Here is a 52522-nt window from a genome sequence, read left to right as displayed (position 1 = left end):
CATTGTTCATGTGAAGCTGTTTTTAAAGGAAACACAGCTCTGTCTTGATAAATATCAGGAAACTACCAGATGTTTCCTACTGTCTAAGCCAAGTCACTCAACACGATGATCATGCTTTCACTCACATAATTGTGAACCATATGCCACCCACAGAGCCTCTCTAAGAAGAGTCCACTGCTTTAGCACCCAGCAAAAAGTACAACTTAAAAAGTTAGAAAACTAATTTAAAGAAAACAAAAATGAGGAACATCATTCTAATATTATTTCACCTTTCATACAAAAGAAAATGCAGGAGTCATATTCAAATTCTTAATCCAAAAAAGGAATAGACTTGGTTTCTATTATTATGTAACTCTTCCATAAATAGAATTTATATTTTTTTCCTCTTCTGAAAGTGGAAAATTATTAAAGAGATTAGACAGAGAAAAAGTTAACGTGTTGTTTAAGAATAATATATGAAGAAAGGCTGGTGGCTAAGCAGGCTTCTCATTTGAATAACCCAAAGCTAGGGGTAGTGCCCTGCTGAGCCTGCATTCCAATGTTGCAGCCACCTGCACACGGGGTGAGGTTGTGAGGGAAGACGGGTTTTCAGACTCAGGAAATGGCATCGGCAACAATTAGGACACAGAACAGCTGAAGGCTTGCTTAGCTATTGGCCAACAGCCCCCCGGATATGTAGATACAGAACAATGGGAGGACACGATTGATTAAAATGTTTGGTGTGGAACCTTGAAGCCAAGCTGAGTAGTTGGTACCTACATCATTAAGCAAGCAAAACAAGGGCCTGGGAGGTTTCTGAACAAAGTATGTTATAGGATTGCTGGGGAGACTCTTCATGGAGAGGGGTAAAAAGAAAAGTGAGAAGGGCAGAGGTCATGGCATGTTTGTGTATAAGAGCCTGGAAAGAGTGGTTATCATACAGGATGGAAAAGCTCCGAGAGGCAGAAGCAGGCAGAGGGGTATGGTGGACGAACTTTTGAAGTCAAAGGAAGAAAGTGCTTGAGTACAAAGCAGCTCCCCATGACAGAGAAGGTCATGAGTGAAGGAGAATTTAATTGCCCTGGTCTGACTGAGAGTCATGTGGAGAAAGTAGGTAGTGAGAATGGAGGAGAGATTGCAAGATTTCAAAGACAGAGAAGTTAGTATGGGATGGAGTGAGGGGAACATAATAGGCAATGCTCTCAACAGTGGAAACCGAATGACAGCCTGGAGGGTATTGCTCACACAGGAAGCAGGAACAAGGGAAAGTTTCTCTTTTTGTTTTAGTATGACAGTTGTTTTTATCATCGATTTGAGGCAAGTTACATTTTTAGGCAGAAAAGAGGAAACCAATCAAGGGTGAGAATTAGAAAATTTAAAGGAGACAGGCTAACTTGTGGGCTTATATCCCAGGAGATCGAGGGATATGAGAGCTCAAAAAGATAGGCTTAGCAAAAATAAATAAATAAATAAATAGGAAAATGCTTGCTTCCCCATCAGAAAAGAGAGGAACCAAGAAAGAAAGATGACCATTTGAGACATTCTCCTGTAGGAAGGAGAAAAAGGAGGAGAGTGTACATGTGATACATTTTCTACTGAGAGAGAGGCTGGGGGCGCCTGCCGCTGTGATGGGCTGATGCAAAGCTGGACTCTTGAAGAGAGAAAGTTGGTCACTGATGCAGTGGAGAATTCAAATGGCAAGTAAACGAATCCCAGTGCAGCAAAGGGCCTCTCCAAGGTTAGTCAGGCTTTCTCCATACCTAGTCAACACTCTGGCCGCTGAAGAAACTCCAGATTATGATAGTGGGGAGACTGATTTTCATTAGAAATTAACTGGAATTTGGAGGTAAAACAGAGCGGTGAACAGACGATCCAGAGGAGGGGATATGTTGAAGGGAGATGGAATGGCAAGGCTTGAGAAAGGGTGGCAGGAAGATGGTCTCAGAGACAGCAGACATTTAACTTGAGGTTGCTTCCTTTTTTATCTTGTAACTTCCTCTTCACTTTAAGTCATGAACAGTATTTGATATGTACAAAAATGCCTTGTGAAAGAGCTCTGGGGAAATGAGGAGAAGACTCAGAGAAGAGCATGCCAGCAGGAGGTAAAAGGAGAGTGGACTGGGAGTGGGTGGTGGGTGGGGCAGTATTCAGAACCAGAGGTGACCTTGAGAAAGTAAGTCTTGGGAATTGACATTCATGGGCCTTGGCTTCCCGCAGGACTTGCCACAGGAGAGCTGAGTGAGTTTTGTCAAGCTCTTAAAGGATGGTGGGAGATTTCCTGACACTCCAGTGATCCAAGTATGGTCACCAGGGCCAGGCCGGATGGAGGCAAAGAGACTCAGGACGTGGGGGAAGCAGGGGAAAGTTGGGGGACCAGGAAGGGGATGTGGACAAGCACCTGGATTTACATACAGGAGAGGGAGAGATGAAGGCCTAGAAAACTCACAAGGTCAGGACTGAAGATGAAAGAATTGTCCGTGACACCGGTGCTCGCAGAGGTAGAGAGGAACAGAAGATAACAGAAACAGAGTGGCGACTGCAATACCGAAGCACAAGGACAATGCTGGTATTTTGATATTTAAGCTGGTGATTTATCACAAAGCAGGAAGTGGTTGTCATCATATTCTATATTCTGCCCGAGGTGCTGCTTCCCCTGAAAGAGGGTCAGGGTCCAGGCCTGAGGTGCCTTTGACCTTCTGGCTCAGATGATTGATGAAAAAAATCCTGGTTTAAATAAATCATCGAAGAGCACCAGGGGTCAGGCCCCTGACAATTTCCCAGGCTTAGAATAAGAAGAGGAAGAGAGTGAAGTGCATCAGTAATCAGCCTGCAGTGATGGCCTGGGAATTACATGAGGTGGTGACCCCCCACCCTCCATTACTCTCTTCTGCTCCCAGAGCCCCCTGCCACACACTCTTCTGAGCTCCCTGTTGTCCCTCCCCTCCATCCACAAGTTTTAAGATCCTGTTATGGATCCCAGAAAGTGCAGAAGAAACTGGCTTTGGGAGAACTACAAATGATTAAAACATAAGACTCACAATGTATTGGTAACCTGGGAAATCAGAATTAAAACAAGAACATTATCTTTTAGATAGCCTCAAAGGGGAGAAAGGAGCCCAAAATATTTTCTGTGATAGCTAGAAGTGTATATGTCATGAGAGAATGTGGCATAAAGAAATATTTCACAAAGTGAACATAACTGTGTAATTAGGGATCTCACTCACCAAAAACATTGCCAGCATCCCAGAAACTCCCTTCAGTCACTTTTCAGTCACACATGCATCTAAGAGCAACTACAATCTTGGCTTCTTACACCACAGATTAGTTTTACATTGAAAAATTCACTGCCAATAAGCAGAAGAGAGAAGACATCCAAATATATCACCATTAAAGTAACACAAATCAAAACAACTACACAAAAATTTTAAAAAGAGTAAAAAGTTCACTGTCATTTGGTCACATTTTTCATACTCTCTGGGCATTGCTCAAGGCAGAAAGTATTAATATCTCAAATTGGTGATATGTCAACAAAAATACTAGTATTTTAATATGTTAAAGTAGCACAGTATAATGGAATAGTGGGATGTGTAAAACTAGTATTGTAATCACTTGGGTTAAGGAAATGAGAACTTCTAAGTTTGAAGTGTTAAAAGGAACCTCATCTTAGAAGTTGACAGATTAGGGAGGATGGAGCGATCAAGATGTGATCAAGGAAGAAGCAAGGATGGCAGATAACTAACTGCATTCAAGAAGAGAGGATGGTGAAATCGAGCAGCCTGAACTTCAGACATGAGTAGATGAAGGCAATGAGGTGGTGTTCAGGGTCAGGATATGTCTATGGAGGCCCTAAACCATGAAGGAAAGCAGATGGAAGAAGGAACAGTCACTTGGACTGATTGTGATCATAGGAAAAGTCCTTAATGTAAGGAGATATTTGAGAACATGGGTCCGTCTGATGACTGTGGAATGGAAAGGAGATGGGGCACAGAGGAGGGTACACAGGCCTTGTGCCCCAAGTCTCCTGGAAGCCCTCAATACAGTGAGACAGCACATGTTCTCAACGAAAGGGGCCACACAACCTCTTTTCATATGGGTTATATAGGCAATCTCCTTTTTAAGAAAGGATCTTGTTTTTGTTTTTATTTTTGTTTTTTGATTGACATTTTTGAGATTAAAATAGACTGACTTACCATGGAGGGAGGGTGTTGAACATATATACACAACATATTAAATTAATTTCAGAAGGTTAACTGACTCCTGAAACTCACTCACATATATTCATGCATACCATAGGTTAAGAGCATTGGATTAAGAAAAAGGTGTGTCTGAAGACATAGCTCACCAACTGAGGATATTTATTTAAACAAATGAAGGTCGAAATCCTGACTTAGATGTACAACCTTTGGAAACCCCTTGACGTCTGAGGCCTAATTTTGTCATCTCTAGGATGAAAATAAATCATGAGGTCTTTAGGTGTTCTGGGACCACCAGTTTCAGTGCTGGAAGGGTTTACAGTGTGTTTCCTACATAACACCAAGCAACTCTTGGATATCATCTGGGTGTGCTGGAATTCAACTCAATTCTGACACTGTCTACCTGAGACAGCATTGGATCCCACAGGTTAAGGGTTCAAGGCTACAAGACTGCCCCCCCCCCCCCCCCCCCCCCCACCAGGCACCAGCTACAAGTCCAGATTGTTCACTATACTTCTGACTGGCTATAAATCAGAGGTTCCCATGCCCTCCTCCTTGGGTTCGATTAATGTGCTACAGATGCACACAGAACTGAGAAAAGCATCACTTACTAGATAACTAGCTTATTATGAAAGGACACAACCCAGGTACAGCCAGGTGGAGAGATCATACAGCTTCCATGTTCTCTTTCATTCCCTAAATCTCCACACCACTCCAGAAGCTCTCCAAACCCTGTCCTTTTGATTCTTTACGGAGGTTTCATTATATAGGCACAATTGAATCATTGGCTTTTGGCAATTGCTTCAACCTCTGGTCCCTCTCTTCTCCCCTCTTCAGAGGTCAGAGGGTAGGACTGAAAGTTCCAACCCTCTGATCATCTGGTCAGTTCTCCTGGCAACCAGCCCATCCTTAGGTGTGTTCCAGAAGTCACCTCATTAACACAGTAATAGACACCTTTGTTGCTCTCACCACGTAGGAAATTTGAAGGTTTGTTGGAGCTCTGTGAAACAGGAGGAAGACCAAATGTATATTTATTCATAACAATATCCCACCAGGTTTACTACTTATACTGTCTACCTCTCGGGATCAAATGAAATAATGTGATGATGCACAGAAGATATCAAAAGACTCTATAAATGGAAGTCACTATTAGTGTTATGCTTATTTATTACTTGTTGGTTTATTCATCCCAAGAATCTAGCTTTTCCTAAAATACCGAATACATGAGGAGCAGGAAAACATCTTTTCCCCTCCCATTGGTGAGCAAATGGGTGATTCTCCTCATCTATGCCCTGGAATCAGGACTGGAAAAATAAATTCAATGAAATATATTTCAAAAAGGAGGAAATAAATTTCAAAAGGGAGATTTCCTCTAGATTCTTTAAGTGGCCTGAATTATGAATTAGATGGTTAGAATAGTTTTTTGACTTTGGAATTCAATGAATTATGATATTTTAAGTTAAGTTTGTTGATTTGTTTTTGAGAGAGAGAGAGTGGGACAGAGGATCTGAAGCAGGCTTTGTGCTGAGAGCCGAGAGTCTGATGCGGAACTTGAACTCACAAACCATGAGATCATAAGCTGAGCTGAATTCAGAAGCTTAACTGACTGAGTCACCCGGGAGTCTCTAGATTTCAGTGCATTATAAATTATACTAGCAGGAATTATACAGTGATGAATACATGAGATTCTAACCCAATACCCTCTGTTTTTCATCCTCATTTATTTTCACCTTCTGTTTATTAAGGGTTGACTATGCCAGGTACATACAGAAGATGTGTATGATGCAGTTCTTTGTTACAGACATATACCCCTGACCCTCAAGCAAAGATGAGGCACTCTCTCCTTTCCTTTCTGAGTCTCTCAGACACCCTGTATCTGCTTTCTCTCCTCAAATAAATTTCAATAAACCCTGCTCCCACTTCGTCTCTGCTAGTGTTTGATTTCTATCCTGAGTGAAGCCAAGGACCCTCTTGGCTGGTCCTGCAAGAGCCCCTCTGGGTCCTTGGGCCCAGTGGGTCTGCATCACTAGTACGAATCTTATAGGGTCCTTGTGAGGATAAAATAGGTTAATGTGTATGATGTCCCCGGCACAAAGTCAGATACACTCAATAAATGTCAACAAATATCAGGGATACGCACAGGAAAAGGAAGAAGCCTCTAAGTAAGGAGACCACAGAGCAGATACTTTCATTGTGGTTTTGCTGCACTAATTTGCTGCACAACCTTTATAAATGTCACTGACCACATCTTCTAAACTAGAAGGACATGGTGTGCTGCACCTCTTTCACTTCTGATACCAATACAAGTTCAGGGGTACCCCAAGACACCCTTAGAGTCAATAATTTGCTAAAAGGACTCACAGAACTCACTGAAAGCTGTTACATTCATAGCTGAAGTTCATTACAGCTGAAAGAGTCAGATTAAAATCAGCCAAAGGAAGTAATGCATAAAGGAGAGTCCAAGAAAGTTCCAAGGATGGAGTTTCCAGTGGTCCTCTTTCAATGGAGTCACGGACAACACCCCTCTCTCTCAGAAACAGTGTGGAACAATATATGCACAGGTATTGCTGAGCAGGGAACCCACCAAAGCCTTCATATCCAGAGTCTTTATCAGGGCCTCACAGTCAACTATCCACATGCTTGGTCTGAGTCCCAGCCTCTTGAGAGGTCAAGCTGGTACCCCAAGACTCAAAGTCTCACCATAAGTCACACTGTTATATTTCCTGGCATGGTCCAAAGTTCCCAAGTAAATAAAGACACTCTTATCATCCAGGACATTCAAAGTGCTTAGAGATCACCTCTCAGGGGTTGGACAGAGAAGTAGGTAGGGAAAACTCATGCCTCAGTTTGGGCAAGATTAAAGTCTTTACTATATACTATCAAAAACTGGAGTTTCAGCTCTAACATTCTAGACTAGCAGTTTTCAAGCTTTTTATCAACTGGAACCTACAAAAAGAAATGAATTTTTACATGTTGACCTGAACACATATGTTTCAAAAGATAAGTACCCTTTCATAACATGGAACGTATGCTGATATTTTATTATTTTTTATTAAATTATTGGTAACATTCCACTAAATTGATCATGAAGTGAAACACTGATCTAGAGCAGAGTCCTGTGGGCCAAATCCAGCCCACTGCCTATTTGTATAAAAATGGTTTTATCAGAACATAGCCACACTCATTTGGTTATTTACTGTATTATGTGTGGCTGCTTCCATATCGGAGTCGTTGCCACGGTGATAGTATAGCTTGCAAAGGCTAGTATGGTCACTACGTGGCCCTTTCGAGAAAAAGTTGACAACCTTCCATCTAGTGTACCAATATGACTTATGACCTCAGGAAAAAGCATTTATACTATCACTTAAGGCCCATTTAATATATGACAAATACATAACCTTACACCCAATTTTTTAGTTTATACATATGCATGAAAATGACACAAAGTGTAGAGTACAGGTTCCCAAGTAAATTTTGTAAAGGAAAATCTTTAGCATTGCTTTGGGAAATGTCCTTCTAAATAGGATAGAAGAATCACGTACTTCCCAGGTTAGCTACCAAGGCAATGAATGCACTAAGACTGTATAATACATTAAGCTCATGATATGTGTGCCCTCAAACTTGTGATTATGTTACTCATCAATCAAAAAGTATTTGCAGACTCTTTCTCTTACAGATAAACTGCACTCTTTCAACTACAACAAAGTATGAGGAATTATGTGAGAAACTTCAAGCGTAATAAAAGAAATCAGGAGCCTCAGAAACACTGTTCAGGATTAAAGAGAAGGAGTTTAACTTTAGTAAGAGAAGCATTATGCCAAGGAAAAATATTCCAACACGGACAAATACCCAAAGAAGTATCAGTAAAAGTCCCTCTAAAGTCCATATTCAAGCGGAAAGTTCAGAAGAATTAAAACAAGAGCAAATCTGGGAGGTGACCTATAAATTAAACAGCAAACCAAATTCTCTGGATATCTCTCTTATCACAACCATCTAAGATAGAATTTTAGGAAAAGACTAGAATGAAATGCAGGCTGCCAGAGGGTGACCAACGAGTGGCATGATATTTTCAGTTTCTGAAATATTCACAAGGATTGGCTTGTAATAGCCCTTACCTCCACCAGATTGGCTGGCCAGTACTGGGAACAAGTCATGCAACTTCTCAGAGGCTGGCTCCATTGAAAATGAGTCCTTCTGCATGAAGAGGTCATCAGGTTGCAGGAGGCTTTTCTATTCTGTAACATAAGATGAAAAGGGCATAATCAGAACCTCAGTCTTCTGCTTCCTAGGAGTTGATGTTATAAACTAAGTTAGTAAAATTAATTTTCAAGAGGTTGTTCATTTTCTCATGCAATTTGGATTTGCCACAGTAGCTATGAGGATTTGTCAAGTTACTGAAACTCTCTCAAATTCATTTTGCTGCTTTTCCTCTCACAGATTTCTAATACACCCCTTCCTAACTTTTTGAATTATTAAGTGTGTGCCCTCACTTTCCCATGTTTTGCCTTTATCATCAGAACCTTCTGGCTTTTATTCTAACCAAACATCTTTTCCCACAAATCCCTAGGTTATTCTTATTGGCTTCCTGCTACCCAAGGTCAAGGCCACAATCCTCGCTCAATGTGTTGGATAGATGGTAAACTGCCCCTAACTTTCCACCCCTCCTTGTATCTATGCCCTTTGCCATATGATCTTGCAGCTCCTACACTCAAGAGGGGGCATCTATTTTCCTTCCCTCTACGTCTGGGGCCTTGTGTCTTCCTTTGCACGACTGAATGCAGTGAAGTGATATTGTGCTAGTTCTTTGTCTCGGCCTTACGATACCGTCTATGCTTCCACTCTTCTCAGAACTCTGCCATCCTATGAGAGCAAGTCCAGGCAAGTCTGCTAACAAATGAAAGGCATATAACCCAGTCACCAACTTTGCCCTAGCCAACTCCCAGTCAACACTCAGCTCCTGGCTGATCCACTGGCTGACTGCAGATGAATCCATCAAACTAGCGATGATCAACAGAACAAGGCCCAGATAAACGGACTGGTAGACTCACATGCAATAATAAATATATTGTTTCATTTACTTTTTATTTATTTATTCATGTATTTATTTTTGTTTTATTTTATTTTATTTTATTTTAGAGTGAGGGAACGAGTGGGGGATAGGGACAAGGGAGTGAGAGAGAGAGAATATGAGAATGAGAATGAATAAGCAGGTTTGATGGAGGCCTCAATTCCACAACCCTAGCATCATGACCTGAGATGAAATCAAGAGTCAGACATTCAACTGACTAAGTAACCCAGGCATCCCACTAATATATTGTTTTAAGTCATTGAATTTGGGGAAATTTAGTACCCACAATAATGGAAAATGCATTTCAAAGGCTTTCTTTCTAACCAAAGACAGTGTACCCAATTAACTATAGATTCCTTTTGCTTCTGTTCTGTACATTTGATAAATGCTTTCTTAGTCTGCTAAGCTGCACTCAGTAAGTAAAATTTTCCTCTTAGTGTAATACTTTACAAAATCTTTCCCTTCATTTAAGCTATTATGTCTTCATCCATGAAATGTTCCCCCAAAAGACAGAAAATGTCCTAGTCTTACTCTAATCATTCTCTTATTATCCTTTTTTTCCTCAAGGACTTAATCCACTTACATTTTGTACATAAATTGATTTAATTAATTGGACTTGATAAATGTCACTACCACTTGTTTTGACTGCCAATTCCTAGAATGCATAAAAAATATTGGCTGAACTTTTCCAAGAGTGTCATGTTTACAGGTTCTTGATCCATTTGGTGAATCAAATTAAAATAAATTATTTTTAAATGTCTAAATTATTCCCCATCCCAACTAAAAAATCCAAATGTTAATAAATATTAATTTATTCTACCTTATATCTGCTTTTATATTAATGTATGTAAATAAGAATCAGCTGAAACCCCAATTGCATGTGATCTTTCAAAGATGAATTAAAACAATAAAAAAAAGACAAGTCTCAGTATTTGCAGTTATTGCTAATGCATAAATTCAGTTATAAGGATGAAAAATTTAGCACCAATGGCCTTTGAACTGGTCTTAAGTAACCAGTGAACTATGTTAGTATTTATTGTAGTTTTTAGTTTATGTTTTCAAAGTATGTAATATATGTTTAAATCTTTCTCTCCTCTCCTCTTCATTTTTCACACTTAGATTTTGGGACACAAACAGGTTTCAATACTATTTCAAAATACTCAATAAACCAAAACCAACTGGCTTTCTCTCCTTCCTTATGCATCAAACAGAGCTACAAAAGTTTGAATGAATACACTACTTCTGCAGAACAAATATTGTTTTGTATATTTATATTTCATCTGACTACTTCTGCAAGGATTTGAAGGCATTTATTGATAAATGCCGATCAATGCCAAGACATGAGGACCTTTTATGGATTTAAAGAGCTCTACTCAGAGACTAAAGAATCCGGCCTAACAACTCCCAAACCAACTCTGTGAAGCTGGTCATTAACATTGTGTCTCAGGCTGGTAGGATGAAGAGGATGAAATGACACAAGCTAAATACTCTAGCTAACTTTATTAAAGAAAACATACACGGTTTTACAGAAAATGAGTTCAATCACTTCGTAAAAAATATTCTTTAGTACCTATAGGCAATTTTCTAGGGTTAACTGTGATTTAATAATTTTGAGGAAGAAAGTCCTTACAGAATCTTCTACATACTCTACCACAATTTATGTAGCTTCTATCAGATAAGTTCTGGTACTAAACTGAGAGATTATATTAATCAGCAAGTGAGCAAATTCTCCTTGGTATATAATTTTAGTTTATCGCTGTTATAAAAATTTAGGGTGTGATATGCTTTTCACTAAGAAAGCAAAATTCACCCACTTGGTACAGGTTAAAATTTTTATGCTAGGCTGTGATTACAAGAAGCGAGTCAACCAACCCACCAACCAACCAGCCAATAAGCCAACCAGTAAAACCAACTGAAATAAGCTACTGTAAAATGCTGTGTCATATATCAGGGCTAACTCTTTCTGAGGTGATAGGAGCTGGCTATACACGTGCCAAAAACCACTTCAGAAAATGGTTGAGCTTATAGTTCTTTTCACTCGGCGTATGTATTGGCTTGTGTAAGGGAGGAGGTCCTGCATGTTGTTTAAGGCACAGACTTTGTTGCCAGTTACCAGTTACAGTAGCTCTATGATTTTGTATAAATTGTTTCCCCCATATATAAGGTACTTGTGAGAATTAAAAGGAATAATCTATGTAAAAAGGCTTACTCCAATCCCCAAAATATATAAAGCACTTCATTTGTGTAAGTTATTGTCATCATCATCATCAGATCATCATTAAAAAATAGGAAAAAACCCCACTTTACTATTTGTCCTAACCTATTCATCATAATATACCCTGTAATTTCCACCTACATCTGGTTAATTATAATTTCTGTAAATTCTATGATGTTAAGGACTTTGTCTAAGTCACCACTATATACCTTGGACTTAAACCAATGCCTGGCACATAGAGCTCAAAATATTTTTGGCTTTGAATAAATAAATACATACATTTATATATGCCAATGTGAATTGTTTTTCATGACTGTTAACTTTACAAAGATCTTTTCCTTTCATTTTAAGGTTATTTTTTGCACAATACCTTAAAGGTCAATTTCTGAAATTTATAATCTGCATATTTTAATCTCCCATGCCTATTTTCATGTTTGATGAAATTAGGTACTCTTTAATGTCAGAGATTAAAAGGAGGTCATCACTTAATGTATGCATGAACCAAAAGGAAAAGGAAGAAATGACATTAATGAATCTCTATGTTCTCCTAGTGCTGGTGGACGGTGGATAGTTTTTAGTGGTCCACGGATTCATCTCCTAAGACTGAATGTACCCCAGGTGGAGGAGGTGCTGATGATGCTCTGGCCTCCCTGGTCAGGACAGCCGGACACACAGCGCAGGGTCAGGATTATTCTAACAGAACACCTCCCACCGCACTTTCCTCCCATGACCATCCCCCACTCCTCTCTTTTAAATGAGATACATCTTCTGATTAGTCCCTGCTCTCCTAAACGGTTATAAATAGGGGCTTATTTTTCATTGATTATCATCCTTCTAAGACTCATAAATAATGAATATGATGGAATAAAATAACTATAAATATATTAGTATATATTTATATATCATATATAATGATAAAATAATAACTATTACTGACTTACTATTTTTGTCTTACTTGGCAGGATAAGCTGAATAGATCAAAATATACTATTAGTCAGATAATGTTAACTATACAAACTTATTTCTGATTCATAGGACATTAATACCAAAATACACTTACTCACCAAAGCCTAAACATAGTAAATATAAAACTTGCTTCTATTTGTTATTTTTAAATTAATTTTACTTTTAAAGTAGACAACACATTTACAAGCTGCAAAAATCAAAACTTTATAAAATGATTATTGGTTTCCTGTATAACCTTATAACGTTCCTTTAAACAAATAAAAGCAGATAAAAATGGGTGCATGAAAAGATGCTCAACATCACTAATCATCAAGGAAATACAAATGAAAACTATAATGAGATATCACCTTGTACCTGTTAAAATGGCTTTTATCAAAAAGACAAGACATAACAAGTGTTGGTAAACATGTGGAGAAGGGAGCACCCGTGCACTGTTGGTGGAAATGTAAATCGGCACAGCCACTATTTAAAACAGTAACTCTTAAATCTTAAAAAAAAAAAAAAACAAGAACCCTAAAAATAGACCTACTATATGATCCAACAATTCCACTTCTGGGTATTTATCTGAAGAAAATGAAAACACTAATTTGAAAAGACATCTGTACCTCCATGTTCACTGAAGCATTATTTATAACAGCCAAGATATGAAAACAATCTAAGTGTCCATTGATGGACAAATGGATAAAAATGTATTATAATTAGATGGAATATATATATATATATATATATATATATATATATACATGTTTGTATGTATGTATATACACACGTGCACGCACACACACACACACAAAATGGAGTATTATTCAGCTATAACAAAAGAAGGAAATCTTGCCATCGCAAAATCATGGATAGACCTTGAGGGCATTATGCTAAGTAAGTCAGATAGAGAAAGGCAACTACTATACATAATCTTACTTTTTTGTGGAATCTAACAACAATGACGATGACAACAATACCCCAAGCTTATAGATACAGATGTAGTTGTAAGAGGCTGGGGGCCAGCGGCATTGAAATGAGTGAAGGTGGTCAAAAGGCACATTAAATCACACTATAAAAATAAAGGAAATCAAGGAAATGCAAATTTAGAAAGTATCGAGATACCAGTTTGCATCCAACATGTAAAATAAACTGTCTTAAAAATATCAAGTACTAGTGAGCTTGTAATGTAGATTCTGCCTAGAAATAGGAAAACCAATTTTGCTAATTTAATGAGTTCATAGAACCCGAGTCTCAATACACAAAGCATAGTCACTATTTAATCAGATATCAAATGATTAACAGAACTATATACTTGGAAGAAATTGAACACATGATTTAAATTCTACTTAACAAATTCCCACTCACTAAAGGTTACTTTTATAATAAACCTAAATATATAGTTGCTATATTTTTCATTTTCTTCCTAATGCAAGCTAATAAGTTTTTAGCAGTTGAACACTTGAAAATCAAGAGGATTTTCTTACACTTCTACATGTTTGCTGAATTACTGTGATGAAACAGTAAGAACAAAAAGAACAGAATTAGGTTTAGTGGAAGCATCTGTATGATTGGAGATTTATTAAGGAAGACCCGGAAGTGAGCAAAGTTGTCATCGGGCTGAAAGTACATGACAGCCAAGGTGAGGACTTGGAGGTGTACATAAATGGATAGCCTTCTAATCCACAACTCTCAAGGAGCTCCAGGATGAATGTGTTGACTCGGCCCTCCATGAAGGAAGCGGGTGACCTGCTCTGCCTTCCCAAGAACAAGAATGGATGCTCATTTCCTCATGCAACACAAGAAAACTCCATGACTTGAGAGAAATGAACAGCTTATTAAAGCCAAACTCCACAAGCCCCAAACTAGTAAAATCTCAGGCCACTTTATATGTGAAATGATATCCCAATACTAATCGTTCTTTGGCTGTTGAAAAAATTATGCTTTTACTGTCCTTAAGTCTCATCTTGGAGTAGATCATGCTTTGGGCTAAAATTATCCCTGGGCTCTCAGTAATCTCAACAGGCGTCAACACTTGGAAAACAGCAGGAAACTGAAGGAAATAGTTCCTGTTCTTGGTTTGCCCTAAACTGCTCTTTCAAAAGCGTGGGGCATCCTGTTCCTTCTCAGAGAGGGAAAGAAAAGTAATTTCAGAGGATGCTGATATGTTTTAGGAAGCTGCTAGAGGTCACAGGCACCTCTCTGGCTTGATAAGGCATGGGTCTAAGCAAGAGAAAAAAACTTAGTCAAGGAGAAACCTGGGCTTCTAGTGTCACATTTAAAATTGCACGGCAAGTTAATAACTGAGCTCATTTGAACTGGAACTAACCTGTAAGGGTTATGCTGGCCTTTCTTTTGGCTCAAATCTTGAGCAATTTCCACTCAAGAGACAGGAGGAGGGAGAAAAATGCTCAAAGAAGAAGGTCCCTTTCTTTGAGGTCAGTGCTGTGGGTGCCTTCATAAAGGACTTGAGTGGGCCATGTACTTCGGTGCACTGCACCCAGGGGTTAAAACTGTGGCAGCCACCATCCTTCCATGAAATGTTAAGCCATGGACTAGAGAAGATTATTTGCAAGACCTATCACTGACAAAGGCTGAATAGTCAAACGATTTGAAGAATGCCTACAGATCGTTGGGGGGGGGGGAGCGTAAAAAGCTAAAGGGCGAAAGATTAACTGTTCCTTTTGAAGAGAAGGAAAGGTGGTATGGTAGGCCTGGGCTTGCTGGAAAAGGCTGGTAAGAGTGGGTGCAGAGACAAGCGTCCATGCCAATGCAACAGAGCTGGAGTGTTGCCATGCTCAGGACCTGCAGATCTTGTGGCAGACACAGCTCCCTGAGGAGGGACATACCAGGGCTGACCTCCTGGTATGACTCCTGTGCCCCCAACCTGGCCCTTTCCCAGGGCCACTATTGCAGCAGCACTTTGAACAAGATCTGTACGTTGTTAAACCTGGGAAGCACTAATGTGGTTCCTGACTCAGAGACTCGAGCTCCTGTCAATGTTAGGAATTCTACTCACTCAGTTCCCTAATGTTACAATTAGATACAAAACATCCCAGAAGTCAGAACTCGGCTCTCTAAACCGACAGAGATTTGAAGTAGAGAGAGCAGGATTGGAGACCTGATTTATTAAATCATCTTATCTTTTGATGCATATCCCAAACACACAAAAGATTAAGGGTAAAAGGGGAAAATATAAAAGTAAATGCAAAAAACAAAAAAACCCAAAAAAACTAAAACACTTTTTAAATCACCAACAGTCATTTTCCAGAGATAAAACTTTATTTAAGGCATCAAGCAATATACTGAAAGAGGTGAGTCATGCACAAGTAATGTCCTTATTTCCATAATTGTATGTTTGATACTCTCTGCCCTCTTAAAAAGGGTGTGTAGTGAGCAAAGCTGAGAAACAGTTTTTATCCATAATCATATCAATATAAGTGCTTAAGAAAGTCTTTAAATTTTATTTTTCTTTCTTTGAAAAGAATTTCAGTTTTATTTCAGAAAACCAAAACAAGCTAGTTTTTCTACTGCGGATCAAATTTCTCTCCAGAGTTATTTATGAAATAATACAGCTGCCTTTCTCTTTAAAAGGATTCTTGTCTTCTGGAATTCCCTTCACAAGAGGATCCTCTCCAGAACGTTCTTCAATATAGTTCTTTATTTCTTCAGAACATTTAGACACCTTAAGAAAAAAAGAAAAGAATGAATTAGGTCAGGATCATCTACACTTTAGTGAAATTAATATAATGGAGTACAGCCAGCATTTTAAAAAATTAAATAAAATGAAAATGTTAGCACAAAGCATGCATAATACATATGCTACATATGAATGAGGCAATCTAAAATATATTTCCCATTATGGTGAGGGCCAAGAAGTTTGAAAGTCACCATATTAAACAGATCATCCCCATCAATTTCTATCCATTGTGCCTCACATGACTTCCTGCCTCTGCTAAAATACAATTATGGTGTATCCATAATATTTTCGGAACTGAAACATACCCCACTTTCAATTTCCCATGCTAATGAACAGGTGCAGTAATGGATGATCCCCAAGTGTTTTGGGCTGTATCCTGCCAAAATTCTCACTTATTATGGGTGTGTGCCATGTTCTGCAATTTTACAAAATGACAGGAACATTGGAGAAGGCTGCTGCTGGGAAGGTCGAGGTCGCCCGTTCATAACCATGTGTGTCTCTACACAGAATCCCTTCCCACTGCTTGAGGGCAGTGATCATAACAACAGATTTATCTGAGGTTTATTAAGCTTATCTGAAACTCTTGTGTTTATGCAATTAGTTGAAACTTTTTCTACAAAGGAGAAAGGACTGAATACTTCCTCAAAACCTCTATCCTTCAGAAACAGGTTGCAAGAATGAGTTTAAAAAATAAAAATGAATAAAAAGAAAAGGAAAAAAAAGGATTAGTGTCTTAAGGAAGGCCCGCATTATGAATAAAATTGGAAGTAAGATTACAGAAGCTCCAGCAAATTCTAATATAGACTTCTTAATCCTAAGAAATTGTTCCCGTTGAGTTTGTAAACTAGATTAGTAATCTTCAAATTGTTTAAATGGTGATCACTAAAACATGTTTGGATAATTATCCCCAAAAGCGTATAATTATAAATATGTGATTATTTGCTTATAAATAAGCACAGATGCTACTGTGTTAATATGTAATGCATAATTATAAAACATAAACTGGAAATTGTCAAATGAGGAGATGTAAAATCTAACCAAAAATAGAAACTCTAGTATTTTACTCCCCTATCCCATGGAGTCTTTGCACACAATGTGAAGACCACCAGTCTAAAATTTAAAACTAGCTGATATAACAACACCAAAGACTTAATCATCCATTTCCTATATAAAAGGTAGCTACTTTTTTGCATGGACCTCAAGTATATTGTAGTATAGAGGTGAAATTTAAGGAAAGGTATTAAGCAGGCTGTGTTGTAGCTTATGGGCAAGTAATAAATTGTATCATCTATCTTGAATGTATCATAGATAAGCTGCTATATAATGATTGCCACTTCAGATAGCTGTGAAATTAGGTGATTAACTAGTTGTTACTTAACCTTCTAATTTCTGTATAAATCTAATTACATGAAATAGAAGTTGGGGTTCTGATTTTTTACTCTGCTTATCCATTTGGAGTGTCATTGTAACTACTGTATTGTAAATGATGGAAAATAATTGCATATGTTAAAAAAATAGTGTTATATTCTAAAAAAAATAAAAAATAAAGTTACAAAAATAATAAAACTAGCTGATATAGTTATATGACTTAAATTGTGATGAAATAAACATCTTTTCAAGTACCATTCTCTCAGGTAACAAGTGCTCTTATTTGTTGGAGATATTTACAGCGCATGCATTTCATGTGAATTGTCAGAAGTACAGATACAAGTATCCATAACCTGGGGTCTGTCTCCCCAGAGCTATCTGTGGATAAAATTAGAGTTCCCCCAAATTGTATCTTTCTTACGGAGGCTTTTTCATTAGGTTTCCAAAGAGATCTGCAGCCTCCAAAAGTGAGTAACCACTCCTCTGAGCATTTCCTTCCGTGATCAAGAAGATAGGTTTGAACAATTAGCTGGAGCCAGAATTCAGCCTGTGAATTTTGTGTCCTGGGCTGGAGCAGAGAACACAGCTCAGACATGAACAATTTATTGACAGAATAATGAAGTGGGCATCAGAACACACGTGTTTCAGTAAGTGCTCTATTATGATCTCTGAGGTCTTAAATAAGAAGGTAGTTAGCCTCCTTGGGATTAGTTTGAAAAGTACAAGCACTGAATGATCTCCAAGAACCATAATGTTTGTATAGCACCAATGTTCTATAATTCAACGTGTATATATGTTTGAATATTTTTATTAGGATTTAGATGCCTCTCCTTGTATCCCTCATGTTTTCATTCCCCTAGGCATACACTCGAAGTTGGAAAACTGATCCAGCTGGACGTTTCCTAAGGATTTGAAGGGAAGGAGCTGGCAGGGAGGAACAGGCTAACGGATGACACCATTAATTTCCACAGAGTCAGCTGCATCAGACTCCTGCCCGATTTCTAACTTGAAGCTTAAAATACCTAGAAGACATTTGTCTCTTTTTCTCCTAAAATCTACACCTCTTGTTATTAGGATATTACAACTATGTACAATGCTTTACTCCAATATATGCAACCCTGTTTAATATGTAACCTCTAAGATGCACTGTGTGAAGAAAGTCTAAGTGGCCAAACACATACTACACTTTGCCATCCACAAAATGGGTCCCTTGAAATTTCAAGAAAGTACCCTATTGTTTGGATCTTCTATGTTTTTTTCCTTTAAGCACAGCAGTATTTTTAAAGCTACAAAAACTTTTAACAAGGATAGAAATAACTTTGCACTCCAAAATCTAGGAAGGATAGGGATTTGGAGGTGAAAGGTTATATTTGAGAAAAGAAATGCATAAAGAGTAAAACTAAAAAACACCCTCGTCTTCCAATTCACTCAAAATATTCATCCTGAGTAAAGGGCTGTGTCAGGAAAGCAAGCAAGCATATCTACCATATCTACTTAATTTCCGTTTTTGTCTTACTTTTTTCTAGTATCAAACCATAGAAAAATGAAATTACATTTTTCTTTAAGCTGGGGAGAAAGGACTAGAGCATTTCCTTTAAAAACTATCTAACCTAAAACCTATTCCCGGACTACAAGTTGCCTGATTGAGGAAAAAAGAAATGCATGCTCATATTACCAGTAAGAAATTGAAGTAAAATTTAAAAATCTCCAACAAATTTCAAATTTCAGTGGAGACTTCTGAACACTGAGGCCTATGTTCTCACTGAAGTTGTAATCTACCTCAGTGGTCTCTAAAATTTTTAATCATGATCACTAACAAGAATTTTCATATGTGCCTCAGTACATGTATAATTATTTCCTTATAAATAAATGCAGATATACTGTATTCATTCATGGTGTGTACTTCGAAAACAAAGGGGAAAGGATAAAGAGATGGGAGTTACAAACAGATATAAACAGGAGCTGTGATGTTTTGTTCCTAAGCCCCAGTGAGGTGTTCACTGCATACCTCTGGAGAGGCCTTGTGAAATCCAAAACTATGTAATTCAAATTCCTAAATTGTGATGAATTAAATAGTGATAACAACAACAAGAAGAACAACACCTCTAAATACTATTCTTTCCCATAATGAAAAAGATCAAGGAATAAAGTAGCCATCTACCTTCTTCCTATACCTTGAGTTTTTAAAACCAACTGCTAACAGTGGGCAGAATTTTTGTGTCCAAGTCCCCCATTCTAGGTTCGGACGCTCAGACTGTAGGCTTTAAATTACTCATGGGATCCTTGCGCTCTCCTTTACCTCTTGCGATTTCCCCACATCAGCTGGCAGTTCCCAGGTACCACCAACGCCTCAGTTCAAAAGACACTGAGGGGGGGGGGGGGCCGGGGGAACAGGGGTAAGTGAAGAAACCAAAGAACAAAAAAAGCTGTGCTGTTTGAGTGTAACAAACCAGGCAAAACCACCCTTGGTTCATTTCAGAGAAGGGAATATTCTGGGACGTAATTACCTGTTGCCTCTGCAATTTCACTTCTTTGCGTAGTTGCTCAACTTCCATCTTCAGCTTTTCCTTTTCGGGCAAATCTTCGATGTGAAGGGCCGGCATTTTCGGCCCTGAACTGGGGCCCGGGGAATGCTCTGGATGTGCGGCGGCTGGAGGCGCAGCAAACCAGGGCGCGTCCCCAAATAACGGCGGTGCTCGCGCTCACCGCCCGCCAGCGCAGGACAGGACCGCCTCCCCGAGGTGGCCCCCGAGCCCGAGCTCTCGGCTGCTCCCGGGGTTTCTCCCGTCGCCGGCCCTGCCCAGCGCGCTAGGCTCTCCGTTGGCCCCCACGGCCCGGGTGGCCTGGCCCTGCGAGCCGGGACGGTGGAGTCGGGAGCGAGCCTGAGCGGCTCAGGGCCGCAGGATCTCTGGGCGGGATGCTGGCCCCCTGCCGGCTCCCGGCCCTGCCACGCCCGCGCAGGACCCGCCAGGGCTGCGGCCAGACCAACGGGGGCTGCGCTAACCCACTCTCCTGGAGAAACAGCTGTAAAGTTTTACTTTTTGTTCCTTTTTTTCCCCTCGTTCCCAAGTCACATCCGGGTTTTGTTTGTGAAGCAAGAAAAGGAGGACACTACCCCGCAGGAAATAACGGCCCTTCACCTCTCCAAGCGTTTTAAAAATATACAGCTTGTTCTTCCCCCCAGTTCATACACATGTGTATTGTAGGAAATGTGAACGCTGAGGAAAAGGCCCAAGAGGAAAGTGAAACTGGCCTGTGATCTCAGAAACACCCACCACGTCTGTTCATGGACGTCCACCCAGTCGGTTACATGCCTGATACCTATTCACACATTCGGGGATCAGAGGGGCGTCGGGATGTGAATATTGTTTACAACTTTCAGGGCCATTTTCTGACAGTCAGTCGTCTGCATCCGCCACAGCAGAGCTTTTATTCCTTCTTCAGCGGAACGTTTTGTAAGGATTTGGAGGACACAAGGATGATACTAGAGAAGACAGAAGCAGCCGTCTTAAATGTTCTTACCAGAAAGTGTTTCTCCACTCCCTGTCAACCAAGGTTTGGGTGACTGTTGATACCAAGGGTCTTGAATTTCTGGCTTCAGCACCTTTCTGGACACAGGCAGTGGATTCACTGAGTATTGGTCTCTCCGCCCTCTGGAAAGCAGTATTCATCTTGCTGCCAGAAGTGTCTGCTATGACAAACGCTTACCTGCAATATAAGATTTCCCTCTGATTATAAACTAAAGCCTTCTTAATGATGCTCAATAGACTAGAAGAAAAATAAAGCATTAAGGTAGGACACTTTCTCTAGCAGGCAGATATTTCTCTTTTTGGAGATACTACCTCCTGCCTACAGAGTCAGACTCAAGAGTGGTGGCATGAACTGAGTTATTCAGGGCACTTGACCTGAGACACCCATAACCACCCCTATCTTGTAAGTAGAGGTTTCATTTGTTCATAATTTTCTCTCTACGTTTCACCCACTTATCCTCAATGAATACATTGGAATAAGAACAACAATGAGCCACTCGGCGATTACTCTGGGTCTAGTCCCAGCTCTGTCCCTGGCTAGTGCTGGCAAAGTCCCTTATTTTTTTCTGGACTTTGGCTTTCTAATTTATAAAATACATGATGAGGCTGGGGAGAGGTGGATTAGCCAAGGTATGTTTTGTTTCTAATTGTATTTATGTGTCCACATCTGATAAACTACTTCCACAAAAGAAAAAAAAAACTGTTTAGAAGCTTCTTTTTCTGTTTAGAAAACTGTTTAGAAGCTTCCCAGGCTCAAAGAAGTCAGATCAGCTGCCAGATTTTCCCGTTAGCAAGCAGTGAGCCAAGAGAAAAGACTCACATCTGTCCCCAAAAGCAATTCATATTTTCTGATTCCCCATTGCTCAGATTTAAAAGGTTGATTAAAAATAAGTTAGTGAAAGCAGTTAACGTGGCCCAAATTAAATAAACTCAGCACCCAAATTAAATAAGTTGTTTAAGTAACTTAATGTATTTCTGGTCCACATCATAGAAGTAGAATTATTTTAGCCTGGAAATTTCTTCCCTGTGAAATCCTCAACTTGCATGGAGTGAGAAATGTTTATAAAACCATAGTGGTCCTTTCACTTCTTCCACAGTATTATTAAACTTATATTAGAGATGAAATTCATATTAGTCTACCTTTTTTTTTTAGTTTTTATTCTTATAAAACATTGCAGAGTCCTAATATCATGTTAAGTAAGTTGATTAAACTGAAGTGAATTAAGGAACGCTGAAATCCTATGAGCACACAACATTCTGAAAAATGTCTTGTTGTTTGGTTTTAAATGGGAAGATGAGGGAACACTTTCTGGAAGCGCATGCAGCCTCCGTCCCTCAGCATGGCATTTACCTCCCAAGAGCAGCGCGGTAAGCAATCTCTTCTGTCTTCTCACAGAAATGTTCTACCAACATAACTTTTTGGATAAACAGATTTAAAAATCCATATCAGTTATATCCAAATGTAATGTTAGTTTTTTACTTGTATTTTACATATTACTCAACATTTTTTTTACAAAATAGTATGTGTACAAACCACTGCAATGAAAATAACTAGTATAATCAAAAAGTAACTTTTATTAGCCCATTATCTTCTGAAAAATGCTTTAAGGAAAACTGCTTAAGAAAATTGACCATGTGTTTATTTCCTATCTATCTACCTCCCTACTTACATCTATCTATCGAACCTTTATACCCAACATGGGGCTTGAACCTATGACCCTGAGTTCAAGAGTCACAAACTCTACCAACTAAGCCACACAGGTGCCCCTCTTTCTACATTTAAAGTATAAAAGAGAAAAGACCATGAAATGCTTACCTTGACATGCAAAAAAAAAAAAAATATATATATATATATATATATAGGCTATTTTTCTGATTGTGTTAAGTATGTTGTTAAAAATCCACATAAAGGAAACTGTATAAGAGGCACCTGGATGGCTTAGTTGGTTAAGTCTCCGACTTTGGCTCAGGTCAGATCTCACGGTTCGTGGGTTCGAGCCCTGCATCAGGTTCTGTGCTGACAGCCAGCTCAGAGCCTGGAGCCTGCTTCTGATTCTGTGTCTCCTTCTCTCTCTGCCCCTCCCCCTCTCATGCTCTGTCTCTCTCTGTATCAAACATAAATAGAACATTAAAAACATTAAAAAAAAAAGGAAACTGTATAAGAAAATATCAGAGGCATTATACTGGAGTTTATTTAATGCTAGGTTGAACTCAAAAAGACCAGGATTCTGGTCTTATTTTATCTTGTGATTTTTTTTTTTTTTACAAGACATAGATTCTCTCTGCCTCTGTTTTATTAGTGTAAATGAACTAGCTTATTTCCCAAATTCTGCTCCTCTGGGATTTATAAAGGTCATGGAGACTGTTTAAGCCATTAAAATGATGGTTTCTTTAAGGAATCTATTTAACAAATATTTGATGCACTTGGTTCATTTTATTTTACTTCAATTTATTATAGCAATCCCATGGAAAATTTCACAAACTGACCCATTCAACTGTGTGCATATGAGCTACCTTTTCTAGATGGAGATAATATAAAGTAACAGGATGAGCTATAGCTGATGCCTCAAGTATCTTTTTTATCTGTATTTATTTCTGAGTGAGAGAGAGAGCACACACTCAAGTGCGCTGTGGGGGGGAGGGGACAGAGGAATAGAGAATCTTAAGCAGGCGCCACAGCAGCATGGAGCCAGTCAGGAGGCTAACTGAGACCAGGACCTCAGCCAAAATCTAGGGGCTTGTGGGTGGCTTAGTCCACTGAATGTCAGACTCTTGATTTCAGTCCAGGTCATGATCTCAAGGTTTGTAAGATCAATCCCTGCTTTGGGCTCTGTGCTGATAGCTCAGAGCTTGCTTGGGATTCTCTCCCTCCTTTTCTACCCCTGCCCTGTTTGTGCTCTCTCTCTCAAAAATTAAAAAAAAAAAAAAAAAAGAGTCAGATACTTACCCAACTGAGCTACCCAGTTGCCCCTGATGCTCCAACTATCTTACAAACTACTTATAATTCATATCAAAAATTATTCATCAGTTCTGCTTATACAAGGCTTTAATTTGCATTTAATTGGTCATTCTTATTACTCATTTTACTGTTTTCCTCATGTTAATATTCTTTGAAGAATTTAGGAAGTTTGATATTAGCCTTGTATTCAAATCTGGCTCAAATCAATCCAAATTAGAATAACAGTGTGGGTTGTTGTTGTTGTTGTTTTCCTGCTAAAGCTTAAACTCACTTATGTGTACAAAATACCCTCAAAGTGCAAGTATCTCAAATAATATACTGCAGGAGTCTGTTATGGGTTAGGGGGCAAGATGGCAGAGAAGTAGGGAGCTCTGTAATTTTCGCCCGCCCGCATCTATCAAAGAATATACTGCTGTAAATATGTATAGTTAACCCATTCTCACCAAGGGTACCGGGAAGTTTTGCTGAAGAGCCAAATGCCTAAGGCTATGCCTGGAGTATGTTTTGTTTCCCTGTAATCTTACCTCATTCATTTTTACCTAGTAATCCATAGTCCTGAAATAACAACTTCTGGAAAAAAAAAAAAAGTCACTCACGGTTATAGCTGTGTAGCCTGTGGAATAGTCATGATTATCACATGCTTCTTCCTAAACCGTCTTTCTCTATCCTTCCTTTCTATGATTTTTATCTTATTCCAACTTCTGCAGACAATCTGAATTTTTTGTTTATTTATTTAAGAGAGACAGAAACAGTGCACGTGGGGAAGGGGCAGAGAGAGAGGGATACAGAGAATCCCAAGCAGGCTCTGTGCTGTCAACACAAAGCCTGACTTGGGGCTCAAACTCAGGAAACCATGGGCTGATGACCTGAGCCAAAACCAAGAGTCAAGCGTTTAACAAACTGAGCCACCCAGGTGGCCTGACAATCTGTATTTTTAAGCAACAGTAATGTTACCCTACTGTTGATTTATTCCTTAATTAAGCTAATAAGAATTCTGAATTGTCCAATATAAAAAGTATTGTCCTTTCCTGCTTTTAATTGAACACTTATTAAGTCAATTAAATTGTAGAGACAATTTATTAGTTGGTATGGCAGCTTCAATGATAAACAGAGCTTCTGGCTTGGGAAACTTACAATACAGAATAGAGAGAAAGACAACTATACAAACTGTAATAAAAGAAAGCAAAGCAATGTTAAATGAGTTTAAAAGATTTACAGAATACTCGGGATGAAGCGAGAGACAGAAGATAGTTTTTAGTGAGTCTCAGAAAGGGGTAGGACTTAAAAAGCTGAAGTGATTTAGAGAAGAGGCACATTTCAGGTGGAGAGATCGAGATGACTAAAACTGCAGAAGATGGGGAAATGGGGAGTCATGTCAGGGTCATTTAATAGTTAAGTTTGTTGGCTACAGGAAGTCTCCAGGGTATACTATAATAGACAACATTTGTTAGGTTTTTATCTAGATGCTCATCTCTGTTCTAAGTGGTTTTAAATTTACATTGAAGAATCCAACCTATTCTCTCATTGTGTATGTGAAAAAAAGAACTTGTGATGTTCAGAGAGTTGAAGTAGAAAGTGGACAAGCCAAAGCTTTAACTTAGAATTATCTGGCTCCCAGATCCATTTCCAGTTGTTGGAGATGTTCATTAGGACTACACATATTACTAAATGCCATAGCAAAGACTGTATTTTTTTTAACCAGGGGGGAAAAATAAATGGAACACTTAATAAACATTAAATTGCACATGGAAATACCCTTGAGACAGACCACAAACAAGTAAAACAAGTAAAATACATAGAAGGCTAGACAGTGGTGGAAGCTTTGGAAGAAAATAAAGTGGAACAGGAAGACAAGCAGTGCTGAAGGAGTGCTCGGAGAGGAATTTTGTAATTTTAAACAGGGGGAAAGAGCTTCTGCTGAGGAAAAGATAAGAAAACTCCAGTAGTTTATCCTGGAATCCCTTAATACCCAAAGCAAGTCTGTATGTGATTGAGTGTGCTGTTGGCCACGCAGCCAGAGATCCAGGGTGTGGACTTGAGAAACCCACCAATTCACTTCTCTGAGCCTGGATTTCCACCATTTCAAAATGAAAGGGTAGGACAGGAGTCAGCAGATCTTTGCTGAGCATTTACTACCGCCCAAGTGGGAAAGCACTGTGCTAGGAGCCAAACTTGGGACCACCTAGACGTTCCCTTCCAGACTGAATAATAGATATTCTTATCTTGTTTTTAAAATGGATGACAATCAGGGCGTCTGGGTGGCTCAGTCAGTTGAGCGTCCAAATCTTGATTTCAGCTCAGCTCATGATCTCAGGGTCCTGGGATTGAGCTTCACGTCAGGCTCTGTGCTGAGCATGGTACCCGCTTAAGTTTCCTTCCCTTTCTCTCTTTCCCCCTACTGCTCTCCCCTGCTCATGCTCTTTCTCTCTGTCTCTAAGTAAATAAATAAACAAAACAAAAAGAATGACAATTAGCATTTCCTTGTATTCTGATCACTAATGTATCCAAAAATAACACTGTACATGTGAAATAGCATAAGGAAACACTAACAAGAAAAAGTAGTTTCCAAGTTGGGGTAATTAACATCCATCATTTGTTATAGAAGCAGAGGCAAATTATTTTAGTCATTAGCACAAAGGTAGTGAAATTTGGCTTATGTCAACTCAATAAGATGGCAAGAGGAAACTGATTAGGAAGATGATGCAGAAGATCACTATTTTTCTACTATGTTGCTCTTACACTGCTACAGGAAAAAGGACTATACTGGTGAGAGTCTTCTGAGAGATGGGATGAAATAGCATGTATCTTAAAGGATTCTAGGTATGTATCTAGTTCCTTTCCAGATATAATACTAGTGTTAACAGTATTAGTTAACAGTTATTGGGTCTTACTGTGTACCAGGTGATCCACTAACTGCCGTAATCACTCTAGTGTAATATTTAACCCCCAACTAAAAGGGGATAGAACCATTATTATTCCTGTCCTACAGTAGAAGAAACTGAGATTTAGAAAGATTAAGTAATTTACTTAGGCAGTAAAGTGCCAGGGCCAGAACTCTCTGGCTTCTTATAACCTTTACTCTGGTGCCGATTAGATCCACTGGGTAAAGCCACTGTGCTCCATGACCACAGACTAACTTTTAATCCATTTGGTATTCTGGTAAAAAGTCACATGATGGTAACAAGTAAAAATGGTATGAAAATAGGAAGAGGTTATAGTAAAACCATCACTGATAACTGGGGGTTGAGAGAGACAGCAAGGAAAATAGAAAACAAAACATAGCAACAAAAATCTCCACAGAACACATTATGCCAACATAGATCCTATGTGAATCAAAAGAATACACATCCTGATTCTTTTTTTTTTTTTTTAACGTTTATTTATTATTGAGAGACAGAGACAGAGCATGAACGGGGGCGCGGCAGAGAGAGAAGGAGACACAGAATCTGAAGCAGGCTCCAGGCTCTGAGCTGTCAGCACAGAACCTGATGCAGGGCTCAAACCCACAAACCGTGAGATCATGACCTGAGCTGAAGCCAGACACTTAACCAACTGAGCCACCCAGGCGCCCCTAGATATCCTAATTCTAAAGGAGAAAGGGGTCGGGAAAAATATAAAGCTAACCATGCAATTTCCTGGTAGAATTATTAGGACTGTTGAGAGGGAAGTTAAGAAACATAAAACATGAACTGTATGCTGGAAGCCTGAATAATATAGACTCAGTCATGGCACAGTAGTTACTGATTTAAAAAATTTTTTTTGAGAGAGAGAGAGAGAGAGAGAGAGAAAGACAGAGACAGAGAATGAATGAGAGAACAAAAGCAAGGGAAGGGGAACAAGAAAGGGAGACACAGAATCCTAAGCAGGCTCCAGGCCCTGAGCTGTCAGCACAGAGCCCGACATGGTGCTCGAACTCAGGAACTGCACTGCAAGATCATGATTTGAGGCGAAGTTGGTCACTTAACCACCCAGGCACCCCATGAAACAGTAGTTATTGTTAAAGAAAGGGGTAAATCAATATTCACTGCCAATTATATGTTATGCTCTGTGCTAAATACTTTAAGAAAAACAGATTTATGCATTATCACAACCCAATTTTTATTAAAAGTTTATATTTATAAATTTAAACGTTTACGTACATGCTTAATAGAATTCTTATATGTGACCGAAAATTAGTGCTGTCGTTAAAGCTCAAGATATTCCAAGGATCTTTTTTTTTTTTTCCTTAGGAAATCACACAGCCTCCTTTGAGCTCCTTGAAGGGATTTTTGTCCTCTGGGATACCCTTTACTAGTGGATCTTCACCAGATCTTTCTTCAACATAATCCCTTACTTCTTCACAACATTTGGAGACCTTAAAGGAAAGGAGAAAGAAACGACACATTTGATTCAATACAGAATGCTTCAGAATCCAAGAATGATGATAACTTTTGTGTTCTTTTAAATGTGGTTCTGCTTTCTGCCAATGCATATGTACTTTCTAGGAGAAAAGGAAGAGTAGCCGCTTCCTTCCTGACCTCCTGGAGATCCTCAAGCCAAGGCTGCCCATGTGATCCCACCCCAGCTGAGGGCTCTCAGTAGATGCTGCCTCCAACTTCTTTAAAGGAGACAGGATCCAGGGATCAGAACACAGATGGCAACGAAAGCCAGCAGTGTCACCAGAGTGAACACTGATTACAATTTTTTCCTCGTTCTAAAAATGTGTCCTTTCCAGGCAGAAGGGAATAAATGATTGTTCAATTCCAGGCTTACCAATACTCCTGGAGTTGCAGAAGTAGACACATGTAATTTTATTTTAAACTCATTTACAATGATTGATCATGACAGTGCATTAGAAGGTGAGCTCCAAAGGGTTAGGGAGCGTAATCTGTTCACATGTATCCTGGGCACCGAGAACACAGACTGCATTTATAGTTGGTGCTCCATAAATAAGTATTTGTTGAACTGAGGTTTTTTTTTTATTATGAGATTGATCTTCTCTCATCTGTACTAGTATATGAAAAATCAGACTTTAGTACTTTAATGGACTCAGCAGGAGCCTGAATGATCCATGTAACATTTAACATACTTTGTAGGAAGAGTCAATGTTCTATAACATATGTAACTGTGTGTGTGTATATACATACACATGCATTTTGGGATCAAATTATTCATTCCTTTTAACTTTCATTTTGTTTCCTTTTCACTTAATACACCATTCATGAAATTAACATGAAACGATTTCATTTCTGGCAGCCCATTAGGTGGCCACTCCGTTAGATATCTAGCTATTCTGTTTTTTAATAAAATATTCATGCTATTTTTATATACAACTTCCCAGCAACATTAGATATAAGATTTAAGGTTACTTTATAACTCTGCAAACTCATTATGTACATATTAGAAAATATCGTTCCTAACTGGGGCAAGGCCTTGGTCAGGTGGCACCTTCAATTAGAGTTTATATACAATTTTTAAATACGCAGTAATTTAGATTCACATTTTATTCCTTCTCAAAATTAAGGTTTTTTTTCTTTTGGTTAAGATGGTAAATTTTATGTCGGATTTTACTCAAAATTAAGATTTAGATTCACTTTTTTTTTTTTTTTTACACTTCTCTGAACACCAGCTTTTTGGGCCCCAATCAGGTGTCAGGAATAGAGGTTTAATTGCTGTCCTAATTCTGGAGTCAGTGAGGGGTTGGTTTTGACAATGCCTCACTAGGATCTGGGGCTATAAGGAGCAATAAATTACCCCCAAATCTCATGTGAGTGTGTTGTTCAAAACGTATTTCAGTAGGGCTTATTGTAAGTATAGATAGTTTAATATAGGCTTATGTGGTATCACGGAAAGCACGTTTGATTCAGGTCATTCCAGGTTTGAATTTTGGCTCTACCCACTTACCCGCTATCGATCCTTAGGAGAGTCCAACTAAGGTTTAGTAACCGCATACAAAGATAATGCAAACTACCCCCCTCCCCTTTTGTTGCTCTGGCTTGAAAAAATGAATTTTTGAAAAGATATAAAATATACTCTTATTTCTCATAGAGGAGTTTTTGTTCTACTTACTTTCCTAAAACGAAGAGATCTAAAATACATATCTACATCTTCCAAGCTTCAGTCACTGTTTGTTTGGAGGAAACTTTTATTCCTTTGCCATTTCTGGCCCTTTTAACAGCAGAGAACTCTCGGTAAACATTTCCAAGATCTGTCAGATGGTTTTAAGAGGAACGAGTGAGTTCTTATGCTTGAACTCATTTTTGTTTGCAAGGAAGGAATAGAATGTACTTCTTCATTCCTAGTCATGACAGTGCTGGACGGGATGAGGTCTTGGCTAAAAGTATTTAAACACCAAACTATTGCATTAAATAAAGAGAAGCTTATCAATTTAGAAAAGTAAATGCCTATATGCATTGCTTTTCTTTACTGCTTAGCTGAAATATGGTCTCTGTCTCTTCTTTCTTTCTTCCTCTTTCTTTCTTTCCTTCATTTTTAAAACAACTCTATAAAAATGTAGAAAAACATTTTTAGCTTAGCAGTCATACAAAAACAGGCTTAGGACTGGATTTGGTCCATGAAACATAGTTTGCCAAATCTTTGATTTACAGTCTAATCAAGAGATAGTTATGATTACTTTCTTAATATCTGATGAATTTTTACATGAACAATTTATTTTTAACTACATTGAGCTTCTCCAGTAAATGGTATGGGGAAGGACAAATAATTTCCCCTCTATTCTTTCAGGTTCTTGTCTGAGATATCCCTGTAATAAAAAAGGCAGATTAACAGGAGAAAAACACACAGAAATTTAATAACGTGTACCTCCTGTATACATGGGAGAGACCCAGGAGAACCAAATAACCTTCCCAAAATGACCTAAGACACCACCTTAAACACCACCTCTCCTTGAAGACAAAAGATGTTGGGGATGTGGGGGAAAGGCCAGTTATGGGAAGTTTCCAGGAAAACCAGTCATCAAAAACCCATGCAAATCAAGTGAACTTAAGTCCTTGCCTTCTCTACTGATAAGAGTTTCTAGAGATTTTGTCTTCTCTAAATCCTATATCTCTAAATGCCTTCTCTTCCTGTTACACAGAAGAAGACACTCTTACAAATGGAGACATCTCTCATAACTGCAAATGTCTCTTACAAAAAGGCAACTTTTACTTGGTTTCGAGAGCATCTCTACTATCTGCTGTTTCTTAAAAATCATCAGCCTAGGGGCCCCTGGGTGACTCAGTTGGTTAAGCGTCCAATTTTGGCTCAGGTCATGATCTCACAGTTCATGGGTTTGAGCCCCGCATCGGGCTCTCTGCTGTCAGCTCAGAGCCTGGAGCCTGCTTCAGATTCTGTCTCCCTCTCTCTCTGCCCCTCCCCTGCTCATGCTCTGTCTCTCTGTCTCAAAAAAAAAAAAAAATGTTAAAAAATATTTTTAAAAATCAGCCTAAAGGAGTACTTCCACTAAACGAACATATTTTGGGTTAGAAAATTTCGCTCCCCTGCAATGGTTTCTGACCCGGTAGTCCTACTGTATCTACAGCTTAAAATAAAATTCAAAAGAGAACAGCTGTTTACCAGCATTCTTTCCAGTGCTACTTCTTTCTTGAGCTGGTCGACTTCCATCTTCAATTTGTCTTTTTCTGTCAGGTCCTCAATATTGATGACTGGCATCTTTTGCCTGCTGAAAAAAATAGACCTTTCATACACCTGAATTGCTGGCCTTGCGTCCAGCCAATGTTAGCCAACACTTCCCTCCGCTCTTAACTTACTAAGGGAACTTTCTTTGTTTTAGTTTTCTGTGCTAATGGATTTCTTATGAGCACTCTCTGAACAATTCTACCAATGCATGCTAGCCTTGCAATTTTAAAGCTCCTTTATAATCTTCACTAATATGATTAAACCAAGCACTGGATTCTAAACACCTGCTAGTAGGTTTGTGGGGAGAGGTCGGTTTAATCTTATGTAATCTTATTCACCCAAAGCCTCTCTTTTTCTCTGTTGTTTGACACAATTTAAAAATTTGGGTTTCCAACCTTCATCTCCAACACCAAAGCCCTCCACCATATGATTTATGCCATTTAAATTAGTTTGAGGTCATTTTGAGGACTGCCCACTAATCCCCTAAATCACTAGAGTACTTAATATGGTATTAACAGAGAAACATACAAAAATTGTTATTGTGAGTTCCTTATAAATAATAGGTTGAACCATGAACCAATAGAGGGGAAATACAGCAAACAATCTTATTAATCAAAAATAAACTAGCATGTTACTCTAAACAAGACCTGGAAGTGTGTGTAACTGTCACAATGCATTGGATAGCAATGATGAGCAAATGTAGCAGGTTAAAGGTAGCACAGTGGGTCTGATCCACTGATGCACATCACAGGAGAAGGGTCTTCACACTCTCAGAAACCTCTTCTCCTTCATTAGATCAACAGGCAAGGAGGACGCTGGTGGTGCCTATATGCAACTGTCTGGAAAAATTTCATTGTAGCCAAGTGGCATCACTTATATCTCCCTCTTTGGTCTTCTCTTTTTCTCCTCTGTCTCCCTGGTTCAATTTTTTTAATGACTTATGTTTATGAAAGTAAACATATTCAGGTCACATGCTATTTTAGCAAACATTGTACATCTACATAAAAATATCCTAATAATTTATCAGAAATTAACTTATTTCTTTGTGCTGATAGTGTTACCACTTCTAAAACCTTTGAGGGAATATTATTTTTCTTCTCAGTCTTATAAAAGATTGTTCTTCTCTAGGAAATAGGTGTTTTATGTTTTTAAAGTGGTTTTGTTTTGTTTTGAGAGACAGAAACAGTGTGAGTGGGAGAGGGGCAGATAGAGATAGAATCCCAAGCAGGGTCCTCACTGTCAGCACAGAGCCCAATATGGGGCTCAAACTCACAAAATGGTGAGATCATGACCTGAGCCAAAACCAAGAGTCCAATGCTTAACAGAGCCACACAAGCACCTAGGAAATAGACATTTTATCATGTTTTTAGGAACAAGTGCCAGCACAAAAATAGAAAAGAAGACTCTATCAGTAATCAGTACCTAAGTCAGTGTTTCCTATACTTTTTATTTTTGCTATTCTGTTCTTATTTTAAGAAACAATATGACAACAAAAAGTCTATTCCTCCCTATATAATTACTGCTTGGCATTCAAGAGCCCATGCTCAAGTTTATTCCCCACTTCCTTCTTTCTCACTACCTTCAGACTATCTATAACCATTGACAAGCATATCTACCTCTGCTGATCATTTCTAGCTGTTGACATTGGCCTTTGCACAAGTTTTCTCCATTTTGGAAAACTAATTCCATTTGGCAATGGCTGTGACACAGTGCATAAAAATCACTTTAGGACTTGTTAAAATATGAGCCCAATCTAAGAGATTTTGATTTGGAACAGGGTTTCGAATTTCATTTTCTCTGTTCTAGAGAATCCCTACCATATTTTTGCCAATGAAATAATCTCTCATTGGCTCTTGATAGGTGTGTGGTCCTGATCATGTTACTTAACTTCTCTGTGCCTCAGTTTCTTAGGGAGTAGGAACAGTATTACCTACATTGTAGATTTCTTGAGAGGAATGAAGATTACATACAGCATGTAGTATGGACCTAGAGCTCAGTACATGTTAGCTGGGTTACTCACTGTACCACCAGATTCTCAAACTGTGCTGTCTTACATGTCATTTGCTGATAGGTAGCTTTATAAATGCTTTTAAAGGCTATCATGTGGACATGACTTCACTCATTTAATATCATGCATAGCAGATACTGTTGGCGCCCTGCCTAGATCCCCCTTTCCAGGCCAGGATATTCATCTCCCCGACACCTGCAGGTGTTGACTGCCAAGGGTAAGCCTTCTGCGTAAGTTTGTTCTTGGCTGATGGAAATCTCTTCAGCTGGTGATGTCTGGGAGCCTATGCTTTCAGCTGGCCCCTGTAACACATGGCTGGCTAAAGTGGGGTTCTAATAGCTCAGACCACTTGCCTCTGGGCTGAACAACCTTATGATTGAGAACCTTCCAGAGCTCCCCACTGGATCAGGATCAGCTGGACTCTGAAACGACAACTTTGCTTCATCATGCTTTCTGCCCTCCTTCAGAGGCTTCTCCTGAGAGCTCGCCCTTCATAAGTCACTTAGACAAGGATCTCTGCCTGAGGCTCTGCTTCTAAAACATCCGAAGGCACAGTGGGTTGTAAGGAGCTTTAGGAAGGCATTCGTATCTTTCATAACTTTTATGTCCTTTCTCCTGCATTGTTCAATATGTAAAAGAGAATCATGAAGTGTTGAAAAAGTCACTTGCAACCTACATCATAAATATTCACCTAGATACAGAGAAAAGTGTAAAGTATCTGACTTTATCAAGAAATGATCTCCCAACTCTAAAATGCTGTCATTCACCATTTTCATAATATTTTAAGTAAAACACATTTGCTTTGGTGGACATCAATCTTAGAAAATGTGAGAATGCTTGAGAAATTTGATGCCGCGGGACTTGCATGAGAAAACTCAGAGTGAGGATCAAAACTCGAACCTCCCTCAAGGACACCCAGACATACAGAGAAGGGCAATGCATACTGTCTGCAAGGAGTCCAAAGGCTCAGAGTTGCTCTGAAGAGTTTAAAAGAATTCAGATATGGTGTCATCTAATCATCTCTTATCCCATTTTACAGAGGAAGCAAATGTGGTCCAGAGAACTGAAGTGCCCCAAATCACACAATGGGTGGCCAGGGAGCTGGGGTTATAGCACACGTGTTTGTTTACTGGTCTGGGGCATTTTCAACTCCAGCATACTTATCTTTGTTTTTGTTTTCAGCACACTTTGTTACCCGTTTTCAAATTAGTGTAAAAGAATGGATTTGTTTTTCTCACACCCTAGAATTACACAGAAAGAAAGCCCGAAATTGAAAACAAAGGGCATTAAGCCCACTCTGCCATATTCTCCCCCACCCCATACCTGGGCCACTCATATTTGAAGTTTTGAAGTTAGGTCACTTGTCCATGGAAAGTCCTAAGAGGAGCTAGATCTTCTAACTGGCCCTATTACCAAACTCACCTCTTCACCCCACCTCCACCAGAATATAAAAGGGAAGGACAGAAGACACAAACCAACAAGCTAAGGTAGCAATTTATAGCTAACTCAGGGGAGAGAAATATACCCTAGTAGAAGATATTTGCCTTTTTAACTTCTTTCATCCTGCTCTACTGTCAGAGGGGATCAAGTCCAAAATGACAAAGGGAAGAGAAGAGGGAGGAAGTATCTCAAGTCGTGCCCCATCAATAGAGCAGTGGTTCTCAGTGGGGGCAATACTGCCCCCTCCAGGGCCTTTTGAATTGAAAATATGCTGCGTTGTTAATGGTTTTCCTAGGTTTTGTGGGTGTGGGTGAGGGATGTAGGGAAGATAAATCTATGTAGAGTAACTTAAGTGTCTCACTAATATCTTCAGCATTTCCATTAGGTTCCTTGCTAATTTATTCTAGAATTAAAGTGAGCTAGTATGAAGTTCAAAAGCTACCTGTTTTCTGTTTGTTTTGACATTATAGATAAGCATATTATGAAGTAAGGGAACTTGACAAAATATTTTACTTATGGGGAGTCTGGGTGTCTAGGTTGGTTAAGCGTCCTACTCTTGGGTTTCGGCTCTGGTCCTGATCTCACAGTTCGTGAGTTTGAGACCCACATCTGGCTCTGCACTGACAGTGTGGAGCCTGATTGAGATTCATTCTCTTTCTCTCTTTCTCTCTCTCTCTCCTTCTCTCTCTCTCAAAAATAAATAAACTAAAATGAAATATTTAACTTATAAGGGCTATGTTAGGGGAAATCACTGAAATTATTTTTAGAAGTCCTCCGTTTTATACAGTGGATCAATCGCACATTCTTTGAAATAGAAACATTGCTAGCACACTTTAAATATTTCGATTTATAAACATTCAATTTGACACTTTTTCAGAAACAAATCCACTGTATTATGTACAATAAATTTCTAATCATATGGCTATAAATTTTCTTATCTTGTACTATTCTTTTTTTTGTCCTGACATTATACTGGAACTATAAAAATAGCTAACATTTTATTCTTCATTCAGCAAATATTTACTGAGTGCTATTATGTGCCAGACACTATTCTAAATGCTTGAGGGTAGAGCAGAGAAAAATATAAAAAATGTTGCCCATGAGGAATGTACATTCTAATGAGGGAGAAAGATGATAAACAAGATAAAATGTACCATATATTAGATTGTGATAAGTGCTAGGGGAAGAATAAGTAATTTGTTTATTTCACAGACATTTATAAGCTCCTACTTTCCAAGTCTTGCTCTTAGCAATGAGATGCAATGGTGAATGCAACAGGTAAGTTCCCTACTGTCACAGAGCTTAGATAATAGTGAGAGGAACAGGCAAGTAAAACAAAATGAATAAACATAGAGGTATCAGATGATAAAGGCTATAGTTTATGATAAAGAGTGACTGGGATACGAAGCAACATCATATAGACTGATTAGAGGTAGTGCCAGCAGGACCAAGACTGTCAAAAAGGAGCCAGTAAGATCAGGAGATGAGCATTTCATGCAAGGAGAAGGGCTAAGCAGAAGGAAGAGCGCATGTAGAGGACCTGAGATGGAAACAAATGTGTTGTACTAGGAGAACAGAGAACACAGTGTAACCTGAGAAGACAGTCAAGGGAGATTCGATGGAAAGCGAGGGGGTGAGGTCAGCCAGGGAGATGGCTGTCAGATCACATAGAGTCACTCAGAGGAATGGTGAAAAATAAAGTGAGAAGCTAATGAAGGGTTCTGATTTTATTTTGAAGTGAGGTATTGTGACACAATCTGCTGTGTTAAAAATACTCTGCTGTGTGGGGCTGAGTGGGGAACAAATGTGGAAACTGGGAGTTTATGGAAGAACTTGACACAATGGTCCCTTAAGAACAAATAGATTCAAACTGTATTGGTGGCCATGGATATAAAGAACTATGGTTAGATTAAAAATGTGATTTGGAGGTAGAAGTGACAGGACTATTGATGGATTGGGTGATGAAGAGATGGGACATGTCAAGAGTGATTTCGAAGTTTTGGGCTTTAAAGTTTACCTAGAAGTGTCATTGACAGAAAGAAAGAAGATCAGGGTATATGATCAAGGATCCCGTTTAAGACATATAATATTTGAGATGTCTATTAGACATCCATGTACAAATATTAAGTAGATATAAGTGCTTGGATTCAGATGTGAGATCAAGACTCTACACAAATATATGTATATGTGTATGTATATATAAGTATGTATATAAGAAATCATATAAGAAAAATGTACAGTTAGAGAAGAGTTCTCAAGGTTGAGCTTTGAGTCATCCTGATCTTTAGTGGGCAGGCAGAGGAGAAGGACAGATTGAGATGGAATAGTCAACTAAATAGGTGAAAACTAGAAGGATGGGGTGTCATAAAAACTAAAAGAAAAGCATGAAATGCTTTGAGGGATTTGGAATTGTAAAATATTGTTGAGACAAAAATGTGGTCCTTGGTGACCTCAGGGGCAACTGCTTTGGTTGTCATATGAATTGAAAGTCCAGTAAGATGTGGAAACATAATGAGATGCCCTTGACAGGAGTACTTCCTGTTCCTCTTCTTCCTGATATGAAGTTTAATTGGAGTGCAATGTGGAAAAAAGGGAGATAAGAAAGTGGAGCAGATAGTGAAGAAAACATTTCTGGTAAGTTTTGCTGGAAAAGGGAGCAGTGAAATAAGGCTCTAACAGAAAAGGGACAGAGAGTCAAATATGAACTTAAAGTTTGGGATAAAAACAATCTGAAATGGAACACTCCAAATGGTAACTATTGTAGGCACTATTGTTACAGAAAAGTGACAGGAGTCAAGTCCGTGAGAAGCCAAGAGGGGAAAGGACCCAGAGCAGAAGCCCAGGGGCTGGTGTCTGATCGGACCAGGACATGACTTCTACTGTAAGAGACAGGAGGACAGAGGATGCTGGAGATATCACTGCCCTATAGGAACAAGGTCACACCTTCACACTTCTCTGGCTCCTTCAGTAGACCTAGTCCATGCTACTCTACTCAATTCTCTTCTAATACAGACTTTTTAGTTTGACTCAGTATTTTCTTTGGCTAATAGTTCAGAGAAGAAAAAAAATTAGAGTCTTAGGAGATGGATTGTCCTTTCAAATTGCAACTATCCTCTCTCCCCCTCCCAAATGGCAGGTTGTGCTTCTTGTGTGATTTAAGATACAAAAGCTTTTCTGCATAAAATTAGAACAAATGAACATTTGAAGGGTTTATGACACTTTAGTAAGTTATGTGCAACTAACATGAGATTTGGGGTAGAGTATAAAAATTACAATATTTTTGTAAGAATGTCTTTATACTTGAAGGGTCAAGGTCCATTACTTTCTGCTAAATATAACCCTGAAAGTAAGGACTTCAGTGATTAACTCTCTCAATCCTCTAATCTCATTATTAACTTTGGCAGATGTTTCTCTTGGAGCATTATAGCAATGTATTTAAATTGTAGTGATCTATTTGTTCTCAATTATAATTTGAGTAAAAAGGGAATCTGAGATAAAGTTGTTCAGGTACTGAACTAAGGTCATGAGCACGTGTTACATGAGATAAGCCTGACATGGATCCCCACTACTGTGCAAGAAAAAGAAGTGTGTACGGTGAGTGAAACCAGAGGATTCAGACTGCCTGAGCTAGCTGCATAGCTTTGGCCCAGACACATATTCACCTAAAGTTTCAGTGCTCATTTGCAGAGTGGGGAGAATAAAGCATTTCCCTCCGTGGTTATTGTGGGAGATTTAATGAGCTAATATATGCAAAATATAATCTATAATCTGAATAAACATCATATTCATCATTATAGTTATTGAGATTCCCACATGATATTCAGAAGTTAGGGACAAGTTTCTCTGTCTTCCCCACTTCCTGACATGCCACTGGCCAATGGACTGGTAGCCCAGACTAGAATTCTGGGCAGATGATGAGACTGTACTGTGCCAGAAACATCTTGGATAAAATAGTCCCAGATTTGTCCCTTCTAGATGCCCTACATAGTTAAATACGTAGCAACCTGAGCAAGAGATAAGACTGTCTGCCTCCTAAGCAGGCATGATAGCTGAGGGATCACACGTCTAGGTGGAATAGAGAGGGAGGCTCTGAGATTCTACTTTCCTGCAGAAGGCAACGCTCTGCTAGAGCACAGCATCTTTAAAAACCAACTAAAAAATCTAGCTGTTGAAGGAATGAGTCTCTGTGTCCCACAGGCATAGAAGATACAATGTTACATATATTTATATGGATTGGCTATTATTTTGAATTGAGCTCTTGCTAAAATTTTATTTCCTTCTCTATGATCCCATAAAACCTAGTACATACTTTAATATTGTATCAAAAACACTACCTTGCAATTTGGTTATATGATGTTCATCTGTCTACTCTGCTTTGCTATGAGATCCCTAATGTGTTTGTACCCCAAATGACTAACACAAAGTTTGGCACATATTACATATTAATTCTGCTTATCTTTAAAGTAGGTGAATGAAAAAATTACCATGGTATAAGACATAAATACTCCATTATCTCGTTCTCCCTAAGGAGAACAAGAATAATAAAATTAGGCATAGGGAATCTCAATCTTACTATAGAAGACTCACAGATGCACTCTATGTCTGACAGAGGGCGCACTAGGGTAGACCTTTCTTACCTGGCCCAGCTCGCTAGGAAAAACGCCTTCTTGGTGAAGGAGTTGCCTAAACTTTAACAAAATCCTCGTGATCCCTAATCTCTCAGAAAAGATTAACTGCCTTTCTTATCAAATGTGTAAACTTCTTGTTAGAGCCAGCTGGATTCATTTCAGATTTTATTTTGTTAGGGCTTAAGCTAATAGGCAGCAAGAATTTTGTTTACCAAGGAGTTACCAATGTAATTCCTTAAGTGACTGTGTTCATAATATATATCCCCCAAATCACTGGGCCCAATTAATTCTCCCCATTCATTCATGAGCTAACCATGCCACCTCTCTCTAAGGTGTCTGACAGAGAGGAGGTCCCTCTGCCTCAATCCTTTCCTTAAATTCATGATGACTGTCCATGCATGTGTGGCTCTCAGAAGACAGAATGTCATACCTCAGGCTTGGGCATTCTAAGAGCTAATGTGTTCCAAATTAACTTCGTATCCATTTTTTATGGGGTCAGGGGTGGTGGCAGTGGTGAGAAAGAACAGAAGCAAGGATCTGACACATGCACAGGTGCTCTTGGAGTCACTCCCTGTGGCTTCTGTTGTGCTTTAATTCTGGGATTTAGTGTTTTCCTCCAAGGCCTTGTACAGTAGAAAGAGCCTAGGCATGGGAATATTAGAAAGAATACAGGGCTGTGTATCCAGAACTTGGGTCTAGTCTCTGCTCTGCCAATGACTAACATAAGTAAACATGACCAGCCATTTTCTCTCTCTAGGTCCCAATTTATAATTTTGTAAAGTGAAAATAGTGGAATAGCATTTAAATTATAAGAACTCCATGCCTTATTTTACAGAACTCCAAACTATTTTGAACCTCTATTTTTTTGCCATAGCCACCAAACTATTACTTGGAATAATAATGACAAATCAATCTGGGTGACTGTTCTCCCCAGTTCCCTCCAGACTTGCACTTCCTGTTGACTTTGGATAAAGGAATTCTTTTCCTTTGCTATGTGGTAATCTTTGGCCTAGATACTAGTTTAAGGATATAGAAGTACTATGACATCCCTATGGAGGCTGACTGTAGTAGTCATGTGGCCCTTTCACATGGTCCTAAGTATATATTCAGTAATTTAAAGTAGTCCCAGGAAATTTAGATTGCCCTTATATTGGAAGATACCTTTTTCATGGATATAAAAATACTCGTGTTTTGCAATTAAGAGGAGTAATTTCCTTCCTGATAACCTAGCTTGACAATCTCAAACTTCTAACTGTCCTCACTTTTTCAATTCTCCTTCCTGTCTCTGCCCAGTGGTCACAGGGATGTTAAAGATGCACCTTATGGGGCACCTGGATGGCTCGGTCAGTTAAGCATCCGACTCTTGATTGCAACTCAAGTCCTGATCTCCTAGTTTGTGAGACTGAGCCCTGCCTGAGTAGGCCCTTGCTGATAGCATGCAGCCTGCTTGGGATTCTTTCTCTCCCTCTCACTCTGTCCTTCCTCTGCTCGTGCTCTCTCTCTCTCTCAAAATAAAGTAAAAAAAAAAAAAAAAAAGATGTGCCCTATAGCGCACAGAAAAAGGATGAAAATGAACATTTCTAAAATACCTCTGAACTCGAATTTTGACCTGTGTCCACGGACTCTACACCACAGAGGGGTGAAAAGCCTGGATTTGGCCCTTCCCCATCCCCCCTGTGTGTCTGTTACATAGCATGCCTCAGTACACACGTAGCAGGACCGAGTACACGGCTCTGGCTGAAAGATGCCTGAGGCCCATTTCCCCAGAAGAAGCCATTACAGATAGATGCCTGATTGTGTGACACCTTCCCAGGCAGACGGGTGGCCTCTGAGCTCAGCCAAGAGGGCTGGTGGGAACAATGTCACAGGTTTCAGTCCTACAAGGCCAGTTTTCTGATTGTATTCCTGTTTGTCTGATCATGTTGCTGTTCTGGCTGGATTCTGGCCTGTGTGTGAGAAGCTGAAGCACATTTCCCTGAGTGCCCGGGCATCTGCTCTTTAATCCTCAAGAGTAGTCATTATACCCATTTTACAGATAAGGAAACTGAGGCTCAGAGAATTTATGTGACTTGTCTGAAGGGACAAGGAATAAAATCTATTTTTCATTGCATCATGCAATTTCCCAAAATAATCTGCCCTAATTCAAAAGATTCTTCATTTTATATGAAGCAAAAGATGATCAAAAATTACCAGCACCTGAGAACACAGAGGAAGCACGACAATAGTCAATGCTAATGACAAGGTTGAATCAGTCCCTTAATTTACTTTAGTCCATGTGTGAGATATATGTAATCATATTCAAAAGAATGAAAATAGATAAATTTGAAGTTGAATTTTCTCCTGAACATGATACTGGTACAATTTCCCTCTCCTATGAACATTTGAGAGTTACTGGGAGGGTCTAATCTGGTTCTCCTATGACTGTGTCTTTCCCAAACCAGCTGGTGTGCTAGAGCTAGTTCACACTGGCTCTGGTGAGCTGATTGTACCTGTCTATCCAACTCTCGTAGCCTGAAATTGGCCATAATGGGAGCATTTACACCATGGAAATCAGTAAACTACACAAACCACAAACACCCGTTCCCCCACCTCGGTTTTTCCCCTCCTGAGAGCTGGTTGTTTAACATGTATCCTTATATCTTGGACTGTCAGTCTTAATCATAGATATTTGGTAATCTGACAGCATCACTAACACTGAGTATTTCCAGATGGGGCTAGTTTTCTTAAAAATATGACTCTATGCTATCAGGATAACTGTAAGCTGGCACAAGGGATATAGTGTGCAAAACGCCCCAGACTGTTAACTGTGAGCATAGTGTTCCTCCGAAACTTGGAAGAGTCCTGTAAACTCCTTCCAGACCCTCAGGAAAAGCCAGGAATAACCATTCCCTTGAAAATATAAAATACAACAAGAGGAAAAAGGAAGGGAAAAACACATTCATCAAGAGAACCCATTAAAATGTTCTCCAAAAATACCTTTAATGTTTTATGTGAAAACCGAATACAGATCATTTGTTTTGGATAAATAAAAGTTTAGACTTGGGGTAGCATGTCAAAGGGGTAGTGAACTTTAATAAAGATGCACTGACAATTAGGAAACGTGCAGGAAGGGGCTGATCTGTGATCGCCTGACCCCACTTCTCTTTGGACTTTGATGTTCCAGCTCAGAAAACATAGCTACGATACTTATACATGGCTCATGGAGGATGCGGGGATGAAATGGTACAATCCTTTTGGAAAACTGGCAGTTTTTAACATTTATAAATATTTTACCCGAGAGTAATAAAAGCTGTGTGTGCACAAAAGTGTTATTCTTAACAGTCCCAAAGTAGAAACAACACAAATGTCGAGTAACAGGACATCTATAATATATTCATATGTTGGAAGAATAGACTCAGCATTTAAAAGGAATGAACTATCAATAATGTGGTGTGTCTTAAAAAAAAAGTAGTGGAGCAAAAGATGTACAAAACTTCATAAAGTACTTACTTTAGGATTTCATTTGCATGCGATTCAAGAACAGGCAAAACAGAGGAGCTCCGGGGATCAGAAGTGGTTGCCCTGGCCTGGGACTGAAGGACTGACTGGGAAAGCCTATGAGAGAAAGTTCTGGGGCGCTGTAAATGTTCGAATTCTTGATTGGGAATAGTCCTGTACATTTAAGAGTTATGAGTCTTTAATTAAATGTAGATTAGATCTTGATTGAAATGTGCACTTATGTATAAATGTAAATAAATACACATACTTAAATTTCTAACTAATTAAGGAATCTACTGCAGTGAGCCAGGCTCCCCTCAGCCCAAAGAATTTCACACTTTCTCTCTACCCTTGCAATACTTAGATTTTGAGCTTTCAGAACATGGATTCAGGCTTCAGGGTGATGCTACAAGTTGAAACCTTGTGCAATCACCCCCAGGTCATTTCCCTCTCGTCTGCCGACTTCCCATCACTGACACAATACCCCATCTGACCACTCCCTCCAGCGAAAGTTTGGGAGAGGCAGGTTCAACCTGGCGGGGAATTCCTCTCCCCCGCACACTTTCCAGCGCCCTGCGGCGGCGGGTCACACAGCCCCAGTGGGGCGTGAATCAGCCTCCCTTCCAGGCTTCCCATAGGCACGCTCCGCCCCGTCCGGGGTCGGCGGAGGCTCACTCTTCTACATAAAGCAAGCACCCACCACGTCGGCACCCAGGCCGCCTAGAGGCTGGACTCTGTGCACTCTTTTCCAACGGGACTTTCAAGGAACGCCTCGCCCCGAAGGCCACTTGAACAGGACACCATGGACTCCACTGGACCTCTCGGGCTGTTTCTGCCGTTGCTCCTGATGGGGACCGTGCTGGGCGATGGGGTTCAGGAGGCGCCAGGTATTGGCTGATCTGGGACCCCATCTTTGCGCGGGCTTCCGCAGGGGCAGGCAGCGAGGGCTCTGTGGGGGCCCCGGCACCCATCCTTACCCGGATTTTCCCGGGTGCCTGCCTCACAGGAGTCTAGGAGCCGTGGGCAGGGGCACCCCCGCCGAAGTTTGCACTTTCTCTCTCTGCAAACCTCGCGGTGCTCAGAAGCGGCGGGACAGAACTGCCCGGGGAAGCCTCTACTTTCCCGGGAGCCGTGGCTGACCCCCTTCCCTCCCTCAGACTGTCCTTTTGCTCCTCCTTTAGGGAACAACGCGGAGATCTGCCTCCTGCCTCCGGACGAAGGGCCTTGTCGGGCCCGGATCCCCAGTTACTACTACGACAGGTACTCGCAGAGCTGCCGCAAGTTCATGTACGGGGGCTGCGAGGGCAACGACAACAATTTCGAAACTTGGGAGGCCTGCGATGAAGCTTGCTGGAGGATAGAGAGTAAGTTGCCCCACGCAAGCTCAGAACTGCGCGCTCCTTGCACCGAAGGACTGGTGGTAGTTTAATTTTACGCCTCCTTGAGGACACCGTTTCCTCGTGTTGACTGATCATCCATCAATCCGAAACACTTCCAGTGGAATTTATTATTAAAGTATGATTTGGCTAACTATAAAATTTACTTTTGTCCCGGGATGCCCAATCATCTTTTGGGGTCACTACAGGATTATAGTGGAGATTCATGATAATGTTTTCTATTTTACTTTAATTAGATTATTGTATCTGTTAAGGCTAGTAACAGAACATGGGACTTTGTCATTCAAGGAACTAAACCAAGGGAAAATACCCGTCCCTGTGAATACGTTTGATTAACTTCATGTGTAGAAAAATCAGAACACCCGGTGAGAACAGAGAGAATTCCCACTATATTTGACTGACTCAGGTCTGGAGCCACTGTTAAAAAAAAAAAAAAGCTAAAATAACTGTATTAATGAAAAGTCTCTTGGGGATTTACTTCCCAGTACTAAATGTCATGCTGTTTTTCTCCCCAGTTGTTTCTGAAAATATACCAAAGTTATGACGTAATACTAAGAAGATAATTTTTGACTAACATTGTCTTATGTCCTCCTTTTCCTAGAAGTTCCCAAGATTTGTAGGTTGGAAGTCAGTGAGGGGCAGTGTGGAGAGCCCAGAGAAGAGTACTTCTTCAATCTAAGTTCCATGACATGTGAAAAATTCCCATCTGGTGGCTGTCACAGCAATGAGAACAGGTTCCCCGATGAGGCTACCTGTATGGGATTCTGTGCACCAAAGAAAAGTAAATACTACTTTTTATTTTGTTTCCATTTCATTTCCAAAAAACCCCAACAATTTGATGTGGAATTCACATGGCTTGTGTTCTGGTGATTTCACAAATAGTACGGCATCAATCTTTACACTACTGCCCTGGGATGGAGTATAATTATGCCCATTTTTACATATGAGAGGACGGGCTACCAGAAGTTAATGACTTGCCAAGTTCTCAGGGCTAGAAAGCCAAAGCCATGCATGATTTCAGTTTTTGCTTCCTCTTCTGGATTGTTTCTTTAGAACTACTTCTTATCTACTTAACTTACACAAAAATTACAGTATTCTGAATGTCATGACCTCAGGTTTGGAATCACTTGTTACAGGAGATAGTGGAATATATATAGACTTAAGATGGTGAAACTTGAAAATTTCTATCTAAAGTTTTGGGCTACATTTCTGTATCCTTTAGTAATTGCAAATTTCAGGAAAAAGAGATCTGTATCCCTTCTTTGTTCTCCTCCCCGTTTCTTACTTACATCCTCACCCTCTCAGTCCCTAAAGTTACGGGTTACGAGGGCAGCATTTTTGTAGAGAGAGAGAGAGACTGCACAGGCATTTTCCCTGGGCATAGCAGACACATACAAAAATGTATATAAACTAAACAAACAAGGAAAACTTGCTTTGGCAGAGATTTGAAGAAGCTTTATAGCTATTTGCTGTGTTCAAAATGTAAAATCTTCAGTTAATAAACAGATGGACGTTACTAGTGTTTCCTTAAATTTTTTGTGTAAATGTAAATATTCCAGTGGCTACTTGGGAATTAGATTAATTCTTGATTAATGGTGGAAGGAGAGCTGATAAAAACATTTAAAATAAACCTACCAACACAAGAAACTTTACTAAAACATGACCTATAACAGCCCTTGAAACATGGCCCGTTTCTACCTGAGCATATCTGCTCTCTGGGTTTAATTTTTTTACACATTCAAATGATACAAGGACATAGCTTCAGAAGAAATTCTCTCCAGTTTATGAAAATTTTAGATTTAACAAAAGTATAGCATGTAAGCTTTCTTGAAAATTGAGACACTTTTTAAGTGGTTTAGTATGATATTTTGGATTCAGAATGAAACTTCTACGGGATTAGATTTTCTTCAGTTACTTCAGCAATCACTGTTATTAATTCTGGTATTACTGCATTTCTAATTTTCTTTTCTTTCTTTTTTTTTTTTTTTTATAAAGGTCCTTCATTTTGCTATAGTCCAAAAGACGAAGGACTATGCTCAGCTAACATGACTCGCTATTATTTTAATCCAAGACACAAAGCTTGCGAGGCCTTCACCTATACTGGCTGTGGAGGGAATGAGAATAACTTTATTAACATGAAGGACTGCAAACATGTTTGTGTAAAAGGTAGTGAACTTTATCTTATTCAATTTTTAAACTAATTTTATAAATAATTCATAAGCAAATTTATATTTTTATGTATCCATTTTCCTAATAGCATATTGACATTTCTAGACTACTTCTACATCAATAGCATTTATTTAGTACTGTCAAATGCTAACGCTGTTTAGCTCCAATAGTTAGTAGCTGTATCCTTGCATTGTAAAGGTAGAAAGTTACTAACTTGAGTGGATGGTGAGTAAAACTGACTTTATAATCACTAAAAGGAGTGGAGGTGAGTTCATAAGCATGTCGGAACTGTTGATTTAAAGTGAGTGTAACAGCTGGAGATATATGATATTTATTTTTATTTTGTTGACTTTAGCTTTGAAGAAGGAGAAGAAAAGGAAGATGCCAAAGCTTTTCTTTGCTAACAGAAGGCTGAAGATTTGGAAGAAGCAAATTTAACCTTTTTTCCTATATTTCATCCTGTGAATGCTACTGCCTTTATGGTTGTACCTGAATAATAATATAGTGATATGGGCAAATGAATCATTAAGGATTTATTCCCCAGTTTTTATTGCTACAGGTTACTTTTTTGTGTATTTTGATACGTAACTAGCTGCTATTCAAATGTGAATCTATTATTTTTAATTTACTATTCACCTATATGAAGTTGAATTCTTACTGTGCCTAAGATATAAAAGCAAGTATGACTCACCCAGTTCTTGGGGTTGTTCATCCCGAAATCAGAAGGTGACAGCAACTGAAAAGCATAAGACAATATAATCATGTTGTCTTAATACATATGCTCATAAAAAGGGCCAAAATGAAATGCATTTCATTTTGCATTTAACAGGTGAATTATATTTTAGGCCCAAGGAAGCAAACGTGCAGATTTATCAACACTTGAGGAAATACTACAAGTGCTGTTATGTAGACATAACTAACTTCTATTTCTATTGTGTCATTTAAAAGATAATAAAATAACTTCTGACTGAATAAAAAGTTTGTAAAGTTCTTAAAATCAGAAATGTTTTCTTCTGGGGATAAAATTCTCTATGTTTCTATCCATCCCCTATCTATATGTTTATACATACAGGATAGATGGCTGTTAATATTCTATGGTTACCTTACTTCCTAAGACATAATAAACCGGAGACCACTAAAATTGTTAAAGTTTTTATCTGTTCAAGGTGTTTACTTATATTAAACTAGAGACCATGCATGAATTAAATAATTTAAATTATACTAATGGATTATTTTTGATAAATATGATCATTTCAGGTAAACAGACTTTTCAGGTAAACAGTTTTTTTAATTCCTACATTTTCATGGCAAGATTAATATGTTTAAAACTATGCCCCTAATCTAGCAAAATTATAAATGCATTTGCCCTTTGCTTGAGCAATCCCTCTTTTAAAATCCTATTCCAGTGCTCACTTGGGCAGCACATATACTAAAATTCTATTCCAGGGGCCCCTGGAGCATTAGGCTCTGGGCTGGGCATGGAGCCTGCTTAAGAGTCTCTGTCTCTCTCTTAAATCAAATCAAAACAAACAAATCTATCCCAAAGGTATTTTTAGAAAAATACAAAATGGCATAAGCCTAAGGACATTCATTAATGTATTATTTAGAACAACTGAAAACTGGAAACAAACCAGATAATCATCAATAGGAGAAGGGTTGAAGAAATTATGGATGAAAAATGAGCAAAATATCTACATAAGGGTATCATCTGATCCTCAGAATACATTTTAAAAACAGGGTCTAGAACAACATGAGTAACATATACATATCACAGAGGACATGAGGATATTAAAAAGAGTTGCCTACACCAGGAAGAAGGAAACAAGATGGTACAGGTATGGAGATAAAGTTTATGTGAATCCGCCTTATTATACAGTTTTGATCTTACACCATGCAAACCGCATAATTTAAAACCAAAATTAAAAAGAATAGAAAGCATTCCTTCTGCAATTAGAAATAAACCAAAACAATGGAGTCCAAATGAATATCAGATGGTAGCATGACCGCACAAAGAATATGTAATTATCTCTCATGACTTTCAAAGCCAGTATCTTGACTATCTGTCCTTTAAAGGCTATAATCTAAGTGTTAAATAAATTCTGAAGAAATCTGAAAATGCACTTACTAGTCTTAATAGTAATATTGATAATGTTATTTTGAACCTATCATATATAGAAAATATATTTCTTTAGAAGGCAAGATTTTCAGTCTTAGGAAAAAAATATAGAAGTATGGAATTAAGCAATTAAGAAAAAAGCCTTCAACTTTTAAATTGGAATTATAAATATTAGTATGAATTCAAAATTTACTTTCTCTTTCAAAAAAAAAATGAGAAGTATTTTCCATCCTTCCATTTAAAAGTCCCTGAAGCAATGATAATCCAGTAGCAGTAAGTATACTTACCAGGGTTCTGAGGAGAAATCAACTCCAGGTCTAGGACAGGAAATACGTACGATGAACCTGGGCCATCTTATTCCAGATAGCAAGGAAGATATGAAAGACTAATGAGTCAGGGGCACCTAGGTAGCTCGGTTGGCTAAGCATCCAATTTCGGCTCAGGTCATGATCTCAGGTTTGTGGGTTTGAGCGCCACATGGGGCTCTGTGCTGACAGCTCAGAGACGGGAATCTGCTTTGGATTCTGTGTCTCCCTCTCTCTCTACTCCTCCCCTATTTGCACACGCTCTCTCTCTAAAATAAAATAAACATTAAAAAATTTAAAAAGAAGACTAATGAATCATATAAAAACAGGAAGGTAACAACAAGGGCCTTTCAATGATCTAAAATGACACAATATGAACATCAAAATGAGTAATGACCACAATATACATAAAGTATAAAAGTGAATACAAAAAAATTAATAATTACACACACATGCACACTTCCTTGGTCACCTTTGGAGGCTGGTAGGGCACTCTCTCATTACTTTGAAAACTGATAAATTAACAAAAGAATATTTATCCTTTATTTACCCTTAAATGTACCACTGGGAAACTAAATAGTGTATGAAAGTTATTCATAAACGGATCTCACCTCATACATGCATGCAAATGTTAGAAGATACCCCTAATGAAAGTATGCACCTGGGTAATGATCCTCTGTGGATGCCAAAGCCGTGGCTCAATAGGTTGATGGAGGAATTAGGCTTATCCATGGATAATTTCCGTGTTAGTAAAAATGTGCCAACATTCTTTGCTTCTTGATATGATACAGTAAATAGCGCACACCTCCTCCCCATGAAGGAATCTGGAAGAAAGAAAAAAAAAAAACTGAACCTGCAGTTAATCAAACCTCTAGACCTACCATGCATGAGGCAACACTGGGGATAAAGGAATAAGCTGGAAGAAACCAGGGAAAGTCAACCAGCCAACTCCGTAAAGTCGGCCACTCTGCAGGACAAATCCCTTAGGTTTCCAACAAACCAATGAACTTTTTAAAAGAAGTGGGGGGAGGAGCCAATGATTTTACAGCTTTTATATGGGATGCAGCAGGTCATTAAAAGGTTTTTGTTGGAATAAGACATGCATTTTTTACTACTTTTGGTGGTTTTTGAGAGCAACTAGAGCGAAAGGATCTTATGTACTCTGAGATTGTCCAGTGAGTGATACAGAGCCATTGGGGTTCCAAGGACTACAGGAAAGCTTGATTTGGTATCTGCTGCCTTTAAGTCTCCTGCAGAAAAAGCCCTTAGGAGATGGCTCAGCCTACATTCAGCTACAGCTGCAGCTTTCTGTTCAGCTTGGGTAGGAATTTTGAAAACAATTTTCTAATACCCCAAATCTCTGCCATTTTATTTTAACGGAGAAGTATAGAAAGCTGTCGTAGGTTATCCTGCAGCCTAAGGGAAATGCCTTCTCACCACAGCCTGAAGACAAGTCACTGCTGTGGTTTCACCAGACGGCCTGATTAAAAGGAATGTCTCGTTCTAGGATACAAAAAGACACCAAAAAAAAAAAAAATGGGTTGGCTTTTAATAACATATTCTTTAACTGAAAAATTACTCGGGACCACCACTCACTCCTGCTCTATGCACACACATTGTCACATGTTTAACCACAGAAACTGGAGTGGAGCCTTGAAGACTGCCTGGATCACAGCACCTCCAGGTACACATGCCATCTCTGCCAACAGTCTTGTGACATTTAGCTGATGATATTACTCAGTAATGTCCTTTGGAGTATCTGTTCCTGTACTGTAATAGTGGGTCCAGTAAAATATAGGTCTTGTGATAAAAATAAGGAAAGGTAGAAACATATATTCTGTAGATTTAAGAGACTGTCTAGGTATTATAGGCCTAGAATGGAGGCAAGCAAATGTGGAAATCAGAACCATCCAAAATCATTTCGTCTTCACTCACTAGTCATTTGGTCACCAAGTGTTTCTGTTCAAGTCTATTCTAACACTATTTATCTTACTCTGGGAAAATTAAAACATTTTCCCAAATTTCCTCCCTGCCTGTGTGCTCCCTATCCAATCATCCACATTGATGCCAGGGTAATCTTTCTGAAAAAAAATCTTATCAAGTTACTCCTCTTAAAACTCTTTAGTGGTTTCCTGTTGAATCTACATGTTAACTGCCCAAGCCCCTAGGGTGTCATTTAAGACTTCTTACAAGTGGGCCATGACACTCCTTTCCAGATTTATCTTCCCACTATCACCAGTAAGCTACAATTCTGTTGCACTAAATTATGTTCAATTTCCAAAGAATGTCATACTTTTTTTGTGATGTAATTAACAACTTTTGTGCATGAGAACCATCTAGGGAGCCAGGTATATGGCAGGCTCCTATGCCCAATGCCCAGGGGTTTTGATTTAGTGGGTCTGAGTTGGCAAAGAGGTACATAACAGACAATGACTCCAGATGATTAGAAGGTACACTTGTGCCACACTTTGAGGAACGCTATTCTATGCCTCAGTGTAAATTTTTGTTTTCTTTGAAATGAATAGGCTTTCCTCCTTCCTAACCACTTGGTAAGTTGAATCTTCTTGTTGGCACAGCATTCCTTGAGCTAACTCAAGCAGTTCAATCGTTTGCTTGTGGTCTTGATGATATCAAGTACAACTTCCTAGTTGCACTAAGACAGAATTTAGTTATTTTTCCTAGGATTTTTATTGTTAGGGTGTTCAAGTTTTTCATGCAAAACTAATAGGTTATATTTTGATTTTAAAATGTTATTATACTCACTGTATACTATGTAAAAAATTAAAAGTATATACAAAGATAAGAATAAAAATCATCCAAAATTTCATCACTTAACTAATTAACACCACTTTTCTGTTTCCTTGAAGTGGAAGTAGCTTAGTCAAGAGGTGTGAACATGTTAATGCTCTCAGTATATGCTACCAATTACGTTACAAAGTTATATCACTTTATCTCCAAGAATCTAAGAATGTATGCAAATGCCCAACACATAGAATTTTAAATGAACAGAAAAATAAATTCACTTCTTTGCCATAATAAAATTGTATCTCATGATTATTTAAATTGGTATATTCAGGATTATTACTAAGGTTGAACTTTTACAAATTTTATACTTTTTTTTCATTAAAGGTTAATGCTTTTCTTTAAACTCAGCTCAAAAATTTTAACATAAAAATAGAGCTTAAATTTTACAATTTAATTTTAATCATGAAAGGTTTCAAATGTACAGAAAATTACAGAATACTAGTACAATTGACCCAGTTTTGAAAACATGCCAGATTTGTTTCAGGTGCTTTTTCTATTTTAACGGAACTCAAGATTCAAAATGTACCTCATCCTATTTTCCTTTCTCATGAGAAGTAACGGCTTTCCTGATGTTGACATGTATACATTCTCTGCATTAAAAAA

The 52522-nt window shown here is 38.9% G+C and overlaps 3 protein-coding genes and 1 long non-coding RNA gene across 5 annotated transcripts; 2 read left to right on the top strand and 2 right to left on the bottom strand.

Annotated features, from left to right (window-relative positions):
• Positions 1-15660: 15660 nt before the first annotated feature.
• On the bottom strand, positions 15661-20484 carry GNG11 (G protein subunit gamma 11). Its single transcript, XM_029957148.1, has 2 exons — positions 19976-20484; positions 15661-16085 (listed from the first exon to the last, which is right to left on the bottom strand). Exons 1-2 carry the CDS (start codon positions 20069-20071, stop codon positions 15960-15962), a joined length of 222 nt encoding a protein of 73 aa, XP_029813008.1. The 5' UTR covers positions 20072-20484; the 3' UTR covers positions 15661-15959.
• A 29-nt stretch (positions 20485-20513) lies between these two features.
• LOC115306634 lies at positions 20514-28734 on the top strand. The gene is made up of 4 exons (XR_003915387.1): positions 20514-21401; positions 22293-22366; positions 26707-26777; positions 28187-28734. It is a non-coding gene; the product is annotated as an uncharacterized LOC115306634 (long non-coding RNA).
• On the bottom strand, positions 28142-31768 carry GNGT1 (G protein subunit gamma transducin 1). 2 transcript variants are annotated; one of them, XM_029957137.1, is made up of 3 exons: positions 31706-31768; positions 31512-31614; positions 28142-28311 (listed from the first exon to the last, which is right to left on the bottom strand). In XM_029957137.1, the coding sequence occupies exons 2-3, from the start codon at positions 31605-31607 to the stop codon at positions 28183-28185; spliced, it is 225 nt and encodes a 74-aa protein (XP_029812997.1). In that variant the 5' UTR covers positions 31608-31614; positions 31706-31768; the 3' UTR covers positions 28142-28182. The 2 variants fall into 2 exon arrangements, with proteins under 2 accessions (XP_029812997.1, XP_029812993.1); XM_029957133.1 differs by having other exon boundaries at positions 31512-31617; positions 31706-31737.
• An 11949-nt stretch (positions 31769-43717) lies between these two features.
• Positions 43718-47842, top strand: TFPI2 (tissue factor pathway inhibitor 2). The gene is made up of 5 exons (XM_029957127.1): positions 43718-44014; positions 44309-44491; positions 45126-45305; positions 46520-46690; positions 47049-47842. Exons 1-5 carry the CDS (start codon positions 43930-43932, stop codon positions 47129-47131), a joined length of 702 nt encoding a protein of 233 aa, XP_029812987.1. The 5' UTR covers positions 43718-43929; the 3' UTR covers positions 47132-47842.
• Positions 47843-52522: the final 4680 nt, after the last annotated feature.

Source organism: Suricata suricatta, chromosome 2, assembly GCF_006229205.1.
Source record: "Suricata suricatta isolate VVHF042 chromosome 2, meerkat_22Aug2017_6uvM2_HiC, whole genome shotgun sequence".
Lineage (NCBI taxonomy): Eukaryota > Metazoa > Chordata > Mammalia > Carnivora > Herpestidae > Suricata > Suricata suricatta.
Note: the sequence above shows the minus strand (reverse complement) of the source record. Positions and strands in the feature narration are given on the sequence as shown.

Coding starts and splice junctions, on each gene's coding strand:
- GNGT1 (XM_029957137.1), bottom strand. CDS start 31,607: ATGCCAGTCATCAATATTGAGGACCTGACAGAAAAAGACAAATTGAAG. Junction 28,312..31,511: donor TAGCACTGGAAAGAATGCTG/GTAAACAGCTGT, acceptor CTTTCCTTTAAG/GTCTCCAAATGTTGTGAAGA.
- GNG11 (XM_029957148.1), bottom strand. CDS start 20,071: ATGCCGGCCCTTCACATCGAAGATTTGCCCGAAAAGGAAAAGCTGAAG. Junction 16,086..19,975: donor TGAAATTGCAGAGGCAACAG/GTAATTACGTCC, acceptor TTTTTTCTTAAG/GTGTCTAAATGTTCTGAAGA.
- TFPI2 (XM_029957127.1), top strand. CDS start 43,930: ATGGACTCCACTGGACCTCTCGGGCTGTTTCTGCCGTTGCTCCTGATG. Junction 44,492..45,125: donor AGCTTGCTGGAGGATAGAGA/GTAAGTTGCCCC, acceptor TCCTTTTCCTAG/AAGTTCCCAAGATTTGTAGG. Junction 46,691..47,048: donor CAAACATGTTTGTGTAAAAG/GTAGTGAACTTT, acceptor TGTTGACTTTAG/CTTTGAAGAAGGAGAAGAAA.